The sequence below is a fragment of the Sturnira hondurensis genome, unplaced genomic scaffold (genome assembly GCF_014824575.4).
Source record: "Sturnira hondurensis isolate 20B ecotype Veracruz unplaced genomic scaffold, ASM1482457v3 Scaffold0010812, whole genome shotgun sequence".
NCBI classification, from domain to species: Eukaryota; Metazoa; Chordata; class Mammalia; order Chiroptera; family Phyllostomidae; genus Sturnira; species Sturnira hondurensis.
This window is the reverse complement of record NW_028083443.1, coordinates 4351792-4423880: the sequence shown is the minus strand read 5'-3', so window position 1 is coordinate 4423880 and position 72089 is coordinate 4351792. Positions and strand designations below refer to the sequence as shown.

Genomic DNA, 72089 nt, shown 5'->3' with positions numbered 1-72089 from the left:
TCTGGCTGACTTATTTCACATACCTTAGCTATTATAACACTGCAATGAATATAAGTGTGCATATATTGTTTCAAATTAGTGCTATGGGTTTCTTGAATATATTCCCCAAAGTGGAATTGCTGGGTCATAAAGCAGTTCCAGTTTTAATTTTTTGAGGAAACACCACACTGTTTTTCACAGTGACTGCACCAGTCTGCATTCCCACCAGCGGTGCACAAGGGTTCCCTTTTCTCCACATCCTCGCCAACACTTGTTGTTTGTTGATTTATTAATGATGGCCATTCTGACAGGTCTAAGGTGATATCTCACAGTGGTATTAACTTGCATCTCTCTGATGATTAGTGACACTGAGCATTTTCTCAACTATTGGCCATTTGTACATCTTCTTTGGAGCAGTGTTTACTAAGGTCCTCGGCCCACTTTTTTACAGTTGGATTTTTTTACGTTAAGTTCTTTATCAATTTTGGATATTAACTCCTTATCAGATGTATCATTGGTAAATATGCTCTCCCACTTAGTAGTTTGTTTTTTGTTTTATTAATGATTTACTTGGGTGTGCAAAAACGTTTTAATTTTATATAGTTCCCTTCTTTGGTTTTCACTTTTTAAAATTGTTATTGTATCTATTTTTGTAAGCTTTCTCTTTTAAGTCATTTAGTGTGTTTTTCCTTCTGTTTTAAAGATAATCTAAGTAATAGAATTCCAATACACAAATTTAAAACAATACCAGACGATACAGCAGTAGACAATGAAAAGCCCCAGCAACACCACTCACAAGGCCAAACAGTTTGGTGGTCTCCTTGAAAACACTGACTTTTAGGTGCTTTCATTCAAGTCCCAGCTGAGTGTGATATTGGCTGAGTTATTTTCATCCAGAAAAAGATATAATATAAAACTTATTTCAAAATGTTGGGAACATGAAATAAAACAATCCAAATAAAATACGAGTACAGTTCCCATATACAAGAGCCTAATAAATATTAGTTTATCATCATCATCGTCATCACCATTGTCATGTTTAATGGGCAACCACTTCAATGGTTTGTTCTGATTTTCAAAGTTACTTCACTGTTTTGTTTTGTTTTTTAGAGAGAGGGAAAGATAGGGAGAAAGCAAAGGAGAGAAACATTGATGTTACAGACATTGACGAATTGCCTCTCATATGCGCCCTGACCAGGGACTGAACCTGAAACCTACACATGTGCCCTGACTGGGAATCAAACCAGTGACCTTTCATTTTGTGGGATGACAACCAACCAACGGAGCCGCACCTGTCAGGGCTACTTCACTATTCTTAGTGACTTAGAGCTCCTCTCAATTTACTTCCTTTAGATACTGAGGCTTATTTTTGCAAATTCATAGGAATCAAACTCTGTAAATCGTAACAAAATCCCAGAATATGTAGAAGCATAAAAGTAAGACAACATCTGCTCTTTTTCTCCGCTACCCATTGAAAACTCTCTGTTCACCAAGCATTTATTTACTGTCATTGAGAACGAATTTGATAGTCCTATCCACAAATGGATTTTCCTGGACAACTTTGTCATAGATTAGAAAAGGCTTATGCATCTAGATCACTCTCGGTATCTAAAAGGAATCTCCCTTTGCAGCGGTATGGATGGACCTGGAGAACATTATCCTAAGTAAGTAAGCCAGTCAGAGAAAGATGAGTACCATATAATTTCACTCATTTGTGAAATCTAATGAACAAAATAACCAACAAGCAAAATAGAGACAGGCTCAGAGATGGAGAACAGACTGACAGCTGTCATCAGGGAAGCAGCTGGGGGGCTGGGCAGAAGGAGTTGGAATGATTGGGCAAAAAAGGAAAAAAGAGAGAAGAAACTCATGGATACAGACAATGGCGTGGTGATTGCCGGGGTGGAGTGGTTTGGGGGAGAGGAAAAGGGAACTAGGGGGGATAACCGGTGATGGAAGGAGACTTGACATGGAGAGGAGAACACACAACACAGTGTACAGATGATGTGTTGTGGGACTGTACACCTGAAACCTGTACAGCTCTCTTAAGCAGTGTCACCCCAATAAATTCAATAAAAAAGAAAAATTGAAAAAGGGAATCAACCTTTTCGGCCCCCAAAATCCAACACATCTCCTCCACCCCCATAGATGCACCCCAATAATACATTCACTTCCTAGGCTGCACCCAAGGATTATATATATGTCTAACTCTATACTGTATACCTGAAACAAATATAATGTTGGGTATCAACTGTAATTTATTTAAAAAATAATGAAATAAGATTTTAAAAAGCAACACTGGCATGCCAGCATTGGTCCCTAATGCTCTGCATGCTCCGACACTCCTCCAGTCTGGAGGTTGGCACCACGGCCGTGCTTGATACCCGATTGCAGTGTCTATCGACACTCATTTCTGCAAAAATGCTTGCTCTGAAAACGCAACTTTATTCCAATGGTGACTGAAAACTTAGAGAAAATTTTAGCACAACACCAGTGTCCCCTTTGCTTATGCCAGTTTCACCACGAGGCCAATGCAGACATCTGCACCCCGCTGAACTGAGCCACACACCAATCAACCAAACACACGAATGCGCACAGCTGTCAAGGGCACTGAGATCCACCCCTGCTGTTCCAACTTTCCATTTCATTTCAGGTGACCTTCCAATACCCCCAACACTGCAACCCTGCGGACTGGCCACTTGACTCCATGCACTGCCCTCTTTTTCTCCCCGTCCCCTTTCTCTCAGCCTATTTTGTATTTTTCTTTGCTGTTCTCTGGTATTTTTTCTCTTTATGTCTCCTTCCCTCACCCTTTTTCTGTACGTCTACTGTTCTCTTTCTCTGGACCGCAGGGTGACATCCGTGGGAAGAGGGAGATTATGAGTGGAGAGCAGTTGTAGGAGTTTACCCCTGCAGACAAGTGAGATGTTTTTCAAGATCAAGTGCCCAATTGATTGTAATATTTATATATCTCTTCACCATTCACTGTGGCTAAAACTGCACTCCTATTTGTGCCTATCTATCTCTGATTTACTGAGCTTTTCATAGATTCTCAAAAGGATTTGTTATTATTCAAAAAGTTAAAAAATCGTTGGTCTAACTACTTTACCCAGCAACACTATCATTTAAAATTGGAGAAATAAAGAGCTTCTCAAATAAGAGCAAACTAATGGAGTTCATTACCCCCAAAACAGTATTACGAGGAATGTTAAAGTGTCATCTAGAAGAAGGAGGAGGAGGAGGAGGAGGAAGAGGAAGAGGAGGAGGAGGACTGAAGAAGGAGGAGAGGGAGGAGGAGGAGAAAAACAGAGAAACATAGTTTAAAAAATAGCGATGAATACATACATATAATTAATCACCTTAAATGTAAATGGCTTAAATTCTCCAATCAAAAGACATGGGGTAGCTAAATGGATAAGAATACAAAACCCATACATATACTGTCTACAAGAAACTAACCTCAGAACAAAAGATACACACAGACCACAAGTAAAGGAATCAAAAGATATTGCATGCAAATGGAAATGAAACCAAGAAACACTCTACAAAATGATAAAGGGAACAATTCAACAGGAGGATATAACTCTTGCAAAAATTTATGCACCCAACATAGGAGTACCTAAATATGTAAAGCAAATCTGATGGGTATAAAGGGAGATATGGACAGTAATACAGTCATTGTAGGGGATTTTAACGCCCCAGTGACATCAGTGAATAGATCTTCCAGACAGAAAATTTTTGAAAAAGACAGTGGTCTTAAGTGACACACTAGATCAAATGGATTTAAATGATATCTTCAGAGCATTTCATCACAAAGCAGCAGAATATACATGCTTTTCAGGTGCACATGGAACATTTTCTAAGATAGACTACATGTTAGGACACAAAACAAGTTTCAATAAATTTAGGAAGATTGAAAGCATATCGAGCATCTTCCCTGACCATAATAGTATGAAACTAGAAATCAATCACATGAAAATAATCGAAAATCACACAAAGCCATGGAAGCTAATTAGCATGTTACTAAACAATAAATGAGTTAACAATGAAATCAAGGGAAAAATTATAAGATACCTTGAAACAAATGAAAATGAAAACACAACAACCCCAAAATCTGTGGGACATGGGGAAAGCAGTCCTAAGAGGGAAATTCATAGTAATAAAGGCCTATCTCAAGAAAAAAAGAAAAATCTCAAAATAACAATATAATTTTACTATTAAAGGAACCAGAAGAACAGCAAACAATGCCCTAAGTAGACACAAACAAAAAACAATAATAAATATCCGAGCAGAAATAAGTGAAATAGAGTCTAAAAAATAATACAAAAGATCAAAGAAACCAAAAGCCGATTCTTTGAAAAGATAAACAAGATTGATAAACTTTTAACAAGATTCATCAAGAAAAACACAGATGAGTCAAATAAATTAAATCAGAAATAAACAAGAAATAATAACCGATACCAATGAAATACAAAGGATTGTAAGAAAATACTATAAACAACTATATGCCAACAAATTAGTCAATCTAGATGAAATGGATAAATTTTTAGAAACGTACAATCTTGCAAAACTGAATCAAGTAAAACCAGAAAATCAGAATAGACCAACAATAACTAATGAAATTAAAGCAACAATCAAAACACTCCTAACACACAAAAGTCCTGGACCAGACAGCTTCACAGTTGAATTTTAACAAACATTCAAAAAAGAACTAACACCTATCCTTCTAAAACTATTCTAAAAAATTCAAGAGGAAGGAAGTCTCCCAAGCTCATTTTACAAGGCCAGTCTTATCTTAATTCCAAAACCAGACAAACACTTTACAAAGATAGAAAGCTATAGGTCAATATCTCTGATGAACATAGATGCTAAAATCTTTAACAAAACATTGGCAAACTGGATCCAGCAATATTTTTTTAAAATCACACACCATGATCAAGTGGGTTTATTTCAGGGGTGCAAAGTAGGTCCGATACCTGAAAATCAACAAATGTGATACACCACATAAACAAAATGAAGACTAAAAATCAAATGATCATATCAATAAGTGAAAAAAGCATTTGATAAAATCCAGCACCCATTTGTAATAAACACTCTCAGCAAAGTGAGAATAGTGGAAGCATACGTCAGTGAAATACAGTTTGTATGTTACAAGCCGACAAAAAACTTCATACAAATGGGCAAAAACTAAGTGTTTCCCTTAAGATCAGGAACAAGACAAGGATGTCCACTCTCACCACTCTTGTTCAATATAGTACTGGAAGCCCTAGCCACAGCAATCAGACAAAAGGAAGAAATAAAAGACATCCAAACTGGAAAGGAAAAACTAAAACTGTCATTATTTGTAGATGACATGAGAGCGTATATTCAGAAACCTAAATATTCCACAAAAAAACTACTAGAAGTGATAAATGAATTCAGTAAAAGAGCAGAATACAGAATAAATATCCAGAAATCAGTTGTATTTTTATACACCAACAATAAACTATGAAACATGCGAACTAAGAAAACAACCCATTTACAATTGCATCAAAAATAAAATAAAATACCTAGGATAAATTTAACCAAAGATGTAAAAGAACTGTTCTTAGAAAATTATAAAACACAGAAGAAAGAAATTGAAGAAGATATAAATAAGTGGAAGCATATACTGTGCTCATTAATACAAAGACTTAATATTATTAAAATGTGCATACTATGCAAAGAAATCTATAAATTCAATGCAAGTATAAAGTTACCTCAAAAAACTAAAAATGGAACTACCTTATGGCCCAATGACTCCACTTCTGGGGATTTATCTGAAGAAACCTGAAACACTAATTCGAAAGGATATATGCATCCCTATGTTCACTGCAGCATTATTTATAATAGCCAAGATTCGGAAGCAGCCCAAGTGCCCATCAGTAGATAAGCAGATTAAAAAAGCCATGGTACATTTACATAATGGAATACGACTCAACTATAAAAAAGAAGAAAATCTTACCCTTTGTGACAGCATGGATGGACCCGTAGAACATTATGCTAAGTGAAATAAGCCATACACCTTTGGTGAGCACCATACACAGACAACAGTATGGTGCTCACCAAGGGGAAAGATGTACGGGGGGAGGTAGAAGAGGGTAAAGGGGAGATAATTATGATGAAAGGATATTTGACTTGGAATCAGTCTACACACAACACAATATACAGATGATGTGCTATGGAAATGTACACCTGAAACCTATATAATTTCATCAACCAATATAACCCCAATAAAATAAAAAAATTAAAGGAAATAATAAAAATCACAAGTTAAACAAACAAAAGAAAAAAATTTAAATAAATACAAAAACTGTTGGTCTGAGGGAGTTCTGTTCAACAGAAAGGTAAACCATATCTGTAACAACGTTTTTGAGTACCAAAAAAGTAAAAAAAGGAAAGTTAAAAAAATAGTTTTCATAATGTTTTCTTTAACCCAACTGTCATCATTTCAACATATAATCAATGCAAAAAATATATAAATATTTCACAGCCTATTTTTTTGACCAAGCCCTTGAAATCTGCACTGTGATGCAGTCACACTCAGCTAAGTGCTATCAATAACTGTGCAGGTCTAAAGGATGATAGCCCTCTGAACAGAAGAGGGTAGAAGGCAGAAAAGAATATTCCAGTTTCCATTTTTTTCTCAGATAATGTAAACAAGTCGAAAAGATAGCTTTGGTTAAAGAAGACCTGAACTAAATCCACCAGCCCTTACATGTTTCCTAGCCTGATTTAGATTAACGCCTTGCTTAGTGTCAGGATTTGATGTGGCCCAAGGGCGTGGAAAACTGTGTATCCATCTAAACACATAATCTATTCCAAGTAGGACTCCTGGGAAATGTAACGGGAATTTCCCTTCTCCGAACTTCTTCTGGACTATGAGCACACGAGCACTGTTTTGACTTGTAGTTCTAACAATAGGAAGCACAGTTTTGAAAACAGCTTTCACAAACAAAGCAAGGGAAAACACATATTTAATTTCAAACTGATTCATATAGGAACAACAATTCATTGAGGGTGTATTCACAAAGAAACCAATTCATACAGAACCATTGTAGATATGTAGGCCTTCAGGGAAAAGTCCCCACATTCAGTTGCTTCTAAGTATCAATTGAATCAGCAGCAGAAAAATAATTACAAAGTCTTCTGAGAAATTTTAGGTCAATTCTTTCTTCAGAAGAAATAGTATATAAAAGGCAAATGTGTTATAATCAAAGCGCCCTTCCTTTCCCCACCCTCGTGTGATAACTAGTTGGATTCACTACAGCTACACAGAGCATTGTGGGAAAAACACCCCCTCACAGCTCTGTCGTTGAGAATAATGTGTGTACAAAATTAAGTATTTAGAGAAATGCAAAAGATCTGGGGATGGGGCAGCAGTCTTACATTTAAGAAACTTAAAATATATCTCTGAAGAGATAAAACTAAAAACAAATAAATAAAAAATTGGGGAACAATTATGGGAGATTGATGGTAAGTGTGAAAGTTGTTTAAAGAAGGAGTGTTCTGGTCTGTTTAATCCTTAACCTTTAATGCAGACTGACTTTATAAGTAGACTAAGTAAGGATTAGCACATATATCATGGTTTGAGTAGCAAAGGGCATGACCCTCCCCCCCATCCAATCGTATGTCCTAAAAATCTTACTTTGGGGCATTTATCTGCATGGCTTTTAGGTTCTAACTGAACCTGCACTCATGTGTGTACACCCTCTGCAGACTAAGGGCGAAGGAATGTTGCATTACTTTGGGGTCAGTGTCAAATCAGCCTTGACCTTGATTGCTCATATCCCACAATCCTTAGCAGGCACCCTGCCATGAATCCTCCTGACCTCAGAGCCCAGCTGCAGGAATTGAGTCTTGTCTGGACTTTGATTCATTCTCAAATATTCCAAGTCCTCCAGCATTGGGGCCCTAAAATTTGTGCACTCCCCCAGATGGCCACCCCCCTCCTAAGACTCATCTCTCTCCCCCAGCTCTCCATAGCCTAGAAATCCCATCTCTAAACTCCAATGGCTGAGTGGATCTCTGCTGTTTGAAACTGTTTCCCCCTAACACTGTCACCTGCCTAAATCTCTGCCTGGTGTTTTCCAAGGTCTTAGAAGGATCTAACTACGGTAGCTGGCCTGTCAAGGACAGGTAAACTAGGTTTATGAGACCTGCCTTTCTACCCTGTTGTTTTCTTTCTCCTTCCCCACACACCCCTCACAAAGATGGTGATCTTTGAGAGCAGAGCAGTTCCCCGTGGAGGAAATACAGGGAGGGGCTATCCAGCCCTCTCCATTTCCGTGGGCCTGTCCATTTTCTGGAGCTGACTCTTCTCTGGTCTGTTTTATTTTACTGCAAGCCCTCTCCCTGAAATCTACCATAAAAGTACCTCCTTTGAAAGCTTACAGATTCTCCAGAGCGCCCCATTGAAGGCACACATTCCTAGGGGAAAGAGGTTCACTTTTTTTCTATCAGTACCATAATTAACATCTCCTAAAGGCAAAGCTAGTGGTAGAAGTTGAGCACATACTCACAGAATTTCACATTAAACACCTTTAAGACAGACTATAGTACATAATACAAAGTATGATAAAGATTTAAGAGTGATTTAGGGATTTAAGAGTATTTGATAAATGACTCAAACGGCTCAATATACTTTGATCCATGGAAGTTAGGATTTGCAGAAAACAAATTGATGAATTCAATAAAGTCTAAGAATCTTCATAGTTTAGATATCAATATTAATTAAACCCAGCAACTTCCAAATGTCTTTTCTATAAGAAGGTATAGGTTCCAAGAATGATCTTTTAAAAGGGTGATTAAGAAAAAATGTAATTGTCCAGTGTAATGTCACATCCTCATCAGTTTTGTGCACTAGTGTGATGTGCAAATAGGCAACTGACAACGAGATCAAGTTACTGAGAGTTAGTTATATAATTTAGCTCCTACTCACGAAATACCTTAAAAATACTTGTGTTTCATGTCCTACTTTATGAAATGAGAAAAAAGAAATTCACTTTAAAAATGATAATTATGTAACTGAACCTCAGAGTCACTATTAATTGTTGGAAAGCACCCATTTTCCCAAACGACACAGACACTTGCTGCCGATCAGGGATAAAACTTGTACGTAGAACGGGGTTTTGAAGATCGAAGAATCGCCACAATTTTCTTCTCATCCTCTCAGGTTGGCCAGCTAATTGTTTCAGAAAATCCAGCAGAGGGAGCACCAAACCATTGTTTTTCGTATGTGCTCTTGAAAACAAGAAGGACTGTCTGTCCTTCGAGGGTGTTTAGACACGTTATCAAGATTGGCAAAACCTTGGTAAAGTGCAAATATTCTTTGTGACTGCTACATGTTCTCATTAACTGTTTCTATGAAATCAGCATTAAAACGTTTTCTTCGTGAATGTTTTAATTGAGAAAGTAACATATGTTTGCTGTACAAAGTGAAACAAATTAGAAATGAAGTTAAAAAGTTAATAAGCTACTGCCTCCCCTAAGAGCCTGTGTGTTATAATAGTTCCTAATTTTTTTAATGAATATCCTTCGTGTAGTTTCTCACTCTCTTGCTTTTTCTTAAATGGGGTCACACTAAAAAAGCCTACCTGTAGGTTAGCAAAATAACATAAAACATCCATGAATAGACAGCAGATTCAGTAAGAAATATCAGATAAACACAATGTCACACCGTATGAAACCATGGACATAGAGAAAATCAAAAGCACATAACACAGAAATGATATCACTGCCTTCTCAGTGAAAACAATCTAAACACATATTCATGCATACGTTGATCTGGAAAAACAAATAAGCAAGCCAGCATATGCCCTGCCTGTCCTATGATGCTAAAGGGAGTACTGCATGAGTTAGTTTCTGGTTAGCAATTTGTATTATTGATCTCTTCACACACACACACACATACATACACACACAGAAAAAAACAATGAAAACAAGACAACAGCAATAAAACTCAACCAGGCAAGGTTTTTTAAAAAGTGAAATGCATTAAAATACATGCTTCAAAATTCACAATATTTTACATATTCTAATTGAAGAAGTAGTGGACAAATTGCTTTCCCCTCAAAACTACCCTCTACTGCATAATTTCACTGAAGAAAAAGGGTGTATAGCCAGAGATGACCAGAAGAGGCGCTCTACCCCAGCCTGTTGAGAGAATCCCCAAATTTCACTGTAGGTTCCTACTCTTAATCCAAGCCCATCTCCTCGTGGCCAAGGGAGCCTTCTAAATGAGAGGTCCCAGGACCAACAGCCATCCAACCAGCTGGTTGCTCTCTCTGACAGTTTATCTTTCTGAACCCAACAAATTGGCAGAAGCTTCCATAGGCCTGTCACTCCCCATCTACCCAACTCAAAGTGCCTTCCTTTCTTCTCTCTGTACACCCACTTTGTACACAACCTGTTAGAGATGCTCTTCATCTCTGCCGATCTCTGTGCACCCTGATCGGATAGCATGTGGTTATGTAGGAGACACTGCGGGGAGAGATGGAAAGGAAGAGGCAGACAGAGAGAGAAAGAGGAAAAGAGCAAAACGAAAGGGTGAGGAAAAAACTCACCAGGGTAGAAGGGGAAGCTCCCTATATATACCATTATCAAGAGAATTATTTCTGGGAGTGGGGAGTAATTAGTCAGCTGTGGCTTCCTTTCCATCTCCCAAAATAGGTCATTCTTTCTGATTTCTTTCTCTCTTTTTTTTTTTTTGCTAATGGCTTTCAGCATTAAAATACCTTTCAATAACCACACCTTCGTGATAAAATAAGAGAACACCACATAGTGATCTTCATTTGATAGACGAGGAAAACTGAGGAGTGGAGAGGTCAGAAGCCTGGCTCAAAGTCACAGGAAAGGCAGTTGCAAAGTTCGGATAAGACCCAGGGTTCTTGACTCCAGCCCTTTACCTTATCCACAAAGTCAACACAAGCAGTCTAGATTTGTTATCTCGCCCCCTTCTTTCTCAAAGGCTGAGTGACAAAGAGTGCTTAGTGTGATACTGAGTGTAAATGACAGCACAGGAAGTCCATTCTCAGGGCAAGCTGTGAGCCTGGCAGCTGAACCGGAGGCCAGAAAGCAAGTCTGCACAGAGCACTTTCAGCCCGCACTTGCTATCTCGCCCCTACGGTGGCCAGAGTCCACAGGGCCAGGGGGAGGGGTTGTGAGGCTGCGTGAGGACACCAACGGATCCAAAGTCCACTTAACTCATCGATTCCTGATCATCTCTTAGCAACACAGAAGGCTGTGACTGCATGAGAAAGATACCACTACCTACAGATCTAGCCATGTTACATTATTTAAATGTATATTCGCTTATGAATTATAAAATCGTTTATGAACCGTACACAAAATTACTGTGCAAATTTTCAGAGAACACTGTTTCATAACATGGCACTAACCTTAGATTTCGCCTCCTTGAAACGTGTTAATACAATTCTCAAGGAGTTCCATCCAGTCACGTATTACGTGTTTGCAGCTGAAATGCTGAAAGTAGAGAAGTGTTACATTAAAACAAGCTCAGTATGAATACCAACCATATATGGGAGAAACATTTATATGAAAACCACACCTATGCTGAATTCACAATTGTATCAGCCAAGACATGATATACATACAAAGCAAGTTAGTCTAGCTGTAGAGCAAAAGATTGATTTATTATGGCATTGTCGTTTACTGCAAATGCAATGGAAAAAGAAAAAAATAGAAATAGAAAATAGTGGACAGTGACCTAATTCTACTGCACATAAAATTTCATCATTATCTTTCTGTAAACATAACTTTCATGGCAAGAATTTTATTACAAATGGATAATCCCTTTAACAAAATGAATGAGAAAAATAAATTTATCGTACCAGCCATTCTTTTTTTATTTATTAAATAGTGATCAAACTATCCTGTGAAAGAGATGTTTTATATAATGTAGTATCTAACCTTAACCGGACTGTGTGATTATATTTAAATAGATTGAAAGAGACATAGTGCATAAAAATCTAACAGTTCCTCTAACACATTTCTTTTTAATTCTAAATGTCCACAAGTTGTGAAAGCTAATGTCTTAAACTAAATACTCTGATAGATCATAAAATATTTTCACTTAGTATGGATTTTTGTTTGAATGCCAGACATCTGTTTAGTAAAGAGAAGCAGCAATGATCACAAAAGGGAATTGTTTTATATCATTTACACATCCTTATAATTCTAAGTTTTGGTAAGGCCCATCAGAGGTGGGCAGATTTTTTCCAGAATTTGGATGGCAAACATATTCAAGGAGGGAAAGATACACTCAAAGAAAAACACCAAGACAAGCACAGAGAGAGACACAAAGAGACAGAAGTCCAAAATGTGCTTCCTTAATATACCAGACTACTTCAGTGGGGGCATATGCTCTGGTTTGGGGTTCTTAAGTCAACAACAAGAAAAACTGCCTTGTCATCAGAATTCCAAAATATATGGATCTCTCGAGAAACAGATATGTGGAAGCTGTCCATCTGAATCCAAACTCTCTGTGGAAGAAAACAAATTTTAGCTGCACCATAAACTGAGCGACGTGACCAATAAATTAGAAACAACACGAAAAATACCCTAAGGACGAGGCACCAAACTCACTTTCCTTTCCAAAAGTGGGGAGACCACAGACAAGGGCCACTCCCGGCAACAAACAGAATGCAAAAATGAAAAGCCTAAATAAAAAGGACCGATGAAAGCATAACATTAAAAAGAGAAGTGTTTAGCTGTTAAATCATCCAAATTGCTTTGCCAAATTTTGACATGCTTGATTTCCTGTAGTAAAAATCTCTCTCTTTTTTTTTGTCTTTGAAAAAAAAAAGTGAGGAAAAATAACCAGCTGTTCCTTGTATAGTTCAGGAAACAAGTTTGATTTATTACTTTAAGGTTATTTTTGAATAAGCTGCTTGTGGCAGCCAGAGTGCAAGAAAAGTCACTGAGGCCTGTCCACTTGAAGGGCTCAAACTGTTTCCTGAACAGCCCTTCACTCCGCACCTCCGACGGCTATTATTGACAACGTGTGACTGGGGCCTTCCAGGATTTTAAAACAGCGGGGGTCCCGGCCGAACAATCGGGCTGTCAATTACCTTTTCCCCTGTTGTGAAAAAGGGGCCCAAGACAATGCAACTTCTCAGCAGGGAGCTGTGCAGCTCCGAGTGCGTAACCCACGCTTGCACCGTTCAGCATTCAAAGCCGAGTAAATGGTTGGTGCCTTCACTTTTGTCTGTGTGTGTCAGTTTAAACCAGAATTCCTGCAAGGTAGATATCCTCGTGGAAGGATTTCTAAGTTCTTGATGGGGCAAAATTGACTCTGCACATTGTTATCTCTGGGCTTTGTGGGTGTTTTTTTTTCTTTTCTTTCTAAAAACCCAAACGGACACAAAGAGCGCCCCGCTCCCGGCCCCCTTCTGTAGGCTTGTCCTCCGGGAACGCCCAGCCCTCTCTACCTATATTGTGGCTTAAAAAAAAACTTCCTGTGGGCATTGATGACTTGCTCTGAGGACTGTCCATCATCCCACCCCTTTGTCCAGCAGTCACTTCCATCCCGAATTTGACTGACTGAGGAAGCCTGAGTTATTTGTAAAGAACAACAAGGCTTTTCATTCATAATTTTAGTAGGGGGACAGGGTGCTAATGACTGAGCTTGAATAACTAGGCAATGTGGTATTCAAGGCAGGAAGAAGCCCAACCAGCTGCCAAAGGAGCGAAGAAGGGGGACGAGGTGAAAAGTGCTGGGTAAAAAGCCAAACAATGATATGAGGATCACACATGTGTACAAATACAGAGTTTTTAAAAGGTGAGACCATCAGAAAGATGGAAACAGAAAAGAGGGCAGGGAAAGTCTAACAGGATTTCATTAGCTTAGGGGTCACGTTACACGGCAGAGTTTACAGAATCCGAAACCCATAAAGTGTCTACAGAGGAAGTGATCTTTTCTTCCACTGCTGGTTCTCCTACAAAAACAAAAAAGTTTTTAAAAAAAAAGGTAAAACTGGTTTTCGCTCTCTTTTGCTACCTTTCATATGTTCAGACAAAGAGAGTTTGTTTTCCAGGGCACTCAGCTTGACAATCAAGTCTGGGTTCCGAAAAGCTTACTTTGGGGGTCTCCAGGCAAGTGTACGTGCATGCAGCATAAATACAATACAACAATTTTACATACTCCCTATATCCAAGGAGAATGTGTAAAAAATGTACCTTTCTGGTTGAATTTAACTGCATAGCAAAGTAGTATGAGATGTATTTTTCTTGCTAGAATAATAAAAATTATGCTTTGGGGGTTTTATTTAGTAAATTTAACGTATCACGTTGAAAATCTTTTACACAGATTTACAAAAATAATCCAAAATAATCTTGCTGCACATTTTTAATCTATGGCAAATTAGCAGATGGATACAAACTGTCTTTTTCAAAACATTTTCCATAAGTGAAGAATGTCTCAATCATTATCGGAAGATTTTTACTATGTCTATTGTTAAAGCAAGTCAAACAACGGTTAAATTGAACTATAATGAATGCTGATTTATGTAGAGTCAGGCAAAAATAAATTGTCAGGCAATGGATTCGTTAGCTCTATCTTGATTGAATCAATTAGGACTATTGGTCTTTAGAAGCACTTAGGGCTGCTGAGGCCCAAGGTCAAAGTTCAGGCTGTGGCTGTGTGTTTATTTAGCGCCGTTTTCCTAGGTCATAAACTGACACAACCAGCGTTCTTTAAAAACGAGGACCTAACCAAAACCATTATCCAGTTCAAATCCACGATCTCACTTTAGTGTGACAACCACTGTGTTCTGAGCAGTGAGGAAACTAAGGCGTGGAGACACTTCGGTGCTTTCCATCTATTTCCACCTGAGTACTCAGTAAAGGCACAGGACAGAGAACAAATCCCTGCGGTGTTCCAAAAGGAACCTAGAAGTCTCAAGGGAATTTCTTCTTCTTCTCCTTCTCCTCCTCTTCCTCCTCCTCTTCCTCCTCTTCCTCCTCTTCTTCCTTTCTTTCTTCTTCTTCTTCTTCTTCCTCTTCCTCTTCCCCTTCCCCTTTCCCTTCCCCTTCCCCTTCTCCTTCTCCTTCTCCTTCTTCCTCTTCCTCTTCCTCTTCCCCTTCCCCTTCCCCTTCTCCTTCTCCTTCTCCTTCTTCTTCTTCGTTGTTGGCTTGCACTTTAAGAATGTAAGTGGGTTGAAATAGTTAAGTGGACCATGTTTATCATATGGCTTCCTGTGTCCCCTAGTAGATCTCCACAAATCCTTAGGTTTTTTCCCCCCAGCTTTATTGACGTGATGATTTGATATATGTATGCATTTTTAAATTATTTCCAAAACAAATTAATTAACACATCCATCACCTGACATAGTTCCTTGTGTGTGTGTGTGTGTGTGTGTGAGAACACTTAAGATCTCTTAGCAAATTTCAGTTATAGGATATAGTAGTACTAACTATAGTCACCATGCAGGACGTTAGGTTCTCAGAACTTTTTCATTCTATAACCGAAAGTTTGTGTCCTTTTACCAATCTCTTCCTATTTCCCCTATCCTTTAGCCTCTGGCAGCTACCATGCTCCACCCTGTTCTAAGAGTTTATATCTTTAGGTTTTTGAGAGCAGCATGAAGTCCTTGGCCCAAGACGTAGAATAAGTGACTAGTTGAGAGTTCAGTCACATGCTGGGGAGCCTAGATTCAAACGCACAAGTGAGGACCACTGTGCTCTCCCATCTCCCGTCCCCCGGGGCCCAGAGCTCAGGCTCCAGTTCCATGAATAACAGACAGATGCCACGACTGGCCAGGCCAGTGCCCTGGCCAAACCATGAAGTAAGTGTCTGTGGTTTTTCAGCCCAGACTTCCCTTTCAACAGCCTTTATCCTCTCACGTGGAGGTAAATGTTAATAACTGGTTCTCTGGAGCACAGAACAACCTCGATTTCAGGATTTGGTGATTTCTGTGTGGCAAATAAACTGGCCATGGCTCATTTTCGAGTGTAATAATATTACTAAATGTGGAAGTGAAACAAGATATCCATAATCACGATATTACTAAATGTGGAAGTGAAACAAGATATCCATAATCACAGCTCTTCCAAACAAGAGACTGGGGTCACATATTCATCTATCCATACATTGCTGGTGTCTGCTCCGTTTGCTGTTCTTGTTCTCAGAAAGCTATGAACCTCTACTATGTTTTTATTATAATCACGTAATAATTTTCATTTACTGAAGATTTATTACAAATCAGACCTCCTCGAAAGCTCAACATGCATTAATTATGTAATCCTCACACTGACGCTCAAAGGGAATATTTGTATCTCTACCTATGGCAGTTGGAGATTAANCTTCTTCTTCCTCTTCCTCTTCCCCTTCCCCTTCCCCTTCCCCTTCTCCTTCTTCTTCGTTGTTGGCTTGCACTTTAAGAATGTAAGTGGGTTGAAATAGTTAAGTGGACCATGTTTATCATATGGCTTCCTGTGTCCCCTAGTAGATCTCCACAAATCCTTAGGTTTTTTCCCCCCAGCTTTATTGACGTGATGATTTGATATATGTATACATTTTTAAATTATTTCCAAAACAAATTAATTAACACATCCATCACCTGACATAGTTCCTTGTGTGTGTGTGTGTGTGTGTGAGAACACTTAAGATCTCTTAGCAAATTTCAAGTATAGAATATAGTAGTACTAACTATAGTCACCATGCAGGAAGTTAGGTTCTCAGAACTTTTTCATTCTATAACTGAAAGTTTGTATCCTTTTACCAATCTCTTCCTATTTCCCCTATCCTTTAGCCTCTGGCAGCTACCATGCCACACCCTGTTCTAAGAGTTTATATCTTTAGGTTTTTGAGAGCAGCATGAAGTCCTTGGCCCAAGACGTAGAATAAGTGACTAGTTGAGAGTTCAGTCACATGCCGGGGAGCCTAGATTCAAACGCACAAGTGAGGACCACTGTGCTCTCCCATCTCCCGTCCCCGGGGGCCCAGAGCTCAGGCTCCAGTTCCATGAATAACAAACAGATGCCACAACTGGCCAGGCCAGTGCCCTGGCCAAACCATGAAGTAAGTGTCTGTGGTTTTTCAGCCCAGACTTCCCTTTCAACAGCCTTTATCCTCTCACGTGGAGGTAAATGTTAATAACTGGTTCTCTGGAGCACAAAACAACCTCGATTTCAGGATTTGGTGATTTCTGTGTGGCAAATAAACTGGCCATGGCTCATTTTCGAGTGTAATAATATTACTAAATGTGGAAGTGAAACAAGATATCCATAATCACGATATTACTAAATGTGGAAGTGAAACAAGATATCCATAATCACAGCTCTTCCAAACAAGAGACTGGGGTCACATATTCATCTATCCATACATTGCTGGTGTCTGCTCCGTTTGCTGTTCTTGTTCTCAGAAAGCTATGAACCTCTACTATGTTTTTATTATAATCACGTAATAATTTTCATTTACTGAAGATTTATTACAAATCAGACCTCCTCGAAAGCTCAACATGCATTAATTATGTAATCCTCACACTGACGCTCAAAGGGAATATTTGTATCTCTACCTATGGCAGTTGGAAATTAAAGAATTCACTTCTGGGAATGTAGGTGAAGAAATCCAAAACACTAATTCGAAAGAACATAGCACCCCATGTTCACTGCAGCAATATTTACAATTGCCAATATATGTTATCAGTCCAGGTGTCCATCAGTGGAGGAGTAGATAAAGCAACTTTGGGTATTTATATAATGAAATACTATTTAGCTGTAAAAAAGAAGAAAATTTTACCCCATGCAACAGCCTAGTTGGACCTGGAGAACATTATGCTAAGTGAAATAAGCCAGTCAGAGAAAGACGAGTACCATATGATCTCACTCACATGTGGAATCTAATGAACAAACGGAACTAACAAGCAAAACAGAGACAGACTCATAGACAGAAAGCAGGCAGACAGACAGCTATTGCAGGGGCAGGGAGGCAGACACGAAGTAGGAGGATCGAGCAAAAAGGGAAAAGGACTCATGGACCCACTGGTGTGGTGGTTGCTGGGGGGAGAGGGTACAAGGGGGTAAAGTGCTAATGGAGAGAAATACCAAAAAAATTTTTAATTTATGTAAGGCCCCCATGCAGATTAACACACATCAGACTCTTCACGGAGGATCTCATCATCTGATTTTTCTGCTCTTCCCATGTAATTTTAATGTGCAGCCAGGGTTTGAGAACCGCCGACCCAGGAAACAAAGCAGGAACACTTGCTATTGGAAAAAATGTATAATAACTTTCTCATTGAAGGTGGCTACCTGTGTGTTAGATCTGGGACAGAGCTCAATTCACACTTCTATTTTGTTGTGCAGACACACACACCACACGTGAAAAACCTCTTTAGAGGTTTTAAAGTGAACAGGCTGACAATCTTCGGGATGTCATACAGTTTCTCTAAAAATGATTCTGATTGTAAACATCTCACTAAGTAAGGGAGTAGATTTTGAAATGATGATCTAGCTTTAATTTCAAATATTCTGATATTGCTATTTACTTCATTTGTTTAGTTTTGGGTCATGAGATAAAATATGAGATACATGACACTTATAAAGCAAACTATTTGTTATATATATGAATTGCAGGTGTAACCGAGTGCCCTGTATTTCTGTGTGTTGAATCTGGCAACCCTAGCTTAATTTGGGGCTAGAATTTTTATGCTTAGAATCAAAACTCAACTATTATCTTCCTTCGTCACGTCTCGCCATCCAAACTTTTCCATACTCCACATTTGGTCTGATTACACCAGTGAACAACGTGGCTTTACCATTCACTCACTTCCTGAATTAACTTCAAATGATTTGGGTCCCTGATATTAAAGTATAGAAACTCCCAGTCAAGATGGTGGCGTAGGTACACACGGCTAACCTCCTCAGACAACCACATCAAAATCACCACTAAACTATAGAATTACCATCAAAACCATCCGAAATCGAGCTGAATGGAAGTCCCACAACATGGAATTAAAGAAGAAACCACATCGAGACTGGTAAGAGAGGCGGATATGTGGAATGGGCTGGTCCCATACCCAGGTTTGGTGGATAAAAATCAGGAGGGATATCTCAGGACCAAGGGGCCCCAGCCCCATGCCAGGCCCCCCAGACCAGGGTCCCAGTGCCAGAAAGAAAAGTCTACATAACTTCTGGCTGCAAAAGCCAGCTGGGATTGAGGCCGTGGAAGACAAAAATTTCTGGATCCTCTTAAAGGGCCCATGCACAATCTTACTTGAACTCACTCCATCTGAGCTTCAGCACAGGGGCAGCAGATTGAAAGGCATCACAGACATACAGGAAAGAACTGAATTGTCCAGCATTAGGGCGAGAGCTGGGGGCAGCTTTCTCCCAGACAAAAGTGCTGGCAGGGGCCATTGATCCTTTTCTGAGCCCTCCCCTCACACAGACACAGAACCAGCAGGCAGGTGCCATATCTGAGACTCCATCAACCTGGCTCATACTATTGGTCTCATCCTCGTGAGACAACCTGGCTCATACTATTTGTCTCACCCTCCTTTAGTCTACATACAAGTCCAGGAAGCACAGAGAGTCCTAGGGTGAGAGTCCCCGAGGAATCACGAGGGTGAGACAACTTTTGGGTCCCACCCAACTTTTGCATCCTCCCAAGCTGTTTATAGTGGCTTTCCCATAAGAATGGCTTGTCTTGGACCATGCTTTAGATTTTCTTAAATTCTCTCAAGAAACAACATCTGGCTTCAGCAAGCCCCATAACTCTCACTAAGTTGCCTCAGGCCGCAAAAGAAGCAGCCATCTGCAGGTCACTTTGTAGCTTGTGTGGTGTGCTCCTGGACAGAACACAAGAGGTGGCTGACCTTGAATGTCCCAACAGCCATCAAGGCCCAATTACAGCAGGAGGGTAGACACAGCCCACACAGCGGGCACACCTGATTACCTAGCTTGGTTAATAAGAGAAGCTGAGCCACTGGACCCTACAGTACTTGGGCCACTCTACCAAGCCAGAGAGATGTAGCAGCCATACCTAATACACAGAAACAAAAACAGGGAGGCTGTCAAAATGAAGATACAAAGAAATATGGCCCAAATGAAAAAAAAAACAGAACAAAACTTCGGAAAATGAACCGAACAAGATGGAGATGAGCAATCTACCAGATGCAGAGTTCAAAATACTGGTGATAAGGATGCTCAATGAACTCAGTGAGAACCTGAACAGCATGAAGTAAATCCAGTCAGAAACAAAGGATACACTAATTGAAATCAAGAATAAACTAATTGAATCAACATTAGAGTGGATGAAGCCAAGAATCCAATCAGCAATTTGGAATACAAGGAAGCAAAACCCAACCAATCAGAAGAGCAAGAAGAAAACAAGAATCCACCCCCCACAAAAAAATAATAATAATAAGGATAGTATAAGGGGCCTCTGGGACAACTTCAAACATACCAACATTCACAACATGGGGGTAACTGAAAGAGAAGACAGACAGCAAGAAATTGTAAATCTCTTTGGAAAAAAATAATAATGACAGAAAACTTCCCTAACTTGGTAAAGGAAATACACATACAAGTCCAGCAAGCACAGAGAGTCCTAAACAAGATGTATGCAAACAGGCCCACAAGACACATCATAATTAAAATGTCAAAAGTTAATACAAACAGAGAACCTTAGAAGCAGCAAGAGAAGAAGAGTTAATGCCTACAAGGGAGCTCCCATAAGACTGTCAGCTGATTTCTTAAGAGAAATTTTGCAGGCTAGAAGGAATGGCACGAAATATTCAAAGTGATGAAAAGCAAGGAATTGCAACCAAGATTACCGAACCCTGAAAAGCTATCATTTAGAATGAAGGGCAGGTAAAAGCTTCCCAGACAAAAAAAAAAAAAGCTAAAGGAGCTCATCCCAGCAGACCAATATTGTATGAAATGTTAAAGGGTCGAAGAAGAAGAAGAAGAAGAAGATGATGGCAAAATGAACAACATGGCAATAAATACATATCTATGAACATTTGAATTTAAAAAATAAAACAAACAACAGAAACAGAATCATAGATACAGAGAACATTTTGATGTTCAAAATTTGTACTTTGGTACAAGTACAAACTGGTAGTTACAGAGTCGTCATGGGGATGCAAAACACAACACAGGGAATAGAGTAGCCAAAGAACACATACGAATGACCCATGGACGTGGACAATGGTGTGGGGATTGCCTGAGGGGAGTGAGGGTGGGCTGGGTGGATGGGGGACCAAGGGGGAAAGTTGGGACAACTGTAAAACCATAAACAATAAAATATGATTTAATAAATAAATAAACTATAAATTTACTACAATGTCAATATCTTTATGAATTGAATGCCAGGAAGCTCCTCTGAGCTATTCAACACAGCCAGAAACCATAAATGAAAAGACTGATAGGCATGTGTTAACACACAAACTGGAAGTTGTCTCTATGGCAAAAGACAAAACAAAAACAAAACAAAATACTAAAAGTAAGTTTGAAAGATAAATGGAAAATGGGGTGCGATAGTTGCATTTTAAAATAAGAAAAACCAAAATAAACAGAAAACAAGGACCCCGATTTAAAAATATAGAGATGCTATGAAATCGAATTCACAGGAAAAAGAGCAAATGTCAAGTAAATGTAAGAAAGTTTGCTGAACTTCGGAAGTAAACAAAGAGATCAACAGGAAACAACAAGGTGTCACGATTCATCCATCAGACAGCAGATTAAAATGTTTGACAAGACCCACTACTGGTAAGAGTTTTAGAAAAACAGTCCCTGTCATAAACTGAGAATGGAAATGTATGCTGGAATAATATTTTAGTGATCTTATTAGTAATATTCTTAAAATTTTAATACGCACAAATTTGTCTCAAATTCTATTTCTTTGAATGTGTCCACCAGGAAGAGCATTCCATTGCTTGCGAGGCACAGCCCTCCCCCAATCCATGAACTGTTTTGCCCTGGAATAAAGGACAGCAAACCCATCACTAAACTGCCTTCATTTTGTCATTCGACACAACCTAGAAGGGCAAGACAAATGTGCAAATACATGTGAAAAAGAATGCTGATCACAGCGTCTTTTATTCGAGCAAATCTACCTGTCCTCACGCCCTCACAAGCAGGAGGTCTAATGACCAGGAATAAAAGATCTGTAAAATAAGTATCACCACCTATTAACCATAATGGTAGTTTTACTTCTTTAAAATGTTCTGAATTGTTTGATACTTTTTCCTACAGTAAGTGAGCATGTAATTCAGGAAAAAATAAAAGTAACTCATTGGTCATTTCAGAGGTAGCGATATCGGGAAAAGTAAAGTCAGTTATTAAAGATAATTCTGGAATGCGAAGCACTCAATATAAATTGATGAGAAGTGGTCACCATGATATACTAGAGATTTTTGGTAAAACCCCCACTCTATTGATGAATGCATGCTAAATCAGAGTTGATTTGATTTATAATAACTTCTGGGCTATAATGTTAATCATCACCACATGGAAGATACCTTTGCTCCACAGGTACATACCATGGGCCCAGGATAGTTGGTATTTTCTTAGATTATAGAAATATCATGATCCACTAATAATTTGGAAAGAAGTTAAGAAGGTAGAGCATGAAAACAACTTATTTCCCAGTTCTTGGGAAAAGGCTGCCAAATATGTGAAGATAATCATTTGTCTATTGTCTCAAACTCTGGCCCTGCCTTAGGTTGAAATGCCCACGTGATGTCTTAAATATACTTACAAGATTCTTTAGTGAAATTCAAATTCAGTATTTTGGCTTCTGTCTAGAACTGTCTTGGTGGAATTCTATTACAGAGTTACAGTACTAAAATTATAAGAGTATTTTGCACCCACATCCTCAGTATATATTCAGAGAATTTTAGGTTCTTAATAAACCACTAAAAAAATTTTATATTGCTAAAATGAGAGGAGGACAGATCTGTATACTGGGGCCCAAAGAATTCAAACAACTGCCCTCTTGGAGGCTACCTCTTTCATGAATCTCCTTAACTCCACTGGGCCAAAAACCCTCAAGCACCAAGGGCACCCAATTGGGAACTGCCTTAGTGGGTTCCCTCCAGTGGCTCTCAAGCATTTTCATGGCTATTTGCCTCACCTCCCAATTCAGATTGTCAGCGCCGTTCAGTTAGAAATTAGCTAGATCTCATCTGAAACTCAGTGAGCAAAGCGATAGAACCGTAGCTCCCAAGCCAAGGCCAAGAATACAAGAATTTTGCCCCACAAGGCCACACCATAGTGATATGAATGAGAGTCCTCGCTGTGTGTTCCCCCACCCAAACGCTAGAGGTTAGAGCTTGTTGCACAGTGGGAGACTCTAACCCTAAGAATTCTGTTTGATCATCATTCTGAGCCATGTGCAAACTCACCTTTATACAGCCGCAGTAGCCTAAAGAATTTAGAACAATGAAATATAGAATTTGATTATACAACAAATACCCCTCTCTGCCACTGTCGGGGCCTAAAGATAGCGGATGCAATCTATCAAGAAGATCGCACCAGGAGGGCTTGGCTGAGGCAACCCAAACAGGATATTGCAGCCAAGCCAGGTGGCCCCACCCTTGGGGGCATCCCTGGATCACGAGTACTAACTACCAATCAAGATGCTGATCACGCGCCCACCTACCAATCGTCGCCAGGAGCATGCAGTGAGCATGCACAGGACAACCTATCAGGACCACTTCCCCTCTTCCCCGCCCTCTATATAACAGCCCCGCCTAAAATAAAATTTGCAGCTTGATCAGAATCCTTTGTCTTGCTGCCTTTCTCCGCGCCTCTTGTTCCCATCCCTATACATCCGTTTCAGGTAGACTCGGGACCCCAGTTGACTGTTCCGCGGGACGGAACATGCCAGATCATTTAATGTATGCGACTACACATCCTCCTCCTAACAGGAAATGGAGCTTCAGCACCATTGCAGACACACGTCTCCATCCCCTAAAACATAGTTACGTTCGGTGCTGGGTAGAAGCCCAAATGCGGAAGCCACTCTCAAAGCAGAAGAAACTCATGTTTCTAAAGCTTCCAGATTGCTTGAACAGGCAATTCAATGAGGAAGGATTCCAATCAGAAACAACCGCATCTTCCAAATAGGATGGTCCTTTTCCCCTAAAGTGCTCTACCTACTTTAATAAGGTTACATACGAAGACAAAAATCAATGTAAGGTTAAGGTTTCTTTAGAAATACTATTAATAAATACAAATAGCTAATAATAGTCATTAAAACTTGTTCTAATTCTCAAATTTTATTCTGACACAAACAATAAGGTACCTAAAATAAAATTAAGCTAATTTTATTTTATTCTTTTTTAAGACTTTTAAAAAATATTGATTCTAGGACGTGGCTGTTGTAACTCAATGGATTGAGTGCGGGCCTGCGAACCAAAGGGTCGCTGCTTCAGTTCCCACCTAGGGCACATGCTTGGGTTGTGTACCAGGTCCCCAGAAGAAGGCACGCAAGAGGAAACCACACATTGATGTTTCTCTCCTTCACTTTCTCCCTTACTTCCCCTCTGTCTATAAAAATAAATAAAATCTTTAAAAATTAAAAAAAAATTGATCCTAGAGAGAGGGGGAAGAGAGGGAGAAAGGGAGCAAAAACACTGATGTAAAAGAGAAACACTGATCAGTTGCCTCCTGCACACAACCCCACTGGGAACTGAACCCACAACCCAGGCATGTGCCCTGACCGGAAACAAACCCATAACCCTTTAGTCTACAGGATGACACCCAACCAACTGACCCACACCAGCCAGGGCTATGCTTACTAATTTTTCAAAGTTTTTGAAAATATGGAGGCAAAATAGCTAATTTCACCAAATAAACTACTAAACAAAATGTAATTGAAGTCATCACTGTTCCTTATCGATAGCTTCCCATATGCTAGGCTTTGTAGATATTTTGTATCATCCAATCCTCACAGCAGCCTATTTACGGATGGGAACTATGGTTAGTTATTTCATTTATTCCCTCATTCATCCTATTTAAAAATAATGTTTCAGTTCCTTAAATGTGGCAGACACTACAGTGCTGGGGTTAAAACAGCAGGCAAAATCTGACTCTAATTCCAGACCTCACAGACCTTAGAATACAGTGAGGGAGACAGTTATTAATGAAATGGTCACTTAATTTTGTAGCAGAATAGGTCAGGGGAGGAAACAGATTTGATCTAGTCGCAGAGGTCAGAAAAAGCTTTCTGAGAAAATGCCAACAGAGATTTGTAAGATAAATAGAAATTAATACGTAAAAGGCCAGAAAAACACAGGAGGGGCGGGGAATAGCACATGCAACAAACTGTCTGTGGCAGGAAAGAGGCGCTTTTGAGCAACCAAAAGTAGCAGTCACAGCTTCGGGGCAGAAAGTGGGGGGAGGTGGTGTGACGAGAGGGTGAGAAGAGAGAGGTGCTGGCTATAGGACCTTGAAGTTGGGTTAAGGACTTGACCCTTATCCTAGGAATAAGCAGAAGCCAGGGCTGCTTAAGCACTTCAAGGTTGCCCAATGTGTCTTAGACTTCAGAACCCACTGGGATATTTCAGTGTAAAAACTTCAGTACCATTTTCTTCTAGGAACTATCATTAAACAAAAGAAAGAATGATAATTTTGAAGGTTTGATTTCTAATTTGCAAGTGTGTGATACTGAGATATTTTAGGTCATAGTACAAGCATGTGTCTGCACCACGGAACCAGGGTGAGAAGAGTATTTCTCAGAACGGCACGGAGATTTTTCACCAGAACACGAAAAGCAAAATGATTCACCATGTGGTGGCTTCCTCGCAGCAGTTTTCAAAATGCATTCTTGAAAGTGAGCAAAGTTGCTAACTCCTTAATTTGAAATTACAGGTTAATACTTAATTTTAATTACTATAGTCCTATATTTGCCTAATGTACTTTCCAAAGTCAGAAATTCATAAGAGTTTACTTTTACCTATATTCTCTAGCCACCCTCCATCAGTGTGTTTGATCATCTCTTTTTTTAAATATTTTATTTTTAGAGAAAGGGGAAGGGAATGAGAAAGAGTGGGAGAGAAACATCAATGTATGGTTGCCTCTCATGTGTCCCTCACTGGGGACCTGGCCTGCAACCTAGGCATGTACCTTGACTGGGAATCGAACTGGCAACCCTTTGCTTCACAGCCCATGCTCAATCCACTGAGCTACACCAGCCAGGGCCGTTTGATCATTTCTTGATCACATACTTTAAGAATACGTGTTCCCTATGGGCTTCCTTTCTATTACATAAAAATTCCACGAAGATCTATTTTTTCTAACCACTATGCTGTACACCTAAATCTAATACAAAATAATATTAAATGTAAACTATAATTGAAAAATATTTTTTTTAATTTTTAAAAAAGATTTACTTTTTAACGTTATAATATTTACTATTCAAGCAATTAAATACCATGGCCTTAACAAACTTGTTTCAGTCAGTTCCTGATAATTATGCAAAACACAATGATAACTTCCAAACTAGTGAAATAACTCTTAAATTCTGTCATTAAAAAATTCAAAATCTCAGCCCTGGATGGGGTAGCTCAGTGGATTGAGTGCAAGCCTGTGAACCAGACAATCGCGATTTGATTCCCAATCAGGGCACATGCCTGGGTTGCAGGCCAGTTCCCAGCAGCGGACACATGAGAGGCAACCATACACTGATATTTCTCTCCCTCTCTTCTTCCTTTCCCCTCTACAGATAAACAAATAAAATCTAAACAAAAAATTTAAAATCTCTTAACTTGTTGTTACAAGATTAAGATGTGAAATATTTACTTATTTTAATTACATGTATTAGTTTCCTTTACTGGAAAGGACTTATTGAGTATCTAATGTTTATAGAAACTGGAGTAGTTCTTTTTTTAAGAGCCACGTGGTGAAGAACCTATTTCCGTTGCAGGACCCTAACCAAGAAGTCGAAAGCAGGCCTGGTATGTACTCTCCAGATCCTTGGAATAGTCTATCTTTTTAAAGAGTCACACTCAAGACTGAGTATGTATAGAAAAGCGATTTTATATAACCCCACACTATTCTTCAAGGATTCACTATTTACTGTAACTTCAAAACACTTCCTGTCCAAAGTCTGCATGTACTCATTTCCTTGACCAAACTGAACATTTTGACATCTGAACTGTTAACTGAGATTGATTTCTGGCTGGCTGGCATCCCTGATACTATTGCAGCATCTGGACCCTAGGAATGGCTGTAGTGGAATCTGTTTGACTACATCTTCCTCCGAGAACAGGTTGATCTTCCTACGCCCTTTTAATCAAGTGTCCACAAAATGAGAAGTATGAAACCAAAACTTTCTGTTTATGTAGAGGCTAAAAATCTTCCCCTTGCTACTGAACGTAGCCTGCAATGTCCAAATACTCATTTCAATTTACGATTTTCACTTATATGAAGCTTTGTCATGTGGGTTAAAAAAGATTATAGAACAAAAGGGATTACATATTTATAACAAACAGAAAAACAAGCAAATCCAGGGCTATTGTTTGGGGAGTGAGGAGACAAAACTACAGGACAGTTTTCGCTGATTAAACTGTCTCTGCCTACATCAGTCTTTCAAAGGAAGAAGCTTGGCTTTCAGCCAAGGGACAAATATCTCATATAGTGGAAATATAATAAGAAAACTCACGTTGGCCAGCAGAAAAATATTGATTTACCTCGTCAAAGAACTTGGGCCTACACTTCATTTTGCATAAATAGCAGTGATAACATGCATAGATCCAGCAGGAAGGTTGATTAACCAATGGGAACCATGAAGTTGAATATAAAATCTGAAAAAGACCCGACTCACAGGAACCTCCAGTTCAAGGTTACCTCACCAAGACTACTTTTCACCTGGGATAACTCCAGATGTTCCCTCCAGTTTAGTGAGGAATAAAGGACATCGCCAAAGAAGGTTAGATGCAGAGATAGAGTGTTACCAGTTCTCCAAGCTTCCTGGATAAGAACTAATGGTCTGTTTTTCATTCCTTTGCATTTTTCAGTGGACCCCCTTCCCATCCCCTCCTAGAGGCAAACTCGATATACTTTGGAAAACCAAAACAATTCACAGTCAAATGACTAGCCATGAGGCCAAGTGAAAAGGTCTATTCTTGCAAAGTCCTTTAACTGAGGAAGGTCCCTCCCAGAATAGTCCCTGCATAAATTAAGTTTATTATTGCAACTGGGATGTGCAGAAAAATAATGGTTGAAAGACCTAAATTGTTATTCTGGGAAGAGATACACGCTGGTGTGTCTGGGCCTGCTTTAAATGTGAATACACAAATAAACTGTCTTGACTGTAAATCTAACAAAATAACCAAATAATCAATAGCTGCTAATTCTTCTTTGTCTCGAGAACACATCACATCACAGCAAGATTTCTCTTTGGTTACCAAAACTGGGCCTGGCCCTGACAGGTGTGTCTCGGTGGGTTGGTAGTCATTCTGCAAGCCAAAAGGTCGCCAGTTCCATTCCCACTCAGGGAATTCTGCCTGGGTTATCCGCCAGGCCTCTGGTTGGAAACAGATAAGAGGCAACCGATTCATGTTTCTCTCCCTGTTTCTCCTTCTTTTCCTCTGTCTCTAAATAAATAAATAAAATCTTTAAAAATAAAAAGCTGGGTTTGAGCCCAGTCAGGCCAAGTGGCTCAGTCAACCTGACAAAGAAACTCGAACTAGCATTGTTTAAAGTTACGTTCACCTATTACTACACATAAACCAGAAGCTTAGGCAAGTGCTACCTTGAAAATATCTGCCTTAACTTGGTCCACATACCTACTGGTAAAAAACCATGTATATATATTGCCCACATTGATAGTTTCAACCAAAAATCAAAACAGGCAAAATTCACATAGGCTTATACATTGCCTCATTTTAAAAAGAAATGGAGACGAATTATATGTATACAATGAAGTAAATAAAAGTAAATGAAGGCAGAATGTAGCATGAAGATCTGACATCCCACATGTCCAACACGCAGTCCTGTTCAGCTATTAGGACTCAGCAGGCATGGTACCCGGTGGGTCGCCCCGGCATTTGGAGCCATGAAACCGGCGTTTTCCAACATTGGGCAAATGACAACGCCTATTCAGACAGCAGGGCTGCCTCTCTAGAACTCTCCACGCCATGTTTCAAAATGGACTTCCTTGTGAAGTTTTAAACCACATTCCTTCTTCCATCGTTGTGAAGAATCTCCCCAAATGAATCCCAGTCGTAACTGAGAAAAGCAGCATGAGCATCCGTTTGGGAACACACTCGGGAGCTGCACCAAACACTTCACGGTGTGTGTACGTGCACACGCGTGCACCTCACCGTAATTCCTCCTAGGGATCGTAACACCCTAAGTAAACTTTGAAGGCACAATATGCGGCTTTATACACCACGTCTGAAGAATAATAATTGCACTAAATAAAATAAATAGTAAGGAGTAAATCAGAAAGAATCCGACAGATTCCTGTTTTTACCTCGTGCTTAAATTATAGGTTAAACGTTTTCCCAGCCAGCAAGCTGGAGGCTGTGGGGGAGGGGAGAGAGCTAGATTACACGGGATTCCTTCTAGCTCATGAAAGATAAATATAAATTCCTAGCGTCTTCCCCGACTGACTCAATAAGAATAGAAGGTGCTCTAAGCAGCCGGAAGCTCCTCTTTTCAAATTCCATTTTATGCTTCGATCCAGAACAACGTGTCTTCGCAGAGTTCCTACAGCGCTGGGAGAACAGCAGGGGAACAAATGTGCCCTGAAGAAGCAGCCATCGGGTGCAGAGGCTTGAAGACGCGAAGAGAAACCTTTCCTTTCACCTGTTCTGCCGGAGACTTGCTGCCCGAGTAAGGACAGCGCGGTCCCGACCAGCCTCGCACAGCCTGGCTCTGGCCCCCAACTCCTCCGCCCTGGTAAGAGCAGGAGTTCTTCTGATTCCAGGAACCCCATTTCTCTTCCCAGGAGGAACGTGTCGGAGGAGGCGGTAGGAAAAGCTACTTGCTGTGGCATTTATGTTATAAGTGACTTTTTTTTTTGTCCTTTTGAACTAGCCGGCCTAAAGCACATTTCGTGGGTAAAAGGAACCTCGTTGGCCCTCGTCGAGTACTGGGAACGAAGGCAGCCCCTGCCCCGCGCCGGGAGGGCGCCCTCTGGTGGCCGGACGCGCCAGAAGTGCGGCGGCGCCCGCCTTCACCCCGAGGCCCTAAGAACTCAGGCGTCGGGCAAGCGGCCGGGGTGGGCAAGGGGGGCGCGGCAGATACGAGCCTGCAGCCTCCGGGACGCCGCCGAGGCGGCTCGCGTAGCCTCATCCACTCTCACCCGAGGGGTGGGAGGAGGTAGGCCAGCGCCCGGAAATAACGCATGCCACTTCCCCTGCCATCTCTAGTTCCCAACCCCGGGCGAGGGGGGAGAGCCATAGAGAAACATGGAGAAGGGAGGGCGAGAACGCAGCGCGGCTGGGAATCTACCCGGGGTATTCTAGAGCGAGAGCTCGGGAGAAGGCAGCGAGGGCCAGGGTAGCTGCAAACGCATGTGGCCTGGAGCTGGACCCGTGGAGTCGAGCACTACGCTATCTTAGCACTGACTCAAGAACTCTGAGCTCGCAGGTGCTACTCGGGAGTACTAACCGTACTTCTCTGTAAAGTAAAAAGTGATTCTGTAAATCACTTGAATCCAGTATTAGGAGAGTGTGTGCGGGGGTGGGGGGAGGGAGGTGTTAATTTCTCACTGGTGCTCTCACGTGTAAGCATGTTTCTTACTAACTGAACGGCCGTATTGCATGTCTATTTTTACATTTCTGTTTTTAAGTATGAAAATGCAGCCCTCATTGTCAAAGTGGACAATGGGGTTTACTGAGAAATGTTGCAGGTGGGAAGGAGTGTAGGAAGTGAAGGATGACTCTTCTGGGTAAATGGAAAAGGGAATCTGGAGTGAGCCCCCCTCCCATCTCAGAAGCTCGTGATCTGTCCCTTAGTAATCTTGTATGTGTGTATTACAGAATTAACTGATTTTTTAAAGGCTTAGACTGAACAATTTCCTTCAGCTGTTGTGCCAAAAGAGAAAAAAAGATCTTCAGAAAGCCTCCATCTATGTTGCCAACTGCCCTTTTAAAAATAAAATCTAACATTAAATCGGAAAAATACAAATCGACACAATCAAAAGCAAATCCCGGCCAGAGCAGGAGGCACTTGAAACCGAATCTGCATTCCGTTCCTCTGGTGCACAGCTCTGAGGTGGGGGAGGCAGTTTGTGCTGGTGCCTGGTGTATAATCGGGTTAATCCAGTAGACAAAGAATAAACCAATAGCCCTCCCACCTCACTTCCCGCTCCCCTTCCCCTCCCCCTTCTTCTCTCCCCGTCGCCCCCTCGAGGGGGATCAGAAAAGGGGAGAGGTGGGCTTGAAATGGAGTCCTAATAAAGTCTTAAAACCTGCAACTTGTTTTAAATGCTAACATTGCAGGGACCGGATTAGTTTTAAATGTTCACTCCCTTTTCCTAGTGGCGGGGAGAAAGTTCCATAAATCAGCCCGAGCCTATGGCGCGTCCTCGTGGCCTCTAGGGAAACCTTAAGGTCAGTGTTTCCTTGAAACTAGATAAACTGACCCCGCCGTGCCCAGCCGGACCCCGCGGGCTCCCCGAGTGACGGCGCCCGGGCGGCAGGACCAGCCTGAGGACGCGCAGGGCGGCGCGGTTGCCCTTTTGAATGCCTCCTGCGGCTCGGAGCGCTGGCGGGCGCTGGAGTGTGAGTGAATGTAGCCCCGCGGAGCCAATGAGCTGGGACCGGATGCGATATATCCTCTGGGACAACAACTGCTCTGTTCCGCCTCGGATCCACATGACGCCACTTACTGCTGCCGCGGCCGCCGCAGAGCTCCCTGCCTCCTCCGGAAAGGCGAGGGCGCAGGCCAACCACGAGCCCCCCCGCCCGGGCCCCAGACCCTCCTCCTCCTCCACCTCCTCCACCTCCTCCGCACCCACCGCCCCCGCCTCGGCCTCATCGCCGCGCCTCCACAACGCCCAGTCTGCACTACCGAGAGCTGCGCGCAGTAGCGCGAGCGGAGGAGAGGGGCCGGCGGAGCGCGCAGCGCCCAGGCCCCCGCGCCCGTCCGGCCCGCGGCCCCGCGCCGCCTCCGCTCCGATGCAGTGGCAGCCTCACGATTTGGCCCTCTGGGTTTAGGTTCTCAGTAAGGCCGTTTTCTTTTCTCATTCGCTAATCTGCCAGGAAAAGAGACTCGCTGTTGGCGCTTCGGCCTCCAGTTCATTGAGAAAAAAGAGGAAATACTCCGCGTGCGCCTCTGGAAAGGGGGGTCGACTACAGCCCCGAACCCCGGGGTGTTCATCGGCTAGGGACTTGGCTCCGGATTTTCCTCTCCGTGTTAACTTCTGCCGATTGCTCGGAAGTTGGACTTAAACAGAGTTTGGAAAGAAGGGGGGGAAAGTTTGCATCGGGGCTGGAATTATTTGCACAACGCAGGAAGAAGAGAATCCAACGGAGAGGGGTTGGTGCAAAGCCGCGATCACGGTGAGGCGCGTTCTGCCCTTCCCCTCCTGGCGCCGTGGCCGGCGGTTGTGGGCAACATGGAGTAGGTGCAGCCGGACCGAGAGTGGGGTCTCTCTCCTCGGGCCTTCTATTCTCTAACTCCCAGGTTCCCCGCGGGAATCCACAGAGTTGCCCACGGGTCTGCCTTGCCAAGGCTCGGCCTGCCTGGGCTGGAGCTGCAGTGCGCGCCTGGTGAAGTGTCCTCGACCCTATGGTCCCACGCGCCCGCGCTCTTGGGGGTTGGGGTGGCGGACGGCTCGCACAGAGTCGGCTCCCAGACCCACGTTGGTCCGGAGTTTGGAGCTGAGAGCGGGAGAAAACACTTTGTGTTTTCCTGGTCGTCTTTGCAGGCGCCGGCATTTCAAACCTGTTCCCCTCCCCGGGAAGGAGAGTCCTGGGAGAGGGTGTCCCCAAACAGGGGTGCTGGTGGGACCGGTGGCGCGCGAGTCGCTCGCCTCACGGGGGCAGCGAGACCCCGCGAGTGAAAAAAGGACAGGGGGCCGAGTGGAGGGAGCCCCCCGCCTCTGTACCGTGTGGACGGAGAGCCCGGTGCGGGTGTGGGTGCGGGTGGGAGCGTCGCGCTGCCTGGCACCGGGTCCCTTGCGGTTCGGAAGTGCGGCTTTCTCATTTTTCCGTTCTCTGTGGTCGGCCTGGGTCACGCTTTATTTTATTTTTGGAAGATAGGGCTGATCCAACACAGGAAGAAAGTCATCAAGCGGTCGCGATCGGTTTCCATTACCTGAAAATAGGTGGCAAAAGGGGTCATTTTTTAAAAATTTCCTTTGATTGGCTGATCTACTTTTTTGTTATTGCTGCTGTTTTTTTTTAATTCGCAGTCTTGTGCGTTTTTACAAAGCAGTTTCTGTGTTGGTTTGCCCCACCCTTGTGTTGAAGTCCTTTCCCCCTAATCCTTAGTCTGATCACACACTTCTTAATGGGGGTTTCAAAGAGGAGGAGGGAGTGGGGGGTTGCGAAGGAGGCCAGGGGTCAGCAGAAATAACATACTAACCCCCCCCCCCCAAGAGGCTTCTTTCCACTACACGGAAAGTCTTCAGTCCAGGGATGTGGGGCGTCCTGTGCACCCGACGTGTGCAGTGGGGCCCCGGAAAAGGTCGTTTCTTTAAAAAGCGACCTCTCCTTTTTTTACTTTAAGGAATACGTATGTGTCTATGCCTACATTGTTAATGTATAGGCGTGTGCAAAAGGTTGGCAGTGCTCCGTTGGTCAGTACACGGTGGAGCCGCCCCGGGTGCGTGGGTTAGACCTCCGTGCCCGGCTGTGTGTCCGAGGCAAGGCTTTCGTCCTCAAGACGTTGGGGCTGGAAACCTGCGCCCGAAGTTCGAGGGCCTTTGCGGGAACGCCCTGCTGTGGGCTACGTGACCTCTGCTTGGGGGTGGAGTGGCTCCCTCTTGGAGCTGGAGGCAGTTCTCTGGGGTGGGGGAGATTTTAGCTGGAAAGGGAGGGGAGGGGAAAGTGTGCTCGAGCGTTTCACAGCACGTCCTCTACAGAGGCGCCCGCACCCCCCCCCCCCGCCTCCCCACCGCCTTCTCTGCCTCTCGAGATTGTGCGGGGTAGTGGGGGCAGCCTGGCCACGAGGCTGAGTCAGTCCGCCGGGAGTAGAGTCCCTGGGGCTCCGACTGTGTCCCACCTGCTGGGGACTGTGTTGGGCTGCCGATCAATCCGATAAACGGAATGAAAGCCAGAGGAACGTTGTCTTCTCTGCTTTTCTGTTGGAAGTGAGATCCGGTTTCCAGCTCTGCCTTGCGCGGAATTGGGAGGCATGTGTCACCTGCTTGTGTCTCTCTTCGAAAAATCTGAGGTTGGAGCAAGGACCACTTTCCCCCGTTTTTCTTCATTGCAGACTTACTGGTAAAGGGGTGAGAGTTTTGAAATATTATAGAGAGACTGAAATTGAAGCGATTCTTTGTCAGAATGATAACTTTGAGATGTGACACTTGAATTTCTAAAATAACTTCCTGTTAACACCAACCAGTTTACGTTCTCAGCTTAGAAACGGGCGAAACTTTTATTTTAAGGCTTTGACATAATTTAAGTTCTCCTGGGCAATTAGGCTGTAAAATATCTGGCTTCTCAAGTTGAGAAGCTGCAAATAAGTTCCTGTCTTGTTGCCTGTTGTGTGAATTCGCTTGAATGTGTTCTTGGCACCTAACAGGGTTTGAATCGATTTGTTTTTAACTCTAAAACTTTGTGCCTACTATGTAGTTAATGCTAGTGCATGATTGTTGTAAAATTTACAGTTATTCCTTTGGGGGGCTTGGGGGAAATAACTGCTTTTTGCGTGCCATAGCCATCATGTGGGATTTTATAAAGTTACAGGATACTGGTGAAAACCAGCTTGTTATTTGATGTAAAACCAGACTTAAGAATCCATAGGCTGATTTATTGACACTAAAGACAAATGGCCACAATAATATTAAACTTTCCAATTTGGAAAAGATGTTCAAACTTTTGAACATGTCAAAAGTTTGACATGTTCAAAATATAACCATTGCAATGGTTATATTTTTGCATTCCTTGCTTGCAATTTTAACATTGGACCTGAACCTTGAAAATTTTCTGTTTATTTGAATGAGGAATTGTTACTTAAGTGACTGAAATGAAGATCAGCTTTGTGTTACTACACATCACAGGATTAAAGAATTGTTCATAACCAGCCAAAATTGTATGTCTTGATGCAGGCATTGATTGTGTGGCTATTCTATAGCCACACAGCCCCACAGCGACTTGAGTACAAATCCCATTTCTCTAGGCGGAGTGGAAAGTGAGGAGTTAACTCGGGTGGGTGGAGAGTGGGAAATATCCTGAAGTGTAAACCTACTCTTTCCTCTACGTTTCCGCAGGAATTCAGATGTGTTCTAAGCCTGCTGGAGTGACCACACTTCCGAGACCTGATGGAGGCCCGAGTTCAGAGTGGCAGTGGATCACAGCCCTTGCTGCAGGCACCCCGTGACAGTAGCAGACAGCGTGGGGAGCCCGACCCTAGAGAAGCCCTCACCCAGCAGGTACACGTGTTGTCTCTGGATCAGATCAGAGCTATACGAAACACCAATGAGTACACGGAGGGGCCTACCGTGGTCCCGAGACCTGGCCTCAAGCCTGCCCCTCGCCCCTCCGCTCAGCACAAACATGAGAGACTCCACGGTCTGCCCGAGCACCGCCAGCCCCCCAGGCTCCAGCACCCGCAGGTCCATTCTTCTGCACGAGCTTCTCTGTCCAGGTCCATCAGCACGGTCAGCTCAGGGTCTCGGAGCAGTATGAGGACCAGTACCAGCAGCAGTTCGTCTGAACACAGACTGTTGGGACCCTCCTTCTCGGCCGGGACAGTTGCTGATGGGATAATCCGGGTGCAGCCCAAATCTGAGCTCAAGCCAGGTGAGCTTAAGCCGCTGAGCAAGGAAGATTTGGGCCTGCATGCCTACAGGTGTGAGGACTGCGGCAAGTGCAAGTGCAAGGAGTGCACCTATCCGAGGCCTCTGCCGTCAGACTGGATCTGCGACAAGCAGTGCCTTTGCTCGGCCCAGAACGTGATTGACTATGGGACTTGCGTGTGCTGTGTGAAAGGTCTCTTCTATCACTGTTCCAATGATGACGAGGACAACTGTGCCGACAACCCGTGTTCTTGCAGCCAGTCTCACTGGTGTACTCGTTGGTCGGCCATGGGTGTCATGTCGCTCTTTTTGCCTTGTTTATGGTGTTACCTTCCAGCCACGGGTTGCCTTAAATTGTGCCAGGGGTGTTACGACCGGGTTAACAGGCCCGGATGCCGGTGTAAAAACTCCAACACAGTTTGCTGCAAAGTTCCCGCTGTCCCACCCAGGAACTTTGAAAAACCAACATAGCATCGTTAATCTGGAATGTTAAAGTAATAAGGATTGTTCCCTTTTTTTCTTTCTTTCTTTTTAACACATATGCAACCAACTAAACAGTTATAATCTTGGCACTGTTACTAGAAGGTTGGGATATTCTTTGCGGTTTGCAGTGAAATGCTTTTGTCCATGTGCCATTTTAACTGATAACGCTTGTTAGAACTCAGTTCATGGAGCTCAAGGTGTGGGGTACGGAACCTGGAGACTCGGGTGTTGCATAAGCTAACGCAACAGACACTCCTAAGCAAAATTTTTGTTTGTGAATAGTCCTCGCGAAATTTGTAAATTAGCAAACAACTTCTTCCCCCCTGTTGTTTTCTCCAGAGATAATGTGCTATATTTTTGTATATACAATAATATTTGCAACTGTGAAAAACAAATTGTGCCATGCTCTGGCACAGTCACAAAATATTATACTAATATGTTGTACATTCGAAAGAATGTGAATCAATCAGTATGTTTTTAGATTGTATTTTGCCTTACAGAAAGCCTTTATTGTAAGACTCTATCCCTTTGGACTTCATGTATATTGTACAGTTACAGTAAAATTCAGCCTTTATTTTCTAATTTTTTCAACATATTGTTTAGTGTAAAGAATATTTATTTGAAGTTTTATTATTTTATAAAAAAGAATATTTATTTTAAGAGGCATCTTACAAATTTCACCCCTTTTATGAGGATGTCATAGTTGCTGCAAATGAGGGGTTACAGATGCAAATGTTCAATATAAAATAGAAAATATATTAACGTTTGAAATTAAACAGAGCCGTTTTGTCTTATTTTACCTTTTTTTTTTTTGGAAGTGAAAACCATGCCTACAATTTCACGTATCTACAGGATTATTTTTATCTTATGGTTACTGCTTTTTAAAGTACTGTGGAGATTTGGTGATTTGGGGAGATAATTCTGGCAATGAAAAGTAACAGCATTGGACACACTATCTGTATTAATCATGAGGACTGACTTTGGATATATCATTGCTCTTACCCTTCCATCTGCTTTTGTAGATTGGCTGGCTTGCCTTTGTTTTGCAGGCTTGTTTGCTTGCTTTTTAATCTTCATTAAGGAGACTTTCCTAAAAGATTAATGATCGGGCTTTATTTATATCCAGTATTAAGAATGAGTGCCATGAAGCTAATTTAAGACCAGGGAAATGAATTTAGGTCCACCAATGTTTATTGACTATCTTGTGTGTCAGGCATGCCGTATGCACACAGAAATGCTTATAAAGGAGGCAAGAATGTTTTCTTCACTTGGCTGATCATGGCTATGCTTTTTCCAGTCTGTCTGGTTTGACTCAAGATTTGTTTTATCACCGTGATACCGAATTCCTTATGTTAGGAAAGAGGGAAGATAAAGTATGTTTTTGATTCGGGTCCAGGGTATTAGGAAGTGTCATCCTATATATATTGACCTAATAATTGAAGCTCAAGAGGGACAACTTGAGAAGGCCCTGTCTTATTTAATCAAATTACCCAGAAAAGTTATTAAATTGTACTCCGGTGGGGGGAAAAGGTGCAGCATGACAATGAGTATGTGTTTGCAGTTGTCTTTAGGGAACAAACACACAGCAAGCTGCTACAAGCCCATCTTGACAAATAACAAAGATTTTTTATTTGAATAAGTCACTTGATTAATTAGTCACTTTGTGGCTTATGACTTTTTTTTTCTTCCAAAAGCACAACCTTTACTGCCAAGAATCGCCGGAAGTCTGGGAAATGATTTACCTGTCATTATTGTTTAATCTCTCGTTTCCTGTGCTGAGGCTCCTCTTTAGTCAAGAGATCTCTCAGTGTGCAGGTCGTCTTTATTTTTTTTAACTGGCTTTCAAGGAACTGTCACCTCCCAAACCAACACGTTTGCTGTAAGGACCTTCAATTTCCTCTGGACTTTCCAAAAAAACACAAGGTCAAATTAATTTAGAAATGATGTACTCTTAAGTTTCAACTTTGGGGTACTGAATATTGCGATCCTGATACATTTAAATTTTAACCCTTAAAATAGACTAAGAAGAATTAGAATGCTCAAAAATTAGGTAATGTTTCTTATTTTTTGGATAGTTTGCAGGATTTGTAAAGCACAACAAATCTGATTAATTCACTGTGTTCATCAAAAACGCCCTATTTACCGATAAAGAATTAGGAAAGGGGATTTCATTGCAGAAGCCATCTTCTAGCTGCATCAGAGGCAGTTGGGTGTTCATGGAAGAGGTGGATCCGTCACCATGGCATTGAACCAGGGCCTCTGACCGTGTGGCCCAGGAATCTGCCTTTTTCATTATTCCACTGGTGGTCACTCAGTTTGAGGACTGACTAAGCAAGTGCTTTCTATTTTTTTTTTATGAAGTCCAGTATAAAACAATTCACTAGGTTGAATGTAGAACATAGAAGACAATTTGGTGTAAATATTTATGAAATCCTAATGAAAGTTATTTAAAGATAAATGGGAAAACAGGATTCCTCAGTAAGATTCCAACCAACTTATTAAATGTCAAGTTTATAAGCCAGTATGGAATTTGTTTTCAGAATATGGGAAACTAAATGTTTATGTCTAAACACATTAAAAACAGGTGGTGGTCTTCAGTATGGTAAGTGTTGCAAGTCATCCCACTTGAGATACGCAGGAATAACCACCTCAAGTTCTTAATCTCTAAATTAATGAAAATTAATAATTACAGTGAGTTGAACATCAGTGCCCATTATTTTGATACAGTGACTGCTAAACATTTACAGAAATCTTAACTATATTTTTCTGGTTTCTTAGCATTATTTTCTTAGAGACCTGCACATTCTCTATATTGAGGTTCATTTAAGAGTGACAACTTGTTACTTAAAACATTCATACGTGTTTTGAGGAGAATTTTTTTTAATTTTTAGATTTTATTTATTTATATATCTTTAGAGGGGAAGGAGAGGGAGAGAAACATCAATGTATGGTTGCCTTTCATGTGTCCCCTGCTGGGAGTTGGCCCGCAGGGAACCGGCCTGCAACCCAGGCATGTGCCCTGACTGGGAATCGAACTACAATCGATCTTCTGGTTCGCAGGCCCATGCTCAATCAAATTTTTTTAAGGCCCTGCCAAATTTCTGCCACGGTGGAGCACCCTCTGGGGATCGTCTGGGAGAGAAGAAACCAAAAACTAAGAGCAGGTACTCCCAACCAAACTAATGCAAAACGTCTTGCTCCAGTATACATGCGCCTAAGTATACATACAGCCTGCCTCTAGGCTGTATAAGATGCCAATGACGTCAGAACAGTGTATTTGCTCTTTGCACAGTGCTGTGAGGTATCTGAGTGGCAGTTGAGGGGTTTGATGTAATCTATTAACTTTTGAGCATATAGGTCAAAATTCAAAGGTTTCATAGGTTCAGAGTCACTTCCAGGTAGATCCGTAATGGCCATTTGCCTTTCTCTGCTGTTCAAAAGGACCAGAATGTTGGTGCAACAGTATCAACTTTGAAAATTGTTTAATGTTTAGTGTAGGTCAAAAACAAGAGTGTCATCTTGTGTAGAATATTTTATGCTATTGAAGGAAAATAAAAGTAGAACATTAGCTATATCAACACTGTATCAGTGGCCACTGTTTGATTTTCATTATTCATTAAGGCAAAAGTGATTTTAATTAGGACAATTGCCTTTATTGCTCTGTGAACTACCAAAGGTGGATTTCCACTGATTGAGGACTAGAGCAGAATTTTAAAATAAGGCCTATCTGATTTGGCCTAATTGGTCATCAGAGTGAAGCTATATATCTGGTTTGGCCATTCATGGGAGAATAAAAACTGCCATAAAAATACACATATATCCTATAGTCAGATTTCATTTGGATGCCACACCTCAACCATCCTTACATCATGGGAGACAGCCATGTGAATATCTCTAATGACAGGGCACCTCTGCTCGAAATTAAGTCTAAAATATTTAACAACCAAAAAAAAGGAAAAGGAGGCAGGAATAGAGCAAGTAAAAAAAGACTATCACTTAAACTTCTATCCATGGCTGGCAAATTGTTTCATATATTTATTTAAAACTGCATTTTCTTTAACAGATTTTAAAAGCCAGTTTTATTTGGCAACTAACTTTTAAGAAAATAAAAAATAAACTATTAAAGGAGATCAGCACGAAGCCTGTTGCCTTGGCCTCCGGATTGCCTAGATGAAGCATATACGGCTTCAGCATACCATAAAGGAGTTTGATTCTCAAAACAGCTCTAATACACAGCAAAGAATAACTTGGCTTAATAAAAGGACCACTTGGAATGGAATTGGGGCACCAAAATAATTTGGCATTTTAATTTAACACATTTTCTGAATAGCTGCTCCTAACAAATTACGGAGCTAGTTGACATAATGCAAAAGGAAAGAGCTAGCAACTCTAATGCACAACAGGACTCATAAAAGGAAGGCACAAGCATGGTGCCGCGAAAATACAAATATCAGAAATACACCTGATACATTCTTAATCATGGGTTTGGCCTCCAGGTCTCTGCAATGGTTACTGCTATTTAAATAGCCAAAGAGTTTTAACTAGGAGCCATACAACAGAATTCACATTACTCGTGAAATAAAACTGTTCATCATGCCAATATTCTAAATTCTAGATGAAATGTAGAGATGTTTGATTAATATTTGGACAGCTATATTTTGCTATGTTTAATTCTTAGAGGTTCATGACTCACTAATACCTCTCCCTAAAATATATGGGTTAAAAATACATTTTAAAGATACTCAACTAAGAAATAAGCTGGAAAGGTCCATCGATTCTTGCTCTTCCAGTTTTGCTGGAATTCACCTCGTGTCATTAACCCACAGTTTTAGCCTGCTTCTGTACCTAGAGTACAATGAGTGCTTGTGAAGAATAAATTGGACATAATCAAGCTGAGAAAAAAGTGTGGTCGTGTGAAAGGAAGTGGTTGAACTTTGGAGCAATTGTGTCCTTGCCAAAAAAACAATGCCCGAACCCTGGCTGTTCAGGCCCATGTGATTCTCAAGACCTACTGACCATCTCTAGCTCTTAGGGTTAATTCAGCTTACATTTCGAAATGATTTTATGTTCTAAATAGCATCTGGTTTATTGACTTGCATCAACAGGGCTTACAGTAAAGCAAGGTTCTGGTAAATGACATATTTATATCATCCTGCATTTCCCCCAGTTCTTAATAGGTTCAGTGCATCCTTTGTAGTCCCCAAGCCTGGCTCTAAAGTGGGCACAAATTAGCCCTCATATAACTGGCTCATCATACCAGAAAACTCTTCCTGACGTGCCTGTTAGAAAGTCATCGTTATGAATTTAGAACAGCTTTTAAGGATGTATATCTAATGGTCACGATGGACATTATAAAGCCTGGGACTGAGGGGCCTAGCATACGTCAAGCAGTAGCAGATACAGAGCCTGAAGATACATTTAGTACCTGCTATGTTGGCCAGCTGATGGCTGGATGTCCCAAGAGGTGTTTGTCTCTGACTCATCATCACTCTGCTGGTGAGGAACCGAATCCAGCAGTGTGAGCCGCCACACAGTCAACATTTGCATTCAGGTTAGATGTCACCTGAGTTCTGACCCACACCATTAGGCTAGATCCTAATCAATTAGTTCCAAACGTGTGTTAACACCGTACCTTTAAACTTGGGAGGTGGATTTTTTATGGGCTCTTGGCGTGATTCTAATCTCCTGTGAGAAGACATGTGAGATAACCCAATAATGGGTCTTCTGGGTCCTTCCCCTGCCACATGGACCATGGACCAAACGACAAACCCAGAATGCAGTTACTTGTCGCTGATTTAATATTTAATGTGTACCTTGGGTGTCAAAGATGTTACATTAACATCTGTGTATCTGTGGCTGTGCACTAGCAACTCTGTGGCTGTGCACTAGCAACTCAATAGCCTTTGGGAGCTAATAATCTATAACTGGCAGTGCCCCCCATTGCTGTCCTGGACAGTATGATCCTCCACAAGGGCATCTGGCAAGGTCTCAAGACACTTTTAGTTTTCACTACTAGGGGTGGGAGGGAGGAGCTATTGGCCTCTGGCAGGTACAGGCCAGGGATGCTGCTAAACATTCTCCAAAAGCCCATAGCAATTGCTCAGCTCAACATGCCAATACTGCTGAGTGTGAGAACCCCTGCCGTGGAAGACGCTGGGGGCGTAGTGGGGAGAATGTAATGCATCCTTCTGTGTACATGGCAAGGAAGGCTGTCAGCTGTATGGGGGAGAGCGAGGTCAGAAGCTACGGGGAGATCACTGTAACCGTAACTTTGGAACTTTCTTGCTGGGTGCTAAGCTTCTGACTTATTTCTACTGGAAAGAGGCTCTGCATCTGCAAATATCTATATATGTTCAATACACCTGCTTTCCTGCAGTACTTCAAGTTCGTGAGCTTTGGAGACAAGCTGCATTGCAAAGGCCTGTCTCTGTCACTGACTGTGTAGCCACAGGAAAGTCACTTCTCTGAGCCTGATGTCTTCATCTGAGAGCCAATAACCCCTGACCCAAAGGCTGTTGCGAAGGTTGAAGAGATGTGTGAAATAGCAACCCTTGTGACTAGTACAAAGTAAGTTCTAGAGAATATGTAATCACAGTTGGTGTCTCAGCTGATTTTCTTCAACCTCAGGTACAGTGTTTTTCAGTAAAACTTTATTTTTCAATCACAACGTACGCTCGATATTATTTTGCATTAGTTCCATGTATTCATCATAGTGTTTAGACGATTATACATTTACAAAGTGTACCCCCAGTGTTTCCAGTACCCACCTGGCACCATTGTAATGACCGTGTAATAGTCATTGCAGTAGTGTTGACTGTGCTTTCTAGGTGGTCTTCTACTTTCTGTGATGATCTTCTAAGTACCAGTTTGTACCTCAACCCCTTCACCTTTTTAACCCAGTCTCCCAACACCCCTCCCCTCTGGCAACCATCAGTATGTTCTCTGTATCCATGTATCTTTTTTCTTATTTTGTTCATTTTTGTTCTTTAGATACCACACATAAGTGAAATCATACGGTACTTGTCTTTCTCTGGCTGACTTATTTCACTTAGCGTAATACCCTCTAGGTCCATCCATGCTCTTGCCAATGGTAAGACCTCATTCTTTTTTGTGGCTGAGCATTATTTCATTGTATAGATGCACCATCGCTTTCTTAACCTCTCATCTGTTGATGAGTGCTTGGCTTGCTCCCATATCTTCACTGTTGTAAGTAACACTGCAGTGACCAAAAGCGGTGCATACCATATTTTGAATTAGTTTTGGGATTCCTTTGGATATATACCTAAAAGTGGAATTGCTGGGTCATAAGGCAGTTCCACTTTTAATTTTTTGAGGGACCTTCATTCTCCTTTCCACAGTGGCTGCACCAGTCTGCATTCCCACCAACAGTACACGAGGGGTCCCTTTTCTCCACATCCTCTCCAACATTTGTTGCTTGTTCATTCATTGGTGGTAGCCATTCTGACAGGTGTGAGTTGATATCTTATTATGATTTTAATTTGCATTTCTCTGGTGACTAGTGATGTTGAGTGTCTTTTCATATGTCTATTGCCCATTTGTTTTCCTCTTTGGAGAAATGTCTGTACAGATCCTCTGTCCATTTTTTTTACTGTTGAGATGTTTGAATTTTTTATTATATATAAATTTTGGATATTAGCCTCGTATCAGATATATCATTGGAAAATATCTTTTTTCATTTAATAAGTTGTCTTTTTATTTTGTTGATACTTTTCTTTGATGTGCAAAAACTTTTTAGTTTGATATAGTCCCATTTGTTTTTGTGGTTTTTTTTCTATTGTCTTTCTTCCAGAAGGAAAAACAGCAAAAATTTTTTGGTTAGAGAAATGTCAGAGATTTTACTGCCTATGTTTCTTTCTAGGAGTTTTATGGTTTCAATTCTTACATTTAGTCTTTAACACATTTTGAGTTCACTCTTGGGTGTGGTGTAAGGTTGTCTGGTTTCATTTTTTTCTTGCTTGTATCATTTCAATTTTTTAACACAATTTATTGAATAGACTTTCTTTACCCCATGATATGTTCTTGCCTCTTTTGTCATATTATTAATTGATCATGTAGGTATGTGTCTATTTCTGGGTTATTTGTTCTTTTCCATTGCTCTGTATGTCCTTTTTTATACCAGCACCATGCGGTTTTGATTACTATGGCCTTATAGTATAGATTGATATCAGGTAGTGTGGTACCTCTAACTTCGTTCTTCTTTCTCATGATTTTGTGGCTATTCAGGGTCTTTTGTGGTACCACATAGATTTTGGATGATTTATTCTAGTTCTGTGAAAAACACCATGGGTATTTTGATAAGAATTGCATTGAATCTATGCATTGCTTTGGGTAATATGGATATTTTAATGATGTTAATTCTTCCTATACATGAGTATGGTATATGCTACCACTTATTTGTATTTACTTCTATTTCCTTCTTCACTTTATTCTAATTTTCCAAGTACAACTCTTTTAATATCCTTAGTTAAATTTATTCCTAGGTATTTTATTTTATTTTTGATACAATTGTAAATGGGATTGTTTTCTTCATTTCCTTTCCTGATAATTTATTATTAGAATATAAAAATGCAATCAATTTCTGAATGTTAATTTTGTATCCAGCTACTTTACTGAATTTACTTATCAATTTTAGTAGATTTTTGTCATGTCAAAAGCATGATTATTAAATATTGTCTTACTAGGCTTAAAGTCAAGGAAAAATATTTGTTGTTGGATAAATTATTGCAACCTAATTTTTCTTTCAAAAAACAAATACATGTTTTACAAGACCCAAGAAAGGCAAAGACCCACAAGTAGATAAATAGATGAGAGAAATTTAAAGCAATGCTCAACTGCAATGACTCACTTACACACCTCAACAAGTTAACATTAAAATTTTGTTATGAATGTGTTCACTTTCTTTGGGGTTCAAGAATACTCGTGTCTTAAATTTTCAGAAATATGCTAGTCAGTTGTGAAATTTAGAGAAATAGGCAATATTCATCCCGGGTATTGAGGACAGATGAAATTTTCCCTGGCTTTTTAACCATAGATACTGAGGTGTTCTGGAAAGCCAAAAATCAGACTGAGCAAAGCCTCGTTCAGGAGGAGTGAGGGGACCAGTCCAGCTGAAACGCACGTTAACATAAGAGAGAAGTGGTAAGGAAAACTAGGAAGACAGAACTGGCCTAACTCTGAAGAATCTGAATGTCAGACTAAACAACTTTTATTTTAAACTGTCACCCTAAATCCATTTAGGGCCATTTTCTAACATTTTCCAATTGACAGTAAGAGGGATCCTTCAAAAGTGTGCTCTGAACATTTCGATCCTCATGAAACAGACTTGATGCAACTTCCTTTTGTACTTGAGCAAAGTTCCAGTTCTTTCAGGATCCTGAATAATTTGGCATTTCACTCCAATGCCGGACCTTCTGCCCCTTTACACAAGAGCCATAAGCGTCTGCCTCTCTCTTTTTCTGATGTCANGAGGGGACCAGTCCAGCTGAAACACACGTTAACATAAGAGAGAAGTGGTAAGGAAAACTAGGAAGACAGAACTGGCCTAACTCTGAGGAATCTGAATGTCAGACTAAACAACTTTTGTTTTAAACGGTCACCCCAGATCAATTTAGGGCCATTTTCTAACATTTTCCAATTGACAGTAAGAGGGATCCTTCAAAAGTGTGCTCTGAACATTTCAATCCTCATGAAACAGACTTGATGCAACTTCCTTTTGTACTTGAACAAAGTTCCAGTTCTTTCAGGATCCTGAATAATTTGGCATTTCACTCCAATGCCGGTCCTTCTGCCCCTTTACACAAGAGCCGTGAGCGTCTGCCTCTCTCTTTTTCTGATGTCATCCTTCGCAAATACTATACCGCCTTTCCATGGACTCTTCCCCCTCCTTCATTCCCCTGAGAAACTCTCAGACTTCTTTTAAGACTCGGTAAAAATGTCACACCTCTCAGGGAAGCTCCCGCTAACCCCTCGTCTCGAGAATGTCCTCTCGTGATTTGCTGCCCTTATTCAGTCTTTCACAGCACATATGGTAAATGTAGACATAGAATTATCTGTGTGGTTAGTCCTTTAATGCTTCTATCCTGTAGACCTTCTTTATCTGGTTTACGGGTAGATTTCGAGGGCTGAGCCCAGCACCTGGTTTTTAGGAAGTGATCAATAAACACTCAATAAATAAATGAATGAATGAATTTAATAAAAAGTAAACATATACTGATAATGTATAAGGAAAAAAAGGTATGAAAAATAGCCATTTTGGAAAACCCGCTCATTATTTTAGGTGGAATGAATTAGTAAGAATTTAAGTAAAGAAAAACTTACCTTTTCCTTCTTCCATGGCCCTTTGAGGGGCAGCTGTGTCATGTTACTGCTTTTACTTGCACTACCTATCCTTCTACTGAATCGATTGTAAGGTTTTTAAAGACAGGATGAGGGCTTCTTTCTGTCTGCGTTGTTCATCACGATGCCTGGCACAAAGTAGACACTTTGGAAACTTCATTTCAAAGAAAGGGTTTTTATTAACCACAGTCCAACCATTATAGAGGTGGGTCTGCTATGATTTTATGAGTATTCTAGATACACATGACCCTTCACAATGTTTTTTCTTAGCTGAGTCGCCTCTGCGTCTACTTCATCACCCTAAATAGAAATACGGACTAGGCTTTCCTAGTGACAATGAACTAGATCTCAGAATTGAACGGAGTTTCATGAATTTTTTTGAACCTTTGGTAGTAGTCACGTAAAATCAGCAATAATTTCCCGCATGAACTTCTTCACTAGTCCCAAAGCATTCAACTAGCCTGAAATCAAAGGACCTTCCAATGCCCTGAAGACAGATGCCAAGTCTGGCCGAGATACATTTACAACGTAAAAGGGGGAGAAAAGAGAAAAGAAAACGAGGAAAAAACACCTCAAATTCCTGATCATCCTGGGTAGGACTTCTCTAAATTAACTGTGTACACCCATCCCTGGAGATCTTGATCAGATGCAGATTCTGAACAGTAGGTCAGGGAGGGGTCAGCGATGCTGCGTTTTTAACAAGCTCCCTGGGCTAGCAGTTGTACGAGGAACCTGTGGGTGGGTTGATCACCCTTTGGGCAGTGTTAATCAGGGCTCTCCAGAGGGACAGAACCAAAAGGATGCTGATTGTGAGGACTGGCAATCCCAAAGCTGCAGGTGGGGCCAGCAGGCTGGAGACGCTGGGAAGAGCCAACGTGGCTGTGGAAGGTCAAAGGCCTCTGCGGGCAGAATTTTCTTCTTTCTTGGAGGCGGTCTTTGTTCTGTGAAGACCTTCAACCGATTGGATGAGGCTCACATACATTACAGAGGGCAACCTACTTCGCCAGTCTGCAGATTTAAATGTTAATCCCATCTGCAAAAAAAAAAAACCACCTTCACAGAAACCTGTTGGACCAAGTATCCAGGTACCACGGCTCAGCCAAGTTGACATATATTATAAAACTCACCATTACAAGCAACTCGGATCTAGGGAATGCTCGGTTCTTAATTAGAACAATTATGTCTGATTTGCTTTATCAGATGCATCATAAATTCACTGCCTGGCAACAAAAGGATGGGGCTTTGAAAAATGACACTAGACTTCCTGTATTAAATAGAAGGCCTGCATTGAAGAATACAAAATATCTTTCTTTTCTGAAAACTGATACACTTAAAATAACACTGTGTGTGTAAATAACTTTATAGTAGAACAATATAATGTCTGAACTACCTATTAGAGCTTTGGTGGGTCTCTAGGGAAGCACCAAAATTTTTATTTCGATGCAATGCAAACACAGCAGTCAGAATCACTAAATTTCGAATTTGAAGGCCTCCCATGTTGGCCCTGCAGCAAGCGTGCTGGCTGAAGGTCCTGGGGTGCTGACTTAACGTCTCTGAGCATCAGTTCACTCACGTAAAAGAGGGATTAAAACCATTCTTTTTGTGAATTGTCTCATAATTAAAACTGTTATACCCCCATTGCCTTCTTTTAAGTTGGTTTTTATAATCCTTGACAATGCAAGGGCTATTTTGTCTCCAGTACCTAACACACGCTTTGGATTTGCAATATTTGTGGCATGAATGCATGCAATAAACAAAGCACTTAATGAATAGCAGCTTTGGTTGTGAGGCAGCCCCTGAACTCCCTTTGTAGGATGAAGAAGAAATAAAACCGTTTCAGAGTAAGTATCATTACATAGCAATGTCCCCTACCTCCGTTTCTCCCCCTGACTTTCAGACTGAGACCTTAACGTGGAAATTGGGACCACATCTGTGCAAATTATGGTAATGTCATTCATTACATTTTATGGCAATGAATGACATTACAGTTCCCTGCCGTTGTCGAGTTGCTCTCTCGTACAGCATCCTGTTTGACTTTGACCCTCTCAGAGAGCCCCCAGAGGCTTACAGAACAGGTATTAATATTCTTATGTTCCATTAGAGGGAATTGGAGTTTATGTAGAGGAGAGAATTATAAAGCTCCAAATGGTATAGTAGGCAAGTGAAAATATCTTCAAGCCCAGACCTTGATTCCAGGTCCTGTGTTTTGATAGTATCATATTGGTTGTTTCTATCAGTCTCTTAAATGTACTCCACATTGATGATACTTTTGTTCTGTCATCTTCACACATAGGCTATACATTAGCATTTCATATTAGGCTATTCCAAGCCAACTTCTTCTCTAAGGCCTGGTACTATTTTTGTTGAAATTGTCATCACTATTGCTGTTGTTCTTTCAAATCAGTTCATTAGTAATAGATTTCATCTAATTACTCTCAGTAATTCTAATCTTGTAAAATAACAAAAAAAGACACAGACCTTTTTTATTTTTTTTACATACAAATACTTCATTTGGAAATGTCTCTAAAGAGAAAGCCACAAAAAGATATTTTCTATTCTCTCTATGTGTTGCAGTTAATGAACCAGGATTGAGAAAGCTGAACAATACGAAAGAGTTCTTTCACGGCCCTTGCATTTAAGAACAATTTATGTAATGGTTTACTTAAAATTTTCCATTTACTTTTCTGGTCAGCTATCATGTGGAAACATCGTTTTATTTTAATTGATTTTCCTAATCCTAATAACTATAGAATGCCGTCATTTTGTGATCCTGATCAGACCACTCTAAAAATAGGTGTTAATTTAAAAACAAAACATTAAGTTTTGTATTTTATTTGAATTTGATAAAACGGTTAAATAACGGTTGCCCCCAAAATATACCTAGTTTAAATTGTGAACTTCCCAAATTCTACATTGGTCATGACCATAGCTTTCTCTTCTCTCCAATAGGAGAGAAAAAGACACGGCCCTATTGAGTGTGGTAGTTTCATTTTTATGGTTTCAGTTCATTGTCTGTCTCATATATTATTTTTTAAAAGTTTAAATATGCTTATTTGTTTTAGAGAGAGAGGAAGGGAGAGAGAGAGAGAAACATGGATGTGAGAAACATTGATTGGTTGCTTCCCACACCTGTGCCCACTGGGGATCGAACTCACAACCTGGATATGTGCCCTGACCAGGAATTGAACCCCCAAACTTTTGGTGTATGGGATGATGCTCCAAGCAATTGAATCACACTGGCAGGGGCTGTCTCATATATTATTAAACTCAAAGATTCACATCTGCAAATGTGCTTAGCAAAAAAATAAAAATAAAAAAAAAACTAAAGTTTTTCCAAGTTTAACAGGTTTGCAGGTGCATCTGGATACATAGGATTATCTGCTTGCCCTGTCTCTGTTCATCCCCCCAAACAGATTTTCTTTCCTAGGATTTTAAGTTTAATTTTTGCAAGGGAAATTCTTATACTTGTACATACATTGTGGGGAGAGATGAGACATGGATTTGACTTAAGAGGCCAAACCTTCTCTTAGTTACCTGCTTAAATTCTTGGAACCAAGCCTAAACTTTAAGTAGCAATTTAAACAGTAAATAAATTCTGCTAATGGCTATTAGATTGCTAGCTGGGGAGATTAGTATAGGGAGTAATTCTAATTAAATAGAGAACACTAAAGAGAGCTGAAACGTTTCAAGAGTAGATTTTTGTCTCCCATGCCTCATTAAGAATATAAAACCAGCGTCTATCGTGAGAAGGACAACATTTCAAAGGACTGCTCTTTTGCCATAAAGAGGTTGTATAACCTTCATTTTCGAATTTTACATTCCTTTTTCAGTAGCAAAGGGTAATTTTATTGCCCAAATCCAATTAAAACCATGCTAAATCACCATGTTCTATTTTAAGCTAACAATTTATGTCCCATTTAGACACATAAAAAAGCCGTCTTCAGCCACTGTAGTAGCATGTAAGAATGCAGAGTCTTGCCTCCCAGTGGTTTTCAGATGGGCGTGAAGTAATGGGTGCCAGGCTCTTCTCCTGGCCTTCTGGACCCAGAGTCCACGCAGCCTGCAGCCTGCTCAGTAGGATTTCTAAAGAGAAGTGAAGAAGAAGACGGGCGTGGAGTCACTGAGTAATTGATTTGGTCTGCCTGATAGTCTTAGCAATTCAAAGATTAATTGCATGATTCATTAAGCTAATTTTTTTTGAAGTAGCTGAATTTTCTGGTAAGCTGAACTATGAAAGTTTTACAGAGGAAAGTCTTGTAATTTCTTTCGTTCCTTTGTCCACTAATATGAGTTAGTGCTAGTTCGACGGCCTTTGCCTTGGTTCTCGGACCCCTGTCTGTTCTGCAGGTATCAAAAACACAAAAGCTTTTGATACAGGAGCAACTGTAATTTATTCATTTTTTAATGCAGAACAATCGGGATAGTTGAAAAGCAAAGCTTAGACATTCAGAGAGGAAAAATTATTTTTATAAATTTTTCTTTTCAGATTCCTCTGAGTCATTTTATTTACTAGTTTATTTGCTTTTTTATTAAGGGAGTAATTTCTGACAAAATAAATAGTAGAGTTTATGTATTTATTCTACTTCTTCATTGAGGCAGTGTCCAGAAAGAACATGAACTTTGAAGTCTGCAGTATCCTAATTTGATCCCTGCTCTGCCAGAAAAAGAAACTGTGTTTAACCTTGCTGAGTTTCTTCATCCTTCTTGAAGAAAAAAGTAGTACTTACCTCTTAAGTTTTATAAGAATTCACGATAAGATAGGTATGTGCATTTTTAAGCACAGCACCCATCTCCTGGAAGGTGGCTGATAAGTTTTAGTTAGATTTTATCTCCAATTCTCTTCATGTCTCCTAATCATATCAATGTCTGACGTGAGAGCCCGAGTCTTTCCTGATACCCGTGGCTTTGATGTTTCAGCTTCAGATTTGTAGTGAATCATGATATAGCGGCTGAATGGCTGCCTTTTAGTTCTCTTCCTACCGTAGTGCCCTTCTCATCCTCGTGGGGAAGGGCTGCATTGCTTTCAAGGAGTCACATTGTTGCTTTACCTGAGCTGTTCCTGTATTAGGGAGGAAGCCTAAATTCCGGATGGACTCCTGGAGGCCAGGATGTTTTGAGACACTAGGGTGTTGGCATTACCTGAAGCATAATCATGTGGAAAAAGCCCCCCAAGCTCCAGCAACCTGAATGTCCTACAGTCTCTGAAAAAATCTGATGGGAATCCTTTCTTTTCTGCAACATAATTACACTATGTCTTTAGAGAACAAATGTGGCTTCTGATAGCATGTCCTCCTGCACCAGGGCAGAGGACCTTGACTTGGACCCTGAAGAGCGGTGCTGGGATCTAGTACAGCCAGGCCTGCTGTGCATGCAAAGCAGTGGCAGCACGAGGTCCCAACCCTCAGGGTGGGCCTGCATAGCCAACCTCAGATGAGGCTGCAACAATTGTACTGGCCTTCCTGGTTTTCTTACACCCTCCCACAGACATTGCTCCTGCAGCCAATAGTGCAACGTATGGAAGTAACGTACCAATGGGAGTAACTAGATAACACTTCCTAAAGTGAGTCCTATCCCAAGGTCATTATATTCTCTCTCTTTCTCTTTCTCTCTCCTGTAGAAATTAGAACCTACAAGTATTGCTCATTGAAAGACAATGATAAGGATGTTAAGTTTCAGGAAAACTCAGAGTTTCATGAAGCAGTTCAGCAGAGACAAATCTTACAGGTAAAACTCCAGGACAGCACATTGCACATCAAGAAAAGTGCCTTATAACACAGAACTATTTTTTAAGTGCTTGATTGCTCAAAGAAATGCCTTGTTCATCTGTTTAAGCACAGTAAATTACTGACAGTAAATAATTTGCCCAAATGCTTTGCACCTTGGCTGCTAGGTTATCTCTCTGCACAGGGCTGGTGAGGGCGAGGGGGCCAGGGTTGGGGGGGCATTTTTCATAAGTGAGAAAATGTGGAATAAACGGAGCAACAGCAAGGAGAACTGGGTTTGGGTCCTGACTATCACTAACTGCGTAGCAGCAAGCGAGTCTTTTAGTCCAGTTTTGTCTCCTGGGAAGTAAGAGGATTGGAGGAACACATAATCACTGAAATCACTTACAGAAATATAGGTTCTGCTTCTGGTGAAGGGAAAAGTAGAACTTGGCCCAAGCCACACTCTGGCATCACTTTATTTTTGATCTAGTCACAAAGAAGCAGTTCTTCAATTTCTTCCACCACTCCTACCATTCGAAAAAGTACGTTCTCAACCCTCCATGTTGAGAATGTGCTATTCTTGAACACAGGAAATGAAATTTTCCACGCAGAATAAATGGATATCCTATGGAGTTCATTACACTGGATTTGTATACACAGTAAAAAAGATAAAGACAAACCCTGGCTGGGCAGCTAGGTTGGTTAGAGCATCGTCCTGATATGCCAAGGTTATAGGTTCACTCCCCCATCAGGGCACATACAAGAATCTACCAATGAATTCATCGACAGGTTGAACAACAAATTGATGTTTCTCTCTCTCTCTCCCAAATCGATTTTAAAAAAACATAAAGACAGATGATGGTCAATGTAAAGGAAATTTCCTTAACTGAGTAGCTTGTGCTTAGTGAATTTCCTAAAGTAAATTACTTTAGGAAAGTAATTTCCTTAATTCCTAACACTTTATTTTGAATAAAGTGTTATTCTCTGTTCAAAAATGTTCTTTTCGAAGAGTAACAAATCATTTCTCTCACCAATATATGTTTTTTTGCTTTTATTGAAACTAATATTTCCAAGGAAATTTCCTCTTTTTGCCTGAATGGTCTAGAGAACTAGCCCCCATAGTGGGGCAGAGGCTCCCCAGAAGTGTGTGTGCTGGACCACTAGACTGTGGAAAAAGCACACCTATGTTTTACTTTAAAAATAACACACAAAAAAATTTTCTTACTATTTAATACAGCGATACACTCTAGTGACTTTGAAGGTCTCGCCCAAGTGTCACTCATGTCGCATGTGGTGGTAAGGAACAAAATGGCTGGGGGAGGACGAGGGGCTGAGTGTCACCCTCTCTCCAGTACTTTGCTTTCAGCCTCTACCAACATTTGACAGTTCTGTTTTCTGGGTTAAGTGCATTTGCCCATTATATTATCTAGTTTAAACTAACCTAATGTAATACTCAAAGCCCAAACATAGGCTAAAAAATTCAATTCTGATCATGTGAGTGAGCAGTAAGAAACTGACGGCACTCCAAGTCTAAGTTCTTCATGGGTCAAGGTCAATGGAAAGAACAATGGTCATCACAGAAAATCTGAGAAAAAAATGCATGCAAGATATGGACTTCTATTCATGAGCATTAGCAATCAAACACACCTTAAATGTTTATTTTATATATACTGCTTTGCAGCATGTCTTTCTGCCAACATTTCTATCTATCTATCAAACCAATTATTAATATTCACTAAACCTGACCACCTAACCTAGAATCAGATTTTAAAGTCACTGTGTCACAAAACATTAAATTAATAATAAAATTAAATATATTCAATGATAGCAGTTTTATTATTTGTAGTAGGAGCAAGTTCATTTTGTGCAGTTAATATGACAAATAATTATTATAACACAGTTATCATTCTATTTTTATTCTACCCTCTTAATTTTTGCTAGATTTTATTATGAACATAGCACATTAATATAGCAATACTTGTATATTTATGACAGTATACTCTAAACTTTTCCCAATGTGTTCATGAACCAATATATTTGGTTGTCCTTCAGTTGGAGAACCATTTAGACCATGACTTGAGAGAGGCATTTACTCTCTAGAGAATTTGGGGGAAGTGCTCAAGTTTCCCATCAGAATGATGGGAATAATAATAGTACCTAACACATATGATTTTAGTGAGGATTAAATGGGTATGTATCTTTTTAAAAGGACTTGACATACAGTAGGCACAACATCCATTTGCTAGATACCCATTCATTCATTCACGTGTTCATCTGTTCACTCACGTTGCTACAGCAGCATTACCCAGACTTCGTTCTAATATACTTTTCTGGAAAAGTATCTGTGTAACTTTGAGCAATGCTGCATACTCATTTTTTTGGGAGATTTGCAAAAGAAATTATTACGTTAATAGTTTTTAAATTTCCTAAAGTAAATAAGCCTGTTTAATTTTACTCAATTCTTCATTTCTCAGATGTACTTGACCCATAAACTTTTATTTTTAAAGGAACACATGAATTAACTTGTATATCTAAAACGCAGTTTGGGAAAACTGCCTTTCTAATCATTTGTCTCTATATTGTTCTGCTACCCGCGTGACATGAATATTTCAATGTAAGCAGGTCGATCCAAACACTCAACGTTCTAGGTTCATGATCAGAGAACACGCATGCTTTACGTGACTTCTGATTCTGAACATAGTGTGTCCCCTTACTGCGGTGCTTCACAGAAGGAAAAAGGACACCAAGACAACTAACTCCACGATAGCACAGCGGCTTCACTGGAGAGGAGAGGGGGACTCAAATTCTCAGGCTGTTAAAATAAATGAACTTAAACATCCCTTGACCTCTCTGTTACAGAACAGGAATCGGGTATGAACATTGCCGAGCACAAATTTAGCAACAGACTCTCCAGGGAGAGTGTGCAAAGTACAGCACACTGCTGTTAAGTCTCTCAGAAGAATGAGTTCCCATTTCCGCCTCTGCCGCTGAAGGTTCAAGTCAGCCCAGCAGAATCGCTGTTCCCCTTTCCTCATGGGAAAACCGCATTTCCTTCCAGTCTGTAAAAAACTTCTCTAAACAGCTGTCGACACTAGCTAGCAAAACTTCTAGCCCTTTCTGAAAACAGCAAACAAAGGACGTGGAGATTTTGAACATCCTTATTCAAAATGTCACTGTAAGTCTTCCTGGTTCTTTTTATTTTCTGTGTGTGCATATGTGCCCTTTTAGTAACCATTCCTATATACCCCTGGAAATTCATATTTCAATATTAATGTTTCTGAAAAAAAGCAGTTCAATATTAGTATTTCTGAAAAAATATGCGTAAGAAATAAAATGAAAAGCAAAATATAATGGAAGAACCTTCTTAAAATGTTTTAAGAAAACTTAATAGCCTTGAGTAAACAGAACTATTTCCAGTAATAACAACAACTTTTGGAGCATTTAAAAAAAATAAAATACAGATTAAAAATGTTTCATAAATCACTGAGATGTGTAAATAAAGGAAGCTATCTGTGTAACTTCCTAGATCAAAAATCTTTTCAAAATTTAATTTATTCACTTGTAAGAATAAATACCAGTAAATCACATCTGAAGTATAAATAATTATAAAATCACAAATAATTTATTCTTCAGAGTGGCAAACTTTTGAACAATTTCCAAATTAGTAACACTGTAAATAATATATAATTTAAGACTCTGTTCTGTAAGTTACAGGGATGATGAAAGTTATTTTTCTTGTGAAACACTGTCATAACTAGTTTATAAATTTGCTAAAGTTAAAAGCCAGATATTTCATAATTATATGATTAATGAGTCTGTTTCTTTAGTTCATGGGTCAGACAGAGGTCTGAGTTAAAGATTTCCTAGGGTTTGTGAGAAAGAAAATGTATCCTTCCATCTCCTTTTCTGCCTAAGACACCCCTCCTCGGTTCCCTAACACAGGGGTCATTTGGAGCTCTGGCCGGGAAAAGGTCAGAGCCGCTTGTTTTCCCATGGAGAGCCTTCTACAAACTTTCTTCCTGAAACTCAGAAATGATCAAATAACTCTCCCGTGCAAAAATTTTTCATACTGGGGAGGGCTGAGGGGGTGGGCTGGGATGGGAGTAAGAGGCAGAAAAATGTTCTTGAACAACAATTAAAATTGTAAAATAAATAATTAAAAATTTTTTTCATACTAGCACACATCCTCTACAGATTGCCCCTTCAACTGCGGTAGACTTAGATGGGAGCAGAGCAAGGACAGTGAGCCAGGTGCAGAAGGTCACCAGAAAGCCCCTGCTGCCTTGTAATGGGCAAAACTGGGAAAGCAAGGACCTTGTCCTCAAGGTCACCTGTTCTCCCTGAGCACGTCGCTGCTCCTGTGCTTTGGACCCTCTCCTGACCCCTCCTCCCCTGGCACGTAGCTAGTCGTGTGGGTTAGACCCCTTAGAGGGGGGACCGAAAAGGGGGTGGAAAATGGTCCTTAAACATTAAGCTCCCAGGACAAGGAGGTTCTGACCCTTATCAAGTACATCCAGGCCTCGGTTGTGTTTCAGCTCCAGGCCCAGAAAAAGCAGCAAAACTGGACAAGCAATGCCAAGCTGATCTCAGAACCAGCTGCATTGTCTAATGAACACCGGCCCCAGCCAATCAGTGGAGACCTCGACCCTGAAAGGACACACCTGGAAAGTTGATGGATATTCTATTGAGATCCTCCCCTAGGATATTCCCTAAATTCTCTACCCTTAAAACCCCTTAGGACAAAGAAGGCAGCATGCCCTACCTTTTCCCTCAACATCATCTTCCCTTCAGGTGTATTATTAACATTACCTTCCTCTTGCCTCAGCTCCAAGGGCCCTTCTTCTGCCTTTTAAACTTGTTTCTTGAACCCATTTCTTCCACGGCTCACTTCTTCTTCCTCTGTGACTTTCTAAGTAAAGGTTCTCTTAAGTGTGAGTCTTGTGTCTGAATTCTTTCCTAGCCAGGACTCAAGTATTGAGGTTGCTGAACCAAGCTGTTGCTGACTCTACCGTCCTAATACCCGGTGCCATTCCCGCTGCCACCAACAAACTAAGCAGCTCTACCAGCTACTGCACAATTTCTCTCCTTCCCACCCCAACTTCACCCTCCCTGCGGACATGCTACGTTCCTGAAACAACTTTCATCGACTATTATTCAAACTGTTTTCTTGGCTGGGAATGCCCATCTTTTTACTACTCTTTCATGTGTATCTTTGAATTCTGCTGTGAAGCTCACATCCTCCAAAATGCCTTCCTGATACCCTCAGCCAGAATTAAACTCTGCCTTTTTAAAACTCTCATAGCACCTGTTTTGACCACTGGTATTCCCGGTATTTTTTTTTTTAGGATTCTAGCCTGTTTCCTTATCCCATCTTACTGCAGATTCTTTCCCAGGGTCAAACATCTATCCCCAAAATGAAAGATATTACTGAAACGAAACTGATTCCGAAAGTTATATCTTCAGCCTCAGCCACTTGTCATAAGTGCCCACAGAACCTGGCTCCTTTGCCTGCCTGCCCTGTGCTGGGTGATGCTATCTTCATCCACCTAGTCACTCGAGCTATTTTCTAGAATCATCTCTCACTCCTGTCTCTTCCCTATCCTTCACATCCAGTGCAATATCTTAGTTCAGTCAATATTATCTCACAAACAACTTTGGCATTTGTTTGCTTTTCATCATCCTCCTGGCCGGTGTGTGATACCAGACTTTGTACATTTTTTGCCTGGATCATTGCACTGGGCTCTTAACTGTTTTTTCTCTTTCAGGTTAGCTGTGCTTGTTTTGCCTTTCACTTACCGATGCTTGCACCACCCTGCAGTGCCCGCGGCGCTATGCATGGAATTCAAGACACATTCACACGGACTACTGAGTCCTGTAGAGAAAAAAGAGGGCAGGACACTCTCTCTAGGGAAGAGTGCCACGCACTCATACCTAGACAGGCTTTTATTGTTTTTGTTTTCGCACAGGAGTTCAGGTACAACTTATTAATCATCGTCAGGCAGTAAGGATCAAATAGTAGATAGCGTACAAAGAACTATTAGGGCTTCTTCTGAGTCAGGGTCAATCAGCTAAAAGGCTCCAAAACTTTGGGGAACAAACTCATTTCCTGCTCCAACCTTTATCTTTTAACTAAGAGCATTCCTAGGAAAGCAGGTTTCACAGGATTTTACATATCCTTTCTTAGGCCTGATCACCTGGGGAGCCCGCCCTTTCCAGCACAGGGCTGCACCTCCCTCTGTCATCATTTCAGGCTTAAGTCAGGCAGAGGATGCAGTTAGCCAAGGAATTCTCGGAGACTTCTCACGGACTCAGGGGAGTCAGGCTTCGTCAAAGCCGGGGGGCGAGGGTCCATCACCCACTTTTTCCATAGCCCTCCAAGTCTTTCCCTGGGGCCTCCACGTGACCGTGTCTGTCTTAGGTCGTTACCCCCTTGGAAAATCTTACCCGCCATTGGCCAATTGATCAAGCATTGGGGGCCAGTTATGAAAAAAGGAGCAGAAGCAGCGCTCCTGCCAGGGAGATAAGCTTTGTCTCCTTAGGGGCTTATGGTCCAAAGGTTGCTCACTCAGCCTTAGCCACGGGGGGTTTACAGCCCCTGAAACCAGGCAGGGCAGTTCCCAACAACTTACTGCTAAAGTTATCTTTCTAAAACAACAACATGAAAGACATTGAAAATGTCATTTACAGAGTCAGAGAGAAATTGAGACCTGAACCTTGGGAGAGAGATGTTGTCTCTTTATGCTTTAGTTCCTTAAAGGGCCAAGGAATAAAAACAGTGTCTACTTCATAGAATTTTTGTGATGACTTAACAATATAATGCAGATAATGGTTTAGGACAAAATTCATTCCACAAAAATACTCTATCAAAAAGCCTCAAATATGAGCTCTTATTATAATATTATCATCACTGGGCTCACCATCACACTGCCTAGACTCTGTGGTGTTGAAAGACTGAGTTATTAACTATCATTACATAAAAACGGCCTTTATTGAACAGATAAACTCTGTAGAAGCAGACTGATTGCAAACAATGTCTGCAAGTTGGGACATTTACTATGTAATCCTTTGTCTATACTATTTTTTAAAATTTACTTTTATTGTATCTTTTCCATTACCATTCATCGCCTTCCATCCCTCCTCCTCAATCACCACAGTGTTGTCCATGTCCATGAGTCCTTTTCCTTTCTGCTGGACTCCTCTGCTCCTTAACCGCCACCACCCACCACTAACGAGAGCTGTCAGCCTGCTCTCTGTCTGTGAGTCTGTCTGTGTTTGGCTTGTCAGTTCCATTTGTTCATTCGGTCGTTAGGTCTCTCCTAAAGGGCCTTCACACAGCCTCTAGTTGGGTGGGAGGAAGGCTGCTCCCATGACTCCCTAAGTGAGTTCGACATATGTCAAGAACTGTAGTTTTTAAGGCTCATCCATCCAAACATGAATCCCAAATTAACTGAAACAAACCCAACTCTTTTGCTGGGTTAATGTAAAGAAACTCAGAGCATTTAATGTAAATGAAATACTTCATTGCTTCAAAAATTAAAGTATTTTTATCAACCTAATGAAGAATTCAGGACTCTGTATGACCTGGCATATTTCCAGATTTCTCTCTCTCTCTCTACTACCAAAACACAAACGTACTTTTACATGTCATTACATGTAAAATCATTCTTTTACTTAATTTAATGGGCCTTTTCTTATGGGCCTTATGACTCCCGAATGCTTTTTTGGGGTACGAGCTCATGGATATGGACAAGAATGTGGTGATTGCTTGGGGAGAGGTTAGAAAGGGTGAGGGGAGGTGAAGGAGGAAGCGGCATAAACGGTGATGGAAGGAGCCTTGACTCGGGATGGTGAACACACAATACAATATACAGATGACGTATCATAGAATTATGTGCCTGAAACTTGTGTAAATGTATTAACCAATGTTACCCCAATAAATTCAATAAATAAATAATTTAATTAATTAAAAATACAATCAAGTACTGATAGATTTAAAAATGTATTCTATCTATACCATGATTATAATTTCTATGCTATTCAAAAACTCCAGAACACAGCAAAACTGAGGGATGAAGGAATAAATGTTTCTAGATAAATTTTTGAAGCTAGCAAAACAGTAATACTCAATTAGAGAAAGATATCTTGTAAAAAGAAAAGCATGGATTAAACTCAGTTATGGATATAAAGGCAAAAATCTTTGAAATAATATTAGAGAATTAAGTAACATGACTGATTAAAACAAACAAATCATTACAATGTAGGATTTCTGTCCAAAATTCAAGTTCAACATATTTTAAAGAATAAAGTTTGATATTATTTTATGTTTATAGAAAAGGCATTTAGTAAAATTTAATATCCAGCCTGTAATAAAAAATTTAATTGGGAGTCAAAAGAAATTTATTTTATAAATGGTATCTATCTAAATAAATGATAAATATTAGAATTTAAAAATGACACTTAGAAAAATTTTCACAGAATCAGAAACCTATCAAGGATATATTTTACATCCATTTATTCTTTCAGCAATTATTTGTTGAGTGCCTACTATGTGACTGGCTCTGGAGATTCAGTGGTGAGCTGGAAATCCCAGCTTACATGGTCAAAGGGAAGAGAAGAAGTAAGATAATTAAGAAAAAGATGTATTAGATAATGGTAAGCACTCAGGAGAGAAATAAAGCAGTGAAGGAGAATAGGAAGTCCTGGAGGGTACTGTGGCTGCAGTTTCACAGAGTGGGGCCAGAGAAGTGCTTATAGAGAAAGTGGCATTGAATAGACATATAGAAGTGAGGGTAAAGATCACGCAGCTCTTTGGAGGAAGGATTCCCAGGTAAAATGAAAAAATGAAAGACCATGAAGAGGAACAAAGAGGCTAGAGCAGGGAAGAGGTGAGGGAGAAGAGGCCAGAGAAACAGCGGGGACAGATCATTCAGTGCCCTGTAAGCCATGGAGTGCACTTTGAGAGGAGCCTTCGCAGGGTTTTGAGCAGAAGAGTGACCAAAAGCCTTCATATGTTGCACACAGACCAAAGGGAGCTAAGGGCAGAAGCAAAAAGACCAATTGGAAGACAAGAATATAGAGTTGGAAGGAGATAAAAGTGCAGGGTGGTCACAGTGGAAGCACAGGGAGTGGCCCAGTTCTATTTTAGAGGTTGAGTTGGCAGGACTTCCTGGTGGACTGGATGTGTGGTACAAGAGGAAGACGGGAGTGAAGAACCTCTTCCAGATTTTCGGTCTTAGAAAATGAAAGAATAGAGGTATCCTTAGATAGAATGAAGTGAGAAAACCAAGGCTGAACCATCTACACTGACCAGTGTGCCTCAGTTGGTCGGGCATCGTGCCAAGTGAAAGGTTTCAGGTTCAATTCCTGGTCACACGACATGTCTATGTTGAGGGTTTGGTCCCAGGTTGGGGCACATGAGAGGTAACCAACAGATGTTTCTCTCTCACATCAATGTTTCTCTTCCTCTCTTTCTCCTTCTCTTCCCCCCAGCTCTAAAAAAAAGATTGAGATATTTATCAGATTTCAAGGGAGAATATTGGGAAGGCAGTTGGATATAGGATTATATAGTTTAGAGGAAAGGTCTATATTAGAGATATAGTTATTGCATTGGAGTCATTGACATAGCAAATGTATTTAAAGTTATGAGACTGAATAGGAGAAAGAAGGAAATAATTCTGGGGGCAATCTATTATTTACTGGTAGAGACAAGGAGAAGGAAATAACAAAAAAGACTAGGAAGGAGCCACCAGAGAGATAAGAGAAAGCCAGTGTGATGTCTTGGAAACCATGAAAGGAAATTATTTTTAAGAAGAAGCATATAATCTGTTGGGTCAAATGCTACAGATAGGACACATAAGATGAGGTCTGGGAATTAACCACTGGATTCAACAGTGTGTTGGTTACTAGTAATACTGATTAGAGCAGTTTTGGGTCATGTGTGGGGGGTTGAAGAGAAAATGGTAATAATGGTAATAATGGTCATAAATAAGAAAGATTTGCTGTAAAGAGAAAAAAATAGGTTAATAACTGAAAAAAGAATTAAGCTCCAGAATTTTTTTTTTGTTTTACTGTAGGAGAAATGGTAGTTTAATATAGTAGAAATGCTATAACTGAAATAACCCAGTAGAGAGAAGAAATTGTTTAGGCAGGAAAAGGATTTTAAATTATTGTCTATATGCAATGACAGGGTTGATTAGAAAGTAAGAAAGATGTTGCCTCAGTTGGGAGCACAGACGGATCATCTGTCTACCTACCTCGTTAGCTAGCTAGCTGCCTATCTACCTCTACTTACCCATTTACCTACCTACCTACCTACCTATCTATGGAGAAAGAATTCTTTCATGTAAATAGGCAAAGGATGAGACAAAAAATATAAATAAGCAAACAATGTGAAGAGATAAGTAAAAAATAAGTGAAACATGGAAAGATGTTCCAACTTATTAATAGTAAAAGAAAGAAAAATGACCTGTAATTGATCACCTAAAAAACTGGCAAAGATTAAAAATAAGATGATATCCATTGGTGGTGAAAGAAAAGTCCACAACTGAAATGAAAATTACTAGTTCTACAGAACTCTGTGAAGTACTAATAAGATCATGAGTCTGGTTGAAGGGTACCTAGAAGGTATTTAATATATAATTATAGTATATGACTTATGATCTCTAGCAGCATTAAAGCAAGGACTGGTCTCTCCAAATTAGGAAATACACTCCTAACACTCTTAATTAAAACAAAAAAAAATTAGCGCTAAGTCACAATATGCTGTTATAAGATAAGCTCTTGCTTTTATTTGTTAAGCTGTGTACTTCTGCGCCCCTTGGTTGTCTTATAATGAGGCCCTAAGGCATCTTCTTACCCTGTAGTTCTGTTTCTAACTACTGAGGCAGCGTCACGCTTAAACATTCAGATTTTAGTCTGAGACTGTGTGTGTGTGCGCGCGCGCGTTGCTGGTGGCTTTCGCCCACAGCGTTTTCAGATACTCCAAGTTTCGGGATACCCACAGCTTTAGCAAACAAGAAAAAGATTCGCTTGGCCATTGATCTCATAATTATTACAAAAGCTATGGCAAGGTTCTGCCATCAATTGCTAGGTAAGGGAAAGCTAATTAGAAAACAAGAATCAAGAATTCAGCCAAACTCACCTGCCAAGTCAGAACCCAGCCAAGTGTAAACGCAATAAAACATGATTTGCATTGAGCTGAAAGTAGCGACCAAAAGGGAAAGAAAAGGAAATGACTACTCAGCTAATGTGAACCTATCTCTCTTCCTCTTTTTCTGTAAACAAAAGTCTGCTAGTAAATGGTTCAATATCATAGGCTCTCTACCGTATTTTTGTCAGACATAAGGCCCTAGTGAAAACCATATCTAGTTTTATCATTATACCTTATAAAAGGAAACTTGATATTTTTCCCCCCTTAACTTGGGAACTCTTGATTGCCAAGCTCAATTATTCGGTGAGGGGTAGTCTCTAGAAGGCAAAGAGTTAAAGACGTCACTTTAAATGACAAAAGCTAAACACTCTACCCCACTTTCGGTCTCTTCTATTCATCCTTTTCAGTGTGACCGGTTTCAGCTTTCTAAGCTCTTCAACTACCTGCCCCTCATTTATATTCCTAGGCCCTGGCTGGTTATTTTGCATCTGTGTGCTAATGTTGATGAGCTTCCTTTCTTGGGGGGAGGGGAGAGGAGGAAACCGCAGCGGCTGGAGAAGGGGTGGGAGTGAAAGTGCTGGGTTTGCCCGGAGTCCTGCTGAATTTTAACCTTGAATGCCTCCTACAGAGCGCCTAACCAGGCCTTCCTGATTTTGAGAAATAGGACACCCTGTTAAACCTCCCGTGTTGACACACATTTGAACCAAATTGGTTAGCCAAAGGTGAACTGTGGATTTAGGGAAATTATTAGTTAGAATAATAATAACTAAAGAATAATAATGTGCAAGACCTTCAAAGCATATGAATGCCTCAGGAGAGCTCTTACAATTCATGAAAAGGATAGATTTACAGCTTGTGGGGGGTGGGGGGGCTGTCGGAAAGAAGGAAAATATTAAATATTTCACCAAAACAGGAGTGGATTTTTTCCATTATTAATAGAATATGGAGAAACAAAATGTTCACAAATAATCACTTTAATTAAAATAATGATATCAGACATCTTTGTATTTTACAAATATTAACATCCTCATTTAGTTACACCTGATGTTCCATTCTGTTTCTGAGGGCATAATTCAGTCCGACTAAATGAATGAAATACTTCTGATCTGCCATTTATAAAGCAACACATAACCCTGTACTTTCATATTAGTAACAGAGTAAACAGCAGTGAAAAGAAGACAGCTCCATAAAGCGTAATTAGTACATGTAGTACAGCTTTTAATTAACTAAAAGGGTTGCCAAAATACCCACTGGAAGAAGCCACCATGACGCACATGGAGGGGTAGTTATTAAGCAGCAAGCTAGGGGAAACTTTTATTTTTCTCGAACTTTATCCAAATTGAAAATTCTCACGAAGGCACAGAAAGTCACTAGCTTCGCTTGATCAGTGATTGTTAGGCATCGTTGCGTGGCCCTTTTTGGAAATGAGAGTAAATTATGTCATTCAACATTTAAAAAAAGGAAGATGCATTCCTGATAATGTCTTTGAGGGAGAATGCAGAAGAGTTTAGGGGAAAAAGGTAATTCATCCGGGACATCACAGTTTAGTGAACAGAATTCTACAGCAGAAGATCAGAAATCAGAGGTCAATGTTTAAACTATGCGTCTGGTTCAGGCCCTTCAGACACTGACCCTGAGACTTGGCATGCCCTTGAACTCTTTGTCTCGGTTCTTTTACTTCTAAAACTAGTTTAATTCCAAAAGACAGAACAACAAAAATGCCAAAAAATTGAAATAGCTTTAAAAATGTCGAAAAGGGGATTATTGTTTTTCTTCCAATGGTGTAAGTTGTTATTGGTTGATTTACTCCCATTTCCTCTGCAGTTTTATTTATTTAACCTAGTAATGAAGACCTGCCCTCCCACACTGTGTGTATTTTCACTCTATAACATGCTTAATAGACTCATATTGAGTAGCAGTAGACTGTACAAAACAAATACAGGAATCCACAGTAAATGAAAACAAATGATGCTTAGATCCAGTCTTTGGTTAACCTGACAGACAGTCTTCAAGCACACCAGAAAGAAGCGTGCTTCTCTCCTCGAATCATCCCAGTCGGCTCTGTGAGTAGAGTCTAAATGATTCTCTGAAATGGATATTCCCTGTCAGATCAGGCCAATGGTCTGACATTTGAAAGACCTGAAAAATGGCCATTCTATTTATTTATTACTTATTCCATGATCCATGTGTTAATGCTTGTTAACCCAGGTTCTGCCAGGCACCGTGTCAGGAAGATGTATTTAGTTATGGCCTTACAGTCAAGCAGAGAAGGTACGTACAAGGTGGGGACAAAACGTTCTTCTTTTACCCTTCTGAGTTCTGTGGCTGGTTTAACAATCAAATGAACATTAAACAGACTAACAGGGAAAACCAAATTATACAGGGGGCGGGCACCATAAATGAATGTGAGACCCAAGGACCTGTCAGGCAATTGAGGTTAACATGCCATTCGGAGCTAAGAAACAGGGTTGGGCCTGAGGGCTCCGAGAGGATAGGAGTAATTCACAGGACGATAAAAAGAGCAGATGGTTGGTAGTTAGACGTTTCTCCTAACATACAGGTAGGTCATTCAGATAAAATTTATTTCTGGTAACAGTTTCCTTTCTGGGCCAGGACCCCTATCTAGATTCTTTTAGGTCGTTAAGGGAGAAGCAAAAGATTTTCTTAAATCTTCTGAGTCTCAATCATCTTCAGCTCAAATAATCCGCTTACCAAAGTGGCACATTTTGGGGACACTTGTTCTGAATCCCTTCTATGTAATACTACTACAGAGTAAGTAATAAGCAAAACCTTAAGAATGTGTATGAAAAACTATGGAAGTTTAGAGAATAGATAACAATAAAAAACAAACAAAACTGGAGATGACAGAGAAAGTTTGACAGAGAATGTTCTGAAGTTCACAGCCCAGATACTCCAGTATGTAAATTATGATTCCTGGGAACATCCAATCCCTGAATTTCTTTTTCATAGGAAGTTACAAATAACAAAAAGGATAAAATGTCAATTCACCCCATGACATTGGATTAGAATAGGAGGTATTGGAATAAACTCTGGATTTCAACGTAGAGAGGTGTAAAAAGAAATAAGATGTTAATGTGTATGTACAAGGTCAGTCCAGAAAGTATCCGTACACGTAATAGGAAAAATAGAGATATTTATTGAAGAAGATACAAGAAACAGTGTACACAGCACAATGACACCTCAGTCCCCTTAAAAGTAGGCACCTTGGGACCTCACACAGTTCCAATTGTCATCAGCTGACCTGTCCTATTTTCCTGAATCTCATCCATGGTCTGAAATCTTTTCCTTTTCAAAAGTGATTTTAGTTTTGGGAAAAGGAGATGTTGCAGAGTGCCAAATCTAGGCTGTAGAAACGTTGAATCACCTGGGTGATTTGATGTTGCACCAAAACACTCTGCATGAGGTAAGATGCAGGAGCAGGCACGTTGTCATGGTGAAGCTGCCAATCAATCACCAGTTGCCTATAGCTGTGGCCTTCTCAATCACCTGAATAGTTTCCATGGAGGAATGTTCAAGCTTACCACAAAACTTGATGTACATTCGTTGTTCTACCCACTCAGTCATTTTGAACATAACAACCACACAGTACACACGCTCACTCAACAGTATCTACTACCCCCACTGCCTAGTACAGTGAAGTCCTCATTGTTCACTCATGTGCATTCCAGTCCACTCTCTTTGACTGCCAGCTTACATAGATGTCACACAAACAGTTCTAGTTATGTTAACAATTGTTGCACTTTTTCCAGAGAGATCTTGTCACAGATACTTACATATATTACCCAACTCTTTGAAAGGGCCTGCGAACAATATCCTAATGGCAATAAGCACATCTAGCACCCAAATCCGAGCTTCTGTTTTGTTCTCTACACAAAGGAATGAGAGAACCTTGAAGAAATGGCTGATTCTGGGGCTGTTGTTCCAGAAAGCAACTGTACCAGAAAGTAAGAAAATGAAGAAAAACAAATGTTAAGGTGTTAAATGGACAACAGCAGCTAGTTTAAATAGGTTCCTATTGGCCAAAATAAAGGTAAAAATAAGTAATGATATTGAAGGGAACCAAAGTTTTGCCACCCTGAACATAAGACAGATTAACAGGAGAAAAACAAATTTAATTACATAGGTACAGGAATTGGGGGGGGACCCTTTTTAGGATATTGATTTTAAGCTTTTTATTACAAAACAAGACTCAGAAAGAAACTTTGACCCTTCCCCATTTCCTGCCCAAGAGATTCAGAGAGAACCTGTTTGAGGATGTGAGCCTGGGCTTAATCACATTAAGAATCTTCACCCAGCATTAGTCTGGAAGACTCCAAGCCTGTGCCCCACTGTTTCCTAGCTTCCCAGCAACAATTTTACTGCCATGTATGTTGCTCTTCCTCAAACCCATTCTCATTCCTGCAAACTGATACCTCATTACTCCCCTTCCTCCTTTGCCCACAAATGCCACGTGTACCTAAATGATACCTCACTGCCTTCAGAGTGTTCATGCTTATGAGAATTCCCCACACTCATGTATTAAAATTTGACTTTCTCCGGTTAGTCTGTCTCTGTTAATTTGAGTATAAACCCAGCTAGAAGAACTTAAAAGGCAGGAGGAAAAGTATTACTCTTTTTTAACTCTCCATAATGTTAATGGATTAGAAGTCATTGTCTAAAGTACAATAGAAATCTATAGTACTGACATTACTTAATACATGAATAAACTGAAAATTTAATAAGTAGTAGGATATTTCATCTCTTAAAATAATTTCCCCCACAAAATATTTTTTATTGTAAAGGAACAAAAATAACTTCATAGGATGAAAACCTGTCAGACGTCACTTTAATGAAAAGATTAAAGTGTAGCCCTGACTGGGGTAGCTCAGTTGCTTTGGTGTTGTTCTGAGAAGCGAAAGGCGCTGGTTTGATACCCAGTCATGGTGTGTGTGCGGGTTGTGGGTTTGGTCCCCGGTCAGGGGCTGAGAGAGACAACCAACCCATGTTTCTCTCTTACACAGATGTTTTTTCCCCTCTCTTCTGCTTTCTCTAAAAATAAATAAAGTCTTTTTAAAAAGAGAGAGATTAAAGTATGCATAATGGTACACTATAAAATATGCCACAATGAGAAGAACACAGTATTAATTTTGTGATATGCCTGTCAAAGATACATGACTTGAGTCTAATCAATAGGAAACAACAGAAAAGTGGAGGGGCAGTGTACAAAATTGAGGGGCAGTGTACAAAATAACTAGCCTATAATTTTCAAAAAACGGTTCTAGAATGAAGGAGATTAACGAGACCTGACAGCTAAATGAAATGTGTGATTTCTGTTAAAGAATATTACGGGGTCAATTGGTAAGTGTGAAATTAGGTCTGAGGCTTAGATAATGGTAATGTATCGGGGTTAACTTCCTAATTTTAATGATTATACTGTGCTTACAGAAGACACTATCTTTACTTGCATCAAATATATGCCTAAGTATTTGGTGGTAATGGAACATCAGACCAGCTACTTACTTTCAAATGATTCCAGGAAAAAAAAAGTTCTTTGTTTTGTCCTTGCAACTCTTATACATGTTTGAAATTCTCTCAAAACAAAATTATGTTTTACACTACTAAAAATAAGATCTGGAATTCCGTTGTCAAGTTGTCTTGGCTCAAATCCCAGTTGTCTCCGGAAAATCCTGTGACCTCTCTGAGCTGCTGCTGCTTTCTCTGTGAAAGGGCTGTAAGAATCATAAATTCTTAAGGAGATTGTTTTCAAGTTTAAATTTAAAAAGGCTTTCATCTAGTCTCTGTCTCTTAGGAAATTGTATCATTTTTCATGAGCGATTTTTGTCCTTAATTGTTTTTAGGGAATAAAATGAAAGGTTGAATCAGTTCATGTGTAAATGATTACAAATTAGAATGCATGTAGAGTGCAATTTTTCAAATTGAAGGATGAGACGTTATACATTGTTTAGTCACTTAATAAACAATCTTATCTTTCATCTTCAGTTTTGAATCCAAGATATTTTCCAGTTCAGATCCATCAGATGACTAATATAATTTAGTTTAACCATACTATGGTTGCTTGTACTCTAAATTCCTCTTTAATGACAATGTTGGACCCTGCCAAGCTCCACTTGTGGAAATGTCCATTTATAAATACGCATACACTTTTACCGCCAGAAACAGTCAAACATTATGGACATCACAGTGGCAGAAACTATGTCCAAATCAACAACAAAAGATGACAACATAAATGTTCATATCCGCAAGGTTGTAGATGCAACTGGGAAGATTCAGCATAGTGAAAAAGAAAGATGTATCAAGGGTTTTTTTAATTGATGCCCTGACAAATCACCACATAGTTGGCTTAAAACAAAATCTTTTTAATGTCTCACAGTTCTGTAGATACACTTCTGGGAGGCCTTGGTTCGAAATTCTTTGCTCAGGGTCTCACAAGGCCAAAATCAAGGTTATCAAGGCTGGGCCCACATTTGGAAGCTCTGGGGGGTGAATCGCCGTCTAAGCACGCTCTTTCAGATGATTGGCCGGATCCAGTTTCCAGTACATGTAGAACCATGGGACCAAGGTTTCTGTTTCCTTCACGGTTTTTGTCCAGTCGTCACCCTCAGCAGCTCCCAGCTACCCACACTCTTGCTCATGTAACTTCCTCCAACTTCAAACCAACAAAGGTGTGTCAAATTCCTTTTGCACTTTGAATCTCTTTTCCTGTCTCTTCTGCACACCTAGAGAAAGTCTTTTGCTTTTTAAGGGCTTGTATGATTAGGTCAGATCTCCTGAACGATCTCCTTTATTGAAGGCCCACTGCACCGTATAACATAACACTACCAAGGGAGTCATGTCTCACCACATTTGCCGCTTTCAGCAGCTAAGGTGTGGGATCTTGGGGACCATCTCTAGAATTTCATACTATTGACATAATTTATTCTGAGGATGGTCTACATAGAGTGAGGAAAACGAGTAATACACTATTCCATAAGTTAATATTTAATTTTTAACAAAAGGAGCATGGGAGGTGACGCTAGAGTCACCATCCTCACCATTGTCCCTACCAATTTTGCCTTTGTTGTCACAATGAGGAAAGTATCGAAACTTTTCACAGGATTATAGATTAGAAAGTGGATAACAACTAACCCAGGCAATTACAGATGCATGGAGTAGTGCAAACAGCAGCCCTTAATATAAACAATAACCTGCATGTTTACATGCCTTCATGCACACCCGCCAAGGGTGCCTGAGCCCGGCTGGCCCCTCCCCCCTGGTTCTATAGCTCAGAGGCTTGGCTTAGGTGGGGTTGGAAATGCCCTAGAATGGCTCTTTGTTGGTTTTCCCTCATGCTAGAGCCTGGTGTTGCTGTGAAGCAAAGTGCTATTGAATTTTCTCACTCAGGCAGAACACTCAACAGGAAGGAAGGAAGCGGCCATTCTTTCTGGTCCTATTGTCTGACCAGCCGGCTTAAGCAATCAAACAGCTCTGTGGCCATAGCTGGGTGCTTACAAGCCTGTTGGGGTCCCCGCCCCTCCCCCGCGGTAGGCACTGGGGAAGGGGCCAGTGAGAGATGGAAATTGGGTCTTCATGGTTTTCACTAGTTTTTGATACAGTCTGACGGCATGTTTTCATGGCTCACTCTCAGGTGCTCATTTTCAAATAGCAAAGTGGAAAGAGTGTCAATGTGAGTGAAAATGTACACATTTTGGAACCTGGGTATAGCTGTAGGCTGGGCTTCCTCTATAAATGTATTGTAAAAATGGAAAAAAGTAAACATTTTGTATGGCTAACAAATGTAATAGATTAGTCATCATTTTTGAGTCATAATGTGTAATGTGCTTCTAGCCTTCTCTCTTTATCCTTGCTGCCCTTCATTTTTGCTTTCTAAAAAAAAGTTAATGGGATAAAGATCCTAGCTTATTTCACAGTGTTAGTGTCATAATCAAATGTATTAATAACTACTTAGAAAGTGCAAAATTCTAAGATGCCAAAACAGGACTCTTCCAAGGAAAAGATGTCTAGTGAAATGAATATCTAATGTGAGAAACAAAACAATAAAAACGAAGTGTTACTGAATAAAAATAATAATTTTTGGTCATTTCTAAATTACTGGCAGCTACCTTCAAAGTTTGAAAAGTTGCTATAGAAAATTATATCTTTGGGATTTCCATAAGGAGACAATTACTAGAAATCTATCTTTGGCAGCAAATACTAGTAGGGTATAACAATTTTTCTTCTAAGCATAATTCTCCATTTCTAAGTGCAATTTTAAAATGTAGTTATTAAAAGACCCAAACCTCATTTGAATATTATTCTTTTACATATTAATTTTAGGGGGAAATGCACATTTAAAAATCAAATAAAATTTAAAGCAAAATTACAATTTAATGCTGTGTGGGAAATGGCGCCTTTATTAAAATGAGCTTTCATTTAAACTATTTTTTGACAAGAGTCCTAAGTCCTGTAATGATCACAGTTATTTCTTAGGAAACTCAGAAGTCATGCA

The 72089-nt window shown here is 40.5% G+C and overlaps 1 protein-coding gene across 1 annotated transcript; it reads left to right on the top strand.

The window, feature by feature from the left end:
• Window positions 1–32043: 32043 nt before the first annotated feature.
• Window positions 32044–37149, top strand: SPRY2 (sprouty RTK signaling antagonist 2). The gene is made up of 2 exons (XM_037059406.1): window positions 32044–32483; window positions 35363–37149. Exon 2 carries the CDS (start codon window positions 35414–35416, stop codon window positions 36359–36361), a length of 948 nt encoding a protein of 315 aa, XP_036915301.1. The 5' UTR covers window positions 32044–32483; window positions 35363–35413; the 3' UTR covers window positions 36362–37149.
• The last annotated feature ends 34940 nt before the right edge of the window (window positions 37150–72089 follow it).

Coding starts and splice junctions, on each gene's coding strand:
- SPRY2 (XM_037059406.1), top strand. CDS start 35,414: ATGGAGGCCCGAGTTCAGAGTGGCAGTGGATCACAGCCCTTGCTGCAG.